The 72,089-nt window shown below is 44.6% G+C and overlaps 1 protein-coding gene across 1 annotated transcript; it reads left to right on the forward strand.

Moving 5' to 3' along the window:
• The first annotated feature begins 9,622 nt into the window (after positions 1-9,622).
• Positions 9,623-41,748, forward strand: saraf (store-operated calcium entry-associated regulatory factor). Its single transcript, XM_068030409.1, has 6 exons — positions 9,623-9,827; positions 12,646-12,824; positions 18,949-19,348; positions 21,631-21,751; positions 37,711-37,826; positions 40,072-41,748. The coding sequence occupies exons 1-6, from the start codon at positions 9,638-9,640 to the stop codon at positions 40,095-40,097; spliced, it is 1,032 nt and encodes a 343-aa protein (XP_067886510.1). The 5' UTR covers positions 9,623-9,637; the 3' UTR covers positions 40,098-41,748.
• Positions 41,749-72,089: the final 30,341 nt, after the last annotated feature.

Raw genomic sequence — 72,089 nt, forward strand, 5'->3', positions numbered from 1 at the left:
TCAAGCTTCCTCAGAATCTTGTACGTTTCAACAAGATCGCCCCTCATTCTTCTAAATTCTAATGAATAAAGGCCTAACCTGTTTAGCCATTCTTGATAAGAAAACCCCTTCATCCCAGGAATCTCTTTTGAACTGCCTCCAATGCCAGTATATCCCTTCTTAAATATGGAGACCAAAACTGTACACAGGACTCCAAGTGCAGCCTCACCAACACCCTGTACATTTGTAACAAGACTTGCCTATTTTTAAACTCCAACCCCCTAGCAATAAAGGCCAAAATTCCATTTGCCTTCTTAATTATTTGCTAAACCTGCAGGCTAACTTTTTGTGTTTCATGCACAAGAACACCCAGATCCCTCTGTGTTGCACTTTTCTTTTGGAGTCGCTCTCCATTTAAATAGTCTGACTTTTGATTCTTCCTACCAAAGTGCATGACTTCACACTTTCCTACATTAAGCTCCATCTGCCAAGTTTTTGCACGCTCACTCAACCTATCTATATCCCCTTGCAGATTCCTTATGCCCTCTTCACAACATGCCCTCCCACCTATTTTTGTATCGTCAGCAAATTTGAATAGATTACACTCTGCCCCCTCCTCCAAGTCATTAATATAGATAGTAAATAATTGAGGCCCCAAGACTGATCCTTGTGACACTCCACTAGTCACGTCTTTCCAACCTGAAAAGACCAATTGATCCCGACTCTTTCTTCTGTGTGTTAACCAATCCTCAATCCATGCTAATACATTACCCCCAATACCGTGAGCTCCCATCTTGTGCAATAATCTTTTATCGAATGCCTTCTGGAAATCCAAATGCACTACATCTAGCAGTTCCCCTTTATCGACTCTGCTTGTCATATCCTCAAAGAATGGGTGGCACAGTGGTTAGCACCGCAGCTCACAGTTCCAGGGACCCGGGTTCAATTCTGGGTACTGCCTGTGCGGAGTTTGCAAATTCTCCCTGTGATCGTGTGGGTTTTCGCCGGGTGCTCCGGTTTCCTCCCACAGCCAAAGACTTGCAGGTGATGGGTAAATTGGCCATTGTAAATTGCCCCTAGTGTAGGTAGGTGGTAGGGAATATGGGATTACTATAGGGTTAGTATAAATGGGTGGTTGTTGGTCGGCACAGACTCGGTGGGCCGAAGGGCCTGTTTCAGTGCCGTATCTCTAAAATAAAATTTTAAAAAAACTCTAGCAAATTTATCAAACATGATTTCCCTTTCACAATGCAATCAAACAGAGTCAATATGGTTTTAAGCTTTTCTAAATGGCCTGCTATTTCTTCCTTAATAATGGACTCTAGCATTTTCCCAACGACCGATGTTAGGCTGACTGGCCTCTAGATGCCTGCTTTTTGTCTCCCTCCCTTCTTGAACAGGGGCCTCGCATTCGCAGTTTCCTCCCGGAATCCAGTGAGTTCTGGAATATTTCGACCAATGCCTCCACTATCTCTGCAGCCACTTCCTTTAAAACCCTTGGATGCAGGCCATCAGGTCCTGGGTGACTTGTCTGCCTTTAGTCCCATTATTTTGTCAAATACTTTGTCCCTCGTGATAGAGACTGTTCGAAGATATTTCCTCTCATTAGTTCCTTGCTTATCTGATATCTGTGGGATGTTTAGTGTCCTCCACCGTGAAGACCGATGCAAAATACTGGTTTAAATTATCTGCCATTTCCCTGTTCCCCGTTATCAATTCTCCAGTCGCATCCTCCAAGAGTTTCACGCTTACTTTAGCTACTCTCTTTTTGCATACCAGTAGAAGCTCTTGCTGTTTGTTTTTATTTCATGCCAATTTACTTTCATAATCAATTTTCTCCCTCTTTATTAGCTTTTTAGTCATCCACTGCTGGTTCCTAAAAAATTCCCAATCCTCTGGTTTACTACTAGTTTTCACCGCTTTGTATGCCCTAGTTTGTGAATGGATACTCTCCTTGACCGCCTTTGTTAACCATCGGTAGTTCATCCTTCTCATCGAATCCTTCTTTTTGAAGGGGATAAATTTTTGCTGAGCGTTATGAAATATCTGCTTAAATTTCTGCCACTGCTCATCCACTGACCTTCCCCTTAGTCTATTTTCCCAGCCCGCTTTAGACAACTCTTCCTTCTTGTTTAAGTTGAAGACACTGGTTTGAGACCAGAGTTGCTCGCCCTCAAACTAAATTTGAAATTCTACCATTTTGTGATCGCTATCCCCTAGAGGATCCTTAACTACGATATCTCACTAATCCTACCTCATTACACATTACTAGATCTAAAATAGCCTGTTCCCTGGTAGGTTCTGCAACGTATCGCTCTAAGTAACAATCCCTGATGAACTCTACAAATTTGTTTTCCATGTTACCTCTGCCAATCTGATTTGTCCAGTCAATATGCAGATTAAAATCATCCATGACAATTGTAGCACCCTTCTTACACGCCTCTGTTATTTCCCGATTTATACTTTGTCCTAGTGAGGCAACTCTTCGGGGGCCTATAGACTACTCCCACGCGTAACTTCTTTCCCTTGCTATTCCTCATCACGATCAATTGCACCTGTTTCACTTGATTAACAAAGCTTCCCCAACTCCTTTTCCTTTTTGCCTCTTTTTCCAGAACGTCGAATACCCTCGAATATTGAGTTCCCAGTCTTGGTCACCCTGCAAACACGTCTCTGTAATAGCTATTAAGTCATATTCATTTATTTCTATCTGTGCCGTCAACTCATCTATCGTGTTACAAATGCTGCGTGCATTCAGATAAAGAGCCTTAAGCTTTGACTTTTTACCATTATTACTCATTCTGGTTCTAATTTCTGCTGCACTCTTCTGTCCCTTCCTGTCACACTTTGATTACCGTTCGCCTCGTCACAACCCTGCACCTCTGCTCTCTCGTTTCTTTGATTTTTTAAACTTCAATTGAACCCTCCCCACCAGTAATTAGTTTAAAGTCCTATCTACAACCCTAGTTATAAGATTCACCATGACACTGGCCCCAGCATGGTTCAAATGAAGCTCGTTCCAACGGAACAGTTCCCTCTTTCCCCAGTACTGATGCCAGTGCTCCATGAATTGGAACCTATTTCTCCCACACCAATCTTTGAGCCACGCTTTTACCCCTCTTGTCTTATTTACCCTATGCCACTTCCCGTGGCTCAGGTAGCAATCTGGAGGTTATTACCTTTGTGGTTCTGCTTTATAATTTAGCCCCGAGCTGCTCATAGTCCCTCAGCAGAACCTCATGCCCAGTCCTACCTATGTAATTGGTACCTATGTGGACCACGATAACTGGACCCTTCCCCTCCCACTCCAAGTTCCTCTCCAGCCCAGAAGTGATGTCCTTAACCTTGGCACCTGGTAGGCAATACAACCTTTGGGATTCCCTGTCTTTCCTGCAGAGAACTGTATCTATTCACCTAACTATGCTATCCCCTATTACTACTACATTTCTCTTTCCTCCCCCCACTTGAATGGCACTCTGAACCACATCCTCCCTGCAGTCTGTGTCCTCATCCGCACCGGGAGCAAGAACCTCGTACCTATTTGATGAGGGCACTGGCTGAGGCTCCTCCAAAGCTAAATTCTGGATCCCCATACCTGCCTCACTCGCAGTCACACCCTTCTGTCCCTGACCACGGTCCAAATTTAATGTAATTAATCTAAGGGGTGTGATTGTCTCCTGAAACAGTCTCCAGGTAACTCTCCCAGTCCCTGATGTGTTGCAGGGCTCACAGCTCAGATTCCAGCTCATCAGCTCTGAGCAGAAGGCCCTCGAGCAGCCAACACTTGCTGCAGATGTGGCCACTGTGGATCGGTGCACCAGCGTCCACCAGCTCCCACATATTACAGCTGCAACACATCGTCTGCCCAGCCATCTCTATTCTATTTAATTAATTTGGATGTTAAATATTTTAAGAGTGAATTTCTTAACTGTATTCTTCAGCTGCAATAACGTCTCTTGATTTAAACCACTTGGCCAAACAAAAATGTGGGGCGACACAGTGGTTAGCACCGCAGCTTCACAGTTCCAGCGACCCGGGTTCGGTTCTGGGTACTGCCTGTGCGGAGTTTGCAAGTTCTCCCTGTGACCGCGTGGGTTTCCGCCGGGTGCTCCGGTTTCCTCCCACAGCCAAAGACTTGCAGGTTGATAGGTACATTGGCCATGGTAAATTGCCCCTAGTGTAGGTAGATGGTAGGAGAATTGAGGGAAGGTGGGGATGTGGTAGGGAATATGGGATTAATGTAGGATTAGTATAAATGGGTGGTTGTTGGTCAGACTCAGTGGGCTGAAGGGCCTGTTTCAGTGCTGTATGACTCTGAAGGAAGAGATACCCACCAATCACCTACCTGTTTTCCTGTGATATCACACTTCGGCTCTGGCAGGTAGAAACAGGTCGAAGGGGCTCTCTGCCGGCAGTTTTTATCTCCCGCCGCCACTCTCCGTTTGCTGTAGGAGACAGTGGAGTAGTGGTAATGTCACTGGACTAGTAACCCAGAGGCCCAGGCTAATGCTCTGGGGACATGGGTTCATATCAGACCATGGCAGATGGTGAAATTTGAATCCAATTAATGAATACATTTGGAATTAAAATCTAATCTAATAGTGACTATGAAACCACTGTCAATTGTTGTAAAAATGCAACTGGTTCACTAATGGCCTTTAGGGAAAGAAATCTGTTACCTGGTCTGGCCTGCATGTGACTTCAGACCACAGCAATGTGGGTGACTCTTAAATGCCCTCTGAAATGGCCGAGCAAGCCACTCAGTTGCATCTAACCACTTCGCTTCCAAGAAAAAGAATGAAACCGGACAGATCACCCGGCATCGACCTAGGCACTGGAAACGACAATGGCAAACCCAGCTCTGTTGACCCTGCAAAGTCCTCCTTACCAATATCTGGGGACTTGTGCCAAAATTGGGAGAGCTGTCCCACAGACTAGTCAAGCAGCAGCCTGACATAGTCATAGTCACGGAATCATAACTGACAATGTCGCAGTCACCACCATCCCTGGGTATTTTCTATCCCACCGGCAGGACAGACCCACCAGAGATGGTGGCACAGTGGTATACAGTCAGGAGCGAGTTGCCCTGGGAATCTTCAATATTGACTCTGGACTCCATGAAGTCTCATGGCATCAGGTCAAACATGGGCAAGGAAACCTCCTGCCGATTACCACTTAAAGCCTCATCTCGGCTGATGAATCAGTGCTCCTCCATGTTGAACACCAATTGGATGAATCACTGAGGATAACAAGGGCACAGAATGGATGGGGGGACGTCAATGTCCATCACCAAGAGTGACTCGGTAGCACTACGACTGATCGAGCTGGCGGAGTCTCAGAGGACATAGTTGCTAGACTAGGTCAGCAGCAAATGGTGATGCAGCCAACAAGATGGTATAACCTCCTTGACCTTGCCCTCACCAATGTGCTTGTCGCAAGTGCATCTGTCCATTGGTAGTATTGGTAGATTGACCACCGCACAAGTCTTGTGGGGACAAAGTCCCGTTTTCACATTGAGGATACCCACTATCGTGTTGTGTGGCACTATTACCGTGCTAAATAGGATAGATTTTGAACAGATCTAGCAACTCAAACTGGGCATCCATGAGGCGCTGTGCACCATCAGCAGCAGCAGAATTGTACTCAACCATAATAATAACTTCATGCCCCAGCAAATCCCCCACTCTACCATTACCATCAAGCTGGGGGACCAACCCTGGTTCAATGAAGAGTTCAGGAGGGCATGTCAGCAGCAGCACCAGGCATACCTCAAAATGAGGCGTCAGCCTGGTGAAGCTACAATACAGGACTACTTCCATGCCAAACAGTGGCAGCATCATGCGACGGACAGGGCTAAGCGATGCCACAACCAACGGATCAGATCTAAGCTCTGCAGTCCTGCCACATCCAGTCGTGAATGGTGGTGGTCAAGTAAAACAACTAATGGGGAGGAAGCTCCACAAATATCCCCATCCTCAATGATTGGTTGGGAGGGTGGGGGGGGGGTGGGGAGGGAGTCCAGCACATTAGTGCGAAAGACAAGGTTGAAGCATTTGCATCCATCTTCAGCCACAAGTGCTGAGTGGATGATTCATCTCAGACCCCTCCTGAGGTCCCCAGTGTTGTGGAGAAAATCTAACCGCTTCAGTCCATGGGATTAAAGCAAATAAAGGCTTTATTTCAAGCATATGCAAGGGAGACGTTTCTGGTCCACCCAAAGAGTTTCTCGGTGTTACAGAATTCGCAGTACACATTTATAGGATACAATAGCCATTAATCATTTGATCACACTACCCTGATACATTCCAGGTCGACAACTTGATCAATGCACTGGATGGTATTGCCCCACAAACATCCTCCTTTCACCTCCTTGAAGCTGCTAGTTCCCATAGTTCATTGCATCTGGTCTTGTCTCCAGTCTCACCCTTATCTTTTAGATTCGTGAAGCAAGGACAGCATGTTTACACAGACTGTGGAGGGAATTAGGCAGAGTAGTACAAATCCCAGAATAATGGTCAAGTATCCTATCATCCCAGGAATCCCAACTACAGTGTTTCATGTTTGCCCCTAAGGATATTAATGCATTCTAATGCTAAATAATCTATGAATATTGCACCCCTTTGGTCCCACTTCACCAGCATCACAGAAGCCAGCCTTCAGCCAAAGCGATTCACTCTACATGACAGCAAGGAACAGGCTGAAGGCACTGGATACTGCCAAGGCTCTGGGCCCTGACAACACCCCGGCAATAGTACTGAAGACGTATGCTCCAGAGCTAGCCATGCCCCTAACCAAGCTGTTCCAGTACAGCTAAAACACTGGCATCTACCCAGCAATGTGGAAAATTACCCAGATATGTCCTGTGCACAAAAAGCAGGACAAATCCAACCCAGCCAATTACCGCCCTATCGGTCTACTCTTGATCATCAGCAAAGTGATGGAAGAGATTGTCGACAGTACTTTCAAGTGGTACTTGCTCAGCAGAAATCTGCTCATTGACGCTCAGTTTGGGTTCCGCCAGGTTTACTCAGCTCCTGACCTCATTACAGCCTTGGTCCAAACACAGACCAAACAGCTGAACTCAAGAGGTGAGGTGAGAGTGACTGCCCCTGACATCAAGGCAGCATTTGACTGAGTATGGCACCAAGGAGCCCTAGCAAAACTGGAGTCAATGGGAATCAGGGGGAAACCTCTCTGCTGGTTGGAGTCATACCAAGCACAAAGGAAGATGGATGTGGTTGTTGGAGGTCAATCATCTCAGTCCAGGACGTCACTGCAGGAGTTCCTCAGGGTAGTGTCATAGGCCCAACCATCTTTAGCTGCTTCATCAATGACCTTCCCTCCATCATACGGTCAGAAGTGGGGAAACATTCATTATGATCATGGCTGATCATCCAACTCAGTAACCAGTTCCCGTTTCCCCCCCCATATCCTTTGATCCCTTTCACCCCAAGAGCTATATCTAACTCCTTTTTTGGCCTCAACTGCTTTCTAGGTGAAGAAATTTCTCCTCATCTCAGTCCTGAAAGGTTTACTCCGTATCCTTAGACTATGACCCATGGTTCTGGACTCCTCCACCATCAGGAACATCCTTCCTGCATCTACCCTGTCAAGTCCTGTTAGAATTTTATAGGTTTCTATGAGATCCCCCCTCACTCTTCTGAACTCCAGCGAATATAACCCTAACCAACTCAATCTCTCCTCATGTGTCAGTCCCACCATCCCAGGAATCAGTCTGGTAAACCTTCGCTGCACTCCCTCTATAGCAAGAACATCCTTCCTCAGATAAAGAGACCAAAACTGCACACAATATTCCAGGTGTGGCCTCACCAAGGCCCTGTATAATTGCAGCAAGACATCCCTGCTCCTGTACTCGAATCCTCTCGCAATGAAGGCCAACATACCATTTGCCTTTTTTACCGCCTGTTGCACCTGCATGCTTACCTTCAGCGACTGGTGTACAGGAACACCCAGGTCTCGCTGCATATTCCCCTCTTTCAGTTTATAGCCGTTCAGATAATAATCTGCCTTCCTGTTTTTGCTGCCAAAGTAGATAACCTCACATTCATCCACATTATACTGCAGCTGCCATTCATTAGCCCACTCACTCAACTTGTCCAAATCGCCCTGAAGCCTCTCTGCATCCTCCTCACAACTCACCCACCCACCTTTGCGTCAAATGCAAATTTGGAGATACTCCATTTAGTTCCCATTTAAATCATGAATATATATTGTGAATAGCAGGCGTCCTAGCACCGATCTCTGCGGTACCCCACTCGTCACAGCCTGCCATTCAGAAAAAGACCCATTTATTCCTATGCTTCGTTTCCTGTCTGCCAACCAATTTTCTATCCATCGCAATACACTACCCCCAATCCCATGCACTTTAAGTTTACACGCTAATCTCTTATGTGGGACTTTGTTGAAAGCCTTTTGAAAGTCCAAATTAACCACATCCACTGGCTCCCCCTCATCAACTCTACTAGTTACACCCTCGAAGAATTCTAGTAGATTTGTCAAGCATGATTCCCCTTTTGTAAATCCATGCTGACTCTGTCTAATTCTACCACTGTTCTCCAAGTGCTCTGCTATAAAATCTTTGATAATGGACACTAGAAGTTTCCCCACTACCGACGTCAGGCTGACTGGGATGTTTGCTGATGATTGCACAATGTTCAGCACCATTCGTGACTCCTCAGATACAGCAAGACCACAATAACATCCAGGCTTTGGCTGTTAAGTAGCAAGTAACATTCGCATTGCACAAGTGTCAGGCAATGACCATCTCAAACAAGAGAGAATCTAACCATCTCCCCTTCATGTTCAATGACATTACCATTGCTGAAGCCCCCACCATCAACATCCTGGGGGTTACCATTGACCAGAAACTGAACTGGACCAGTCACATAAATGCTGTGGCCACAAGAGCAGGTCAGAGGCTGGGAATCCTGCGGCGAGTAACTCACCTTCTGTCTCTCAAAGCCTGTCCACCATCTACAAGGCACAAGTCAGGAGCGTGATTGAATACGCTCCACTTGCCTGGATGGGTACAGCCCCAACAACACTCAAGAAGCACGACACCATCCAGGACAAAGCAGCCCCCTTTGACTGGCACCCCGTGCACCGCCTCCACCACCGATGCACAGTGGCAGCAGTGTGTACCATCTACAAGATGCACTGCAGCAACGCACCAGGTCTCCTTCAATAGCACTGTCCAAACCCACAACCTCTACCACGTAGAAGGGCAAGGGCAGCAGATGCATGGGAACACCACCACATGCAGGTTCACCTCCAAGTCACACACCATCTTGACTTGGAACTATATCACTGTCCTTCACTATGGCTGGGTCAAAATCCTGGAACTCTCTAACAGCACTATGGGTGTACCTACCCCACATGGACTGCAGTGGTTCAAGAAGGCAATTCACTACCACCTCCTCAAGGGCAAATAGGAAGGACAGAGACAATTACAGAGCGGGAACGCAGACCGGAGGAGGGTCAAAGACAATTACAGAGCGGGAACGCAGACCGGAGGAGGGACAGAGACGATTACAGAGCGGGAACGCAGACCGGAGGAGGGACAGAGACGATTACAGAGCGGGAACACTTGAGCTCGCGGTGCGCCTCCTGGCAGCGAAATGGGCGGTGTCTGATCGCAATGACGTCAGCAAAGTCCCGCGCCCGTTCTGACGTCATTGCATTGTGCGCTTGGCCGGAAGCTGAGTGCGCATGCGTTCCTCTTTGCCCAGGGTGCTCGATGGCGGCGGGCAGGATGTTTTTGTTCGGCCTGTGTCACTGTCTGTGGCTGCTGCAGGTTTTCTCGCAGGCGGAGGGAGCGCACGATTCAGGTAGGCCAAGCCGGGGTCACAATCTGGCTTTGGGGCCTGCAGATAAGGAAACCCGGGCCGGTCAATTAAACGAACGTAGGACCAGGAAGAGGCCATGGCTGATGTGTAATCTAACTCCATTACCCACCATGGTTCTGGAACTCTTAATATCCTTGACAAACAGAAATCTTATCAATCTCAGTGTTGCAATTTTCAATTTGGCCTAGTGACACCAATTTTTTTTCTGGGGTAGAGTTCTGGATTTCTACTATTATTTGAAACGACCCTGTCTGGGGTCTGTTAATAAAGGTACAGTTGAAATTATCTGTTTTAGTGATGCTGATTAAGGGATAAGTATTGGCTCAGACCAGAATCACAGAATAATACAGTGCAGAAGAGGCCCTTCGGCCCATCGAGTCTGCACCGATGCATTAAAGACACCTGACCTGTCTACCTAATCCCATTTGCCAGCACTTGGCCCATAGCCTTGAATGTTATGACGTGCCAAGTGCTCATCCAGGACCGTCACCACCCTCTGGGTAAAAAAGTTGTTCCTCAAATCCCCCTTAAACCTCCTGCCCCTCACCTTAAACTTGTGTCTCCTCATAATTGACCCAACCAAAGGGAACAGCTGCTCCCTATCCACCCTGTCATTGCCCCTCATAATCTTGTACACCTCGATCAGGTCACCCCTCAGTCTTCTCTGCTCCAGCGAAAACAACCCAAGCCTATCCAATCTCTCTTCATAGCTTAAATGTTCCATCCCAGGCACCATCCTGGTGAATCGCCTCTGCACCCCCTCCAGTGCAATCACATCCTTCCTACAATGTGGCGACCAGAATTGCACACAGTACTCCAGCTGTGGCCTTACCAAAGTTCTATACAACTCCAACATGACCTCCCTGCTTTTGTAATCTATGCCTCGATTGATAAAGACAAGTGTCCCATGTGCCTTTTTCACCACCGTATTAACCTGCCCTTCTGCCTTCAGAGATCTATGGACAAACACGCCAAGGTCCCTTTGTTCCTCGGAACTTCCCAGTGTCAGGCCATTCATTGAATACTTCTGTGTCACATCACTCCTTCCAAAGTGTATCCCTCACACTTTTCAGGGTTAAATTCCATCTGCCACTTTTCTGCCCATTTGACTATCCCGTCTATATCTTCCTGTAATCCAAGACACTCAACCTCGCTGTTAACCACTCGGCTAATCTTTGTGTCATCCGCGAAGTTACTGATCCTACCCCTCACATAGTCATCTATGCCGTTTATATAAATGACAAACAATAGGGGACCCAGCACAGATCCCTGTTGTACACCACTGGACACTGGCTTCCAGTCACTAAAACAGCCGTCTGTAATCACTCCTACAGCGAAGACAATTTTGAATCCACCTTATCAAATTACCCTGTATGTCATGTGCATTTGCTTTCTTGATAAGTCTCCCATGTGGGACCTTGTCAAAGGCTTTGCTGAAATCCATGTAAACTACATCAACTGCACTACCCTCATCTACACACCTGCTCAAAAATTTAATTAAATTTGTTAGGCATGACCTCCCTCTGACAAAGCCATGCTGACTATTCCTAATTAAATTTTGCCTCTCCAAGTGGTGATAGATTCTCTCCTTCAGAATTTTGTTCAATAGTTTCCCTACCACTGACGTGAGACTCACTGGTCTGTAGTTCCCTGGCTTATCTCTACAACCTTTCTTAAATAGTGGGACCACATTAGCTGTTCTCCAGTCCTCTGGCACCTCCCCTGTGGCCAGAGAGGAATTAAAAATTAGGGTCAGAGCCCCTGCAATCTCCACCCTCGCCTCCCACAGCATCCTGGGACACAAATCATCCAGACCTGGAGATTTGTCCACTTTTAAGCCTTCCAAAACCTCCAATACCTTGCCATTCCCTATGACAATTTGCTCAAGAACCTCACAGTCTCCCTCTCTGACAGTGAACTTCCCTGATTATTCTTAATTGGTTCTGTGGGATCTTTCGTGTCCACCTGAGAGAGCAGACAGGATCTCCTTTTAATGCCTCATCCAACAGTGCAGTACTCCCTTGGGACTGCACTGAAGCGTCAGCCTAGATTTTTGTGCTCAATTCTGTGGAGTGGCACTTGAACCCACAACCTCTGACTCAGAGGCAAGAGTGCTACCAACTGAGCCACAGCCAACACCATTAGTTGTGCAGTGGTCAGCCAGTCAGGTGATAATTGCCCAACACGCACGCTGAACGGCACCGATTGTCCAACGCATATGCTGAGTCGCACCGACTGCCCAGTGCTCACACTGACTGCCCAGTGCTCACGCTGAGTGGAGCCGACTGCCAGTGTTCAGGCTGAGCGGCGCCAACTGCCCAGGGCTGAGGCTGAGCGGCAACGATTGCCCAGGGCTCAGGCTGAACGGCGACGATTGCCAAGTGCTCACGCTGATCTTCGCCGACTGCCCAGCGTGAGCGCTGAATGGAGCCGACTGTCCAGCGTGAGCGCTGAGCCCCGCCGACTGTCCAGCGCTTAGGCTGAGCAGTGCTAATTATTTTTCATCAGTTGTCTTATGTTTATGCTAAGCTATATTCATCACTCTGCATTCACAATGAATGCAATAATCCACCTGATCTGCAGTAACTGTCCTATATTCATAGTGCATTAATCCCCAGCATTTTTGTCGATTTGCCTTAATTTCTCTTATTCATACACTATTTCTCTTTTCCACCTAAATGCAGCCCACCCACCCTTCTCAAGTCTGAAGTTAAATAGAGAAGGTCCAATAATATGAGTCAGTAACTCTTAAGTGAAAATAGCTGTTAAGAATTTGTGTAATGTCTCTTTTCTTCTCCAGAAAGAGTTCTTCTCCGAGAAGTCCAAACTTTGACACTGTATAGTGGACAGTATACCACTGGTCGCAGAACAAGTCCTGTGCCCCAGCTGCAGTGTGTTGGTGGTACAGCTGGTTGCAGTGCCTTCTTTCCACATGTGGTGCAGTGTTATAACAAAGGCTGGGATGGTTATGACGTACAGGTATGCAGCTCAATGCTAAAGTCCAAATTTGACCAGATGACATTGGCTCAGGTTACAGTGAGAGATGCACTCTGGAAATAGTAACCAAATTAAGGTGGAGATTAATGTCAGGCTCATATTGGAGAAGGAGGGAATGACTACACAAATTATCAATGTTGCCAACTGAGGAATGAGGTGTGAGTTGAAGGGTGGAGACTGGGAAGCCTTTTAATAGGGAGGAGTACAGAGGCAAAATGGAACCTGTTCAGGAGTACGCTATGGTGAGCACATCTGGTAAGAAATGCAGCCAAGAGACAAATGTGTAGGAGAAAATAAAGGACTTTGCTGAAGTACAAAGCTTCTGTGAATTGTGTGCGTCACAGGCAATGGAGTGTGGTGATAAATGCCTATAGTAATAATGATGAACTGGGATTTGCAGTAGAAACAATGGTGATGCTAACAGCGCTCACCATTTATTTATGTGGAAATCGAATAGAGAGTCCCGCTGACTGCAAATGCACAGTTAAGCTCTAAGATCAAAAAGTTACTGTTCAAGATACACTGTTCCTCCAAAGGCATCCAGAAAATGGCATCTTGCCATCTGACTCACGATTCACACATTGAATGGTGTGAAAGTGCTGTACTTGCCTCATAGCTATGGATTAAACTCACTAGAAAAAGTTGGGAATGCCCAATCCAAAGTAAGTACCCGGTTAACAGTGTGATAAATCTTAATTACTGCCAAACAACCTCTCTGGCATTGAAAATTAACTTTTACAAGTGTGGAATCTTTCAGCTTTTAATTATTGCTGGAGGTTTTAAAAATATTTTGAAACTTTCTTTCTGTCCTTTATCCCTCTCTCTCTCAATTCCATCTTTCTGTTCCTTTATTTTGATTTCTGTACTTGATTTGACATGATTTCAATGGCCTGGATGTTATGGTCAGTAGTGAAACAATGTGCTAACTGCTGACCTCAAAGAAAGCTGCTCACAAAGATCTAGCAGTCTCTAGCTTACATTTCTACTTTCCTGATGTCAGTTTGAATTTGGCACTAAATGAAAGGGATCTCTAGGTGTCCAGCAACAGTGATGTCTTCAAGCACAGTAAGCAGAAAATCACTATTCTCAGACAGCAACCCAGGAAATTAAATGCACTGAATTTTTTACTTTTAATTTAAATTTTACAGAGATCGAAATAAACTTTTGGAACGTACACATGAGATTGAGACAGAAGCTGAAATATCATAAACTTTAAAAAAAAGTAAAAAAAGTGAATTTATTTATAACGGAGAAATATAAAATTAGTTTTTCAGGGGCAGGGCAGCTGTTCAGTAATTATGAACTTAGTATACCTTAAAAACCCAGTTACATCTCATTCAACAAGATGTAACTTTTTAAAGGGTTTTTACAGCAAGATGAATAACATAAAGGGCAGGTTTTTATCAGTTAAGTGATTTCTACTTGATTGCAGCCTGGGGTGATTTCAACAGTGCACCCAATGGGGAAGCGCAGAATCACTTGACAACAATTTCTGGATTTCTGTGTTTCGTTGCACGTAAGTGGACTCCAGAAGTTGCTGTCAGTTTCAAAGGAGTAATGATGGCGACGCTGGCAGTTTCGGCATCATTCTTGACTCTGTGCTGCCCGTAAATGATTATTCAGTTTGATTGATTAAGGAGATGCACAGTTGTTTGTCCTTATCGTATGCAGGTCCCCAGGTGCTCTGTAGAGGATGCGTTTGGATAGGAACCTCCAGTACAAAAACCAACAGAAAGTATGGGCAAGTGCATGTTCACCACTGACCCCAAAATCCATATCCTGTTATCCTTTATTTTCCTTAATTTCCCTTTTGTTCAAGTTAGACTTTATATTTGAATTATTGTACTAGTCGTGTTTCCTCACGAGGGGACTGTTGTACATTTGTTTCTTTGTTTTCCTTATTGATCAACTAAAAATGCCATGTAGACCGGAGGGCAGGAATCTGGTTAAGGAGGATAAGGAACTGGTCAAGAGAGTCAAAACAGGCAGTAAGGACAGGAACACTGAGAATAGAAAATATATTTGTAGTGATCAGTTAGAAAATTACTGGGACCTTGAAGGACTCTATTGGAGCCATTATATCAAGTGATCAAGGAATGGCAAATTTACTAAATGAATATTTTGCCTCTGTATTCACATGGGAAACGCTAGACAGCCTTCTTACTGTTGAGATAGGATTTCTAGATCAAGATGATGAGATTGTGAGGAAAAACAGCTGTAACTGTTGGACAGGGTGAAGGCAATGAAGGACAACAAACCCCTGTGTCCAAACAGATTGCTTCCTAAGGTGTTAAGTGAAGTAGCTCATGAAATTAGACATGTATGAGGGCAGTCTGCATTCTGTATGCTGAGGAAAGGAGACAAAAGGAACATGCTGCCAATATTCAGAAAGGGGCAAAGAGATAAGGATAACTACTGACTAGTCAGCCTGACATCTACTGCAGAGAATGTATTAGAGGGCATCCTGAAGGAATGAATAATGAAGCACCTCGAGCTGTTGAAAAGAGTCAGCATAGCTTTATGGGAAGAAGATTCTGCCTGATGAATCTCTTGGGAGTTTTCTTTTTGAGGAGATAACCAAATCTTGTCAACAAGTGGATCTCTGAAAGTTGTTTATTTAAAATCCAGAAAATCTTCTGTTAAAGTGCCTCATAGAAATTTGGTCATAGGTGCTGGTTAATTGGATCAAAAATTGTCTATAACATTGTTGTTCAAAGACCTTGTTTGGATGAAAGATGATAACTAATTGAGTGCTTTGGTAATTACTACTGGGACCATTGCTGCTTAGCATATATGTAATGGACTTTGAAATGGGCACAAAAACAAACTCTGCAGATAATACCAAACTGAGAGGAATTGCAACTAACAGGGAGCAAGCTGATCAAATAACGGACCTAGAAAGATTGAGGAGCTGAGTGGCAAATATCATTTAATGTGGCTGTGGATTGGGAAAGGATAATAAACAGTGGCAATACAAGCTACATGTATTATTCTACAGGTGATAACACAGTAGATGGATTTGGGGGCCACTGGAAGATAGGTCACTGTGACAGCGATGAAGAGAGCAGATAGGATCAGGTCTTGTACAGTGAGAGGAAAAGCGTACAAATCTGAGTAATTGGTTCTGAGTTTGTGCAGAACACTGGTCCACCCTCACCTGGAGTACTGTGAACAGCTTTGGTCACCATGTTGCGAAAGAGATCCAGGATCCAAGCATATATTAATGACCTAGACCTTGGTGTACAGGGCACAATTTCAAAGTTTGCAGATGATACAAAGCTTGGAAGCATTATGAACTGTGAAGAGGATAGTGTAGAACTTCAAAAGGACATAGACAAGTTGGTGGAATGGGGCAGACAGGTGGCAGATGAAGTTCAATACAGAGAAATGTGAAGTGATTCATCTTGGTGGGAAGAACATGGATAGACAATATAGAATAAAGGTTACAATTCTAAAAGGGGTGCAAGAGCAGAGGGACCTGGGTGTGTATGTGCATAAGTCAGTGAAGGTGGCAGGACAGGTTGAAAGAGCGGTCAATAAATCATACAGTATCCTGGGCTTTATTAATAGGGGCATAGAGTACAAGAGCAAGGAAGTTATGTTGAACTTGTGTTAGACACTAGTTCGGCCTCAGCTGGAGTATTGTGTCTAATTCTGGGCGCCACAGTTGAGGGAAGACGTGAGGGCATTGGAGAGTACAGAAAAGATTCACGAGAATGGTTCCAGGGATGAGGAATTTCAGTTATGAAGATAGATTGGAGAAGTTAGGACTGTTTCCCTTGGAGAAAAGAAGGCTGAGAGGTGATTTGATAGAGGTGTTCAAAATCATGAGGGGTCATGATAGAGAGAAATTGTTCCCACTTGTGAAAGGATCGAGAACGAGAGGGCACAGATTTAAAGTATTTGGTAAGCGAAACAAAAGTGACATGAGGAAAAGCTTTTTCATGCAGCGAGTGGTTAAGGTCTGGAATGCGCTACCTGAGAACATGGTGGAGGCAAATTCAATTGAAGCATTCAAAAGGGAACTAGACAGTTATATGAAAAGGAAGAATGTGCAGGGTTATGGGGAGAAGGCAGGGGAATGGAACTGAGGGAGTTGCTCTTTCAGAGAGCCGGTGCGGATACGATGGGCCGAATGGCCTCATTCTGCGCTGTAATGATTCTGTGATTGGATATGGTGCAGTGAAGGGCAACTGATTTCTGAGATTAGGGGCCTGCGTTATGAGGAGAGGCTACAGAAGCTGGGAATGTTTACACTGGAGAAGAGAAGGCTCAGTGGTGAAGTATTAAGGATCTGAGAGGGTACAAGACAAGCTCCTGACCTCATTACAGCCTTGGTCCAAACATGGTCTAAAGAGCTGAACTCAAGAGGTGAGGTGAGAGTAACTGCCCTTGACATCAAGGCAGCATTTGACTGAATATGGCATCAAGAGTCCCTAGCAAAACTGGAGTCAATGGGAATCGGGGAAACTCTCTGCCAGTTCGTGTCATACCTAGCGCAAAGGAAGATGGTTGTGGTTGTTGGAGGTCAGTCATCACAGTCCAGGACATCACTGCAGGAGTTCCTCAGGGTAGTGTCCTAGGCCCAACCATCTTCAGCTGCTTCATCAATGATCTTCCTTCAATCATAATGTCAGAAGTGGGGATGTTCACTGATGATTGCACCATGTTCAGCACCATTCACAACTCTTCAGATATTGAAGCAATCCATGTAGAAACGCAGCAAGACCTGGACAATATCCAGGCTTGGGCTGATAAGTGGCACATAACATTCACGCCACACGTGCCAGGCAATGACCACCTCCAACAAGAGAGAATCAAACCATATCCTCTTGACATTCAATGACATTATGATCGCTGAATCCCCTACTATCAACATCCTGGGGGTTACCATTGACCAGAAGCTGAACTGGAGTTTCCATATAAATACTGTGTCTACATGAGCAGGTCAGAGGCTCGGAATCCTGCGGCGAGTAACTCACCTCCTGACTCCTCAAAGTTTGTCCACCATCTACAAGGCACAAGTCAGGAGTGTGATGGGATACTCTCCATTTGCCTGGATGGGTGCAGCTCCAACAACACTCAAGAAGCTCAACACCATCCGGGTCAAAGCAGCCTGCTTGATTGGCACACCATCCACAAACATCACTCCCTCCACCACCGACGCATAGTGGCCACAGGTTGCACCATCTACAAGATGCACTGCAGCAACGCACCAAGGCTCCTTTGACTTTCAAACTCCACTTTCCAAACCCGCGACCTCTACCACCTAGAAGGACAAGAGCAGCAGATGCATGGGAACACCGCCATCTGCAAGTTCCCCTCCAAGCCACACACAATCCTGACTTGGAACTGTATCGCTGTTCCTTCACTGTCGCTGGGTCAAAATCCTGGAACTCATTTCCTAACAGCACTGTGGGTGTACCTACCCCACTTGGACTGCAGCGGTTCAAGAAGGCAGCTCACCACCACCTTCTCTAGGGCAATTGGGGATGGGCAATAAATGCTGGCTTAACCAGTGACGTCCACATCCCATGAATGAATGAGAAAAAGGCAATATGTTAAACACAGAGATTCTGCAACATGAGGATACAGCCTCAAACTTAGAGGTCGGGTTTTAATGTCATTCCTTTATGCAGAGGGTGGTGAATGTTTGGTATGGACTGTTAAATGGAGGCAGTGGTGGTTTATTTAGTATTTAATATAGAAAATTTGAAGGAGTTGAATAAATACCTGGACAACAGTTTGATAGAGGGGAAAAAAGAACCTCGGGGGAGATGAGAATGTTTTTTATCCACTGAGTTGTAATGATCTGGAATGCAGTGCCTGAAAGGATGGTGGAACCAGATTCAATAGTAACTTTCAAAAAGAATTTGGACATATACTTGAAAATGGAAAATAATTGCAAGGTTATGGGGAAAGAGCACAGGAGTGGGACTAATTAGATGCCTCTATCAAAAAGCCGACACAGGCACATTGAGCTGAATGTGCTGCGATTTCCCTTTTATACTGAGCAATAAAAATAATAATTGATGCAAGCAACTTTCTAACCACCTTATTTTATGTTTTGTAAAAATTGAATTCTATTCCCCCATCCCCCACACAGTGGGAATGCAAGACGGACATGGACAGCGCGTATCGATTTGGACCAATCACAGTCAGTTGTGAAGGCTATAACTATCCAGAAGATCCTTATATTTTGAAGGGATCTTGTGGACTGGAATATGTCATCGAGCTTACTGAGGAAGGCCTTCGGAGAAAGAAAGGTAGCTCTGGATTCGTTCAACAATCGACTGGCTATGAATATCCCGTGGTTTCCAGTGATTCGTCCAGTGTTTTGGTGGTACTGGTACTGTTTGCTCTCGCCTATCTGGTGTATATGGTGTGTTTGAGAAACCAACAGAACAGTAACGGGTTTGCCCGAGAAAATGATCCAGACCAAAATTTCAACAGTGCAGGTCCTTCTGCACATCCACCGCCTCCTGGCTTTAAACCAGAGTACAGAGGTAATTTCACTAGTATTTCTCTGAATAAGTTATCCATTTAGTTCGATTCTCTGTCCCTTTCCCTACATCCATTTATTATTTTCTTTTAAAGTATTTTTCTTTTTAAAAGCTTCTGCTTCCATCCCTCTTTTTGATAGGGCATTATGTATTTGACAAACATTCCTGTGTAAAAACATTTCCCCTAATCTGTCCCTTCTTTGGTGATTATCTTACCTGCACATCCTCGAATTGCTGACTTACCATCAATAATAATAGTGTTTCTTTATTTCATTAAAACCCCTCAATTTTGAACAACATTTTAGTGTATCCAGCCATTCCCAGTATCTGGGAAATTAAAATCTCTCTACCTCAAATGCCCCTTTACAAAACAGTTATTTATCCAACTCTCTTGAATTTGCTGATAACACTTGCAGTCCAGTTCATCCATATGTTGAGTTAAAATAGGATGAAAATACAGTTTAGATTTAGGTTTAAGGTTATGCCTTTTTGTTGTATAATCTATGACTGTGTTACATATGTTGACACTTATCTAGTCTATACCCTCTCGGATCTTGAATACTTCTATAATATCACCACTGAGCCTTCTCTTCTCTGGTTTAAATATTGACAGCTACTCCTTATAACCTGGTGCTTAATCTCAGCTATCTGGTTACCTTTCACTGCCCCCTCTCCAATATCTGAATGTCTTTTTCATGACACAGTGACCAGAATTGTACACAGTATTCCAGATAAGGCTGGATTAGCACAACACACAAATGCAGCATCACTTCCGAAGATTTGTGCTCTCTTCCTCTGACTACAAATCATTGTCCTATCTTTACTTCTTCTGCATATTCAGCTGGTGGCTTCAGTGACCCAAAAAATACCAGTGTCCCCGTTTCTCTCACCTGTATCATGTCTTACCTACCCTCAAAAAAGGAGAGTAAATATGGCACACCCTTCTGAGTCTTTGCTGGCTCTGTCTGATCAGATATTGTCCTTCTAGATGATCTCTTATGCAATTTTCAATGTCTTGCACATGTAATTCACAATTGTGGTAAGGCTTACAGGTCTATCATTCCAGTGTTCATGTGGATGCCACATTTGCTACCTTGCAGTTCTTTGAGACATTAGCTGATTTCAATGGAATTTGAAAGATATCAGTGGATATAAACTATCCAAGTCTGGAGCTTTATTTCCCATCAGCTATTGTGTTTTTAGTCTCCTTTCTCTACCTTGTTTAATTTGGGCACCTTGTCCTCCCCTGCCTCCTTAATGATTTAATAATCTCACCACTTTGCAGTCCTCTGATGTCCCCTCCCTACACATGTCACCGAGTAAATGACTCGGTTTGTTTATACCCTTGTAAAGGATGATCTATTATTGTCCTTTATATTTGCTATATTACTCATTGTATTAAATCAGCTTCTTGGACTTGATTCTATAGCGCTTATCCTGTCTGTTCCCAGTACATTTTATGATTTTGTTTAATGTCCTTTCCTTTCCCCAAATGTTCTTATTGATTTTACTCTGCTGTTTGACCCTTCATTTCTTTTCAGTATGATCTGTTTGTGCAATGTAAAAATGAAAAAAGCCTTCTATCTGTGTCCAACCAACCACCCCCCGCCTCCATTTATCACTTGAAATAGTCCTTCCATTTTAATTCTTTAATGCAGCAGAAGGAAGCCATTTGGCCGTCGAGCCCATGTCGGCTTTCCATGGAGCTATTCAGTCAGTCCCGCTTCTCTGCTCGATTGCTCTAGCCCTGCAAGTTTATCTCCTTCAAGTGGACATCATGTTTCCTTTTGAAGTCATTGATTGTCTCCATTCCACTGCCCTTGTGGGCATTACCGCCCTCTGTGTAAAAAAAAGTTCTTCCTCTCATATTACTGCATCTCTTGCCCAAATCCTTCAATCTGTGTCCCCTAGTCCTTGTACCATTAGTTAATGGGAACAGTTTTTCCTTGCCTAACTTGTCTAAGCCTGTGATAAACCTGAACATTTGTATTAAATCTCCTTTGTTCCATTGAAAACAACCACAGTTTTCCAACTTAACCTTGCAACTAAAATTCCCCATCCTTGGAATCTCCTTTAAACTCTGATTTCCTGGGATCTGATTTATTTTTATCATCTGTCCTGTCCTTATTTGAATTTAAAGTGAAGACCTTTATGATCACTAGATGCCAAATGTTTTATTTCAACCAGCCAATTACTACCTCGCATTCACAGGGGCCAGATCCAATATTGCTTTATCGTTATGGGTTCTCTCACATTGTATATTCTGTAAATATTTTTGTTTCCAGGTTGCAGAGAAGATGCAACATTTTGTGGTGAGGCCCACCCTCAGAGTACTAGATCAGGACCTGGATTTTGGACTGGAGTGGGAGCAGGTGGTTTGCTTGGATACTTGTTTGGCAACAGAAGGTATTTAATTCACAGCCTTAAAGATTTAATAAATGTGAACACATTTCTTAGGATTCTTGTCTTTAATGTGATCTTTTGGGCCTCCTTATCTCGAGAGACAATGGATACGCGCCAGGAGGTGGTCAGTGGTTTGTGAAGCAGCGCCTGGAGTGGCTATAAAGGCCAATTCTGGAGTGACAGGCTCTTCCACAGGTGCTGCAGAGAAATTTGTTTGTTGGGGCTGTTGCACAGTTGGCTCTCCCCTTGCGCCTCTGTCTTTTTTCCTGCCAACTACTAAGTCTCTTCGACTCGCCACAATTTAGCCCTGTCTTTATGGCTGCCCGCCAGCTCTGGCGAATGCTGGCAACTGACTCCCACGACTTGTGATCAATGTCACACGATTTCATGTCGCGTTTGCAGACGTCTTTATAACGGAGACATGGACGGCCGGTGGGTCTGATACCAGTGGCGAGCTCGCTGTACAATGTGTCTTTGGGGATCCTGCCATCTTCCATGCGGCTCACATGGCCAAGCCATCTCAATCGCCGCTGACTCAGTAGTGTGTATAAGCTGGGGGTGTTGGCCGCTTCAAGGACTTCTGTGTTGGAGATATAGTCCTGCCACCTGATGCCAAGTATTCTCCGAAGGCAGCGAAGATGGAATGAATTGAGACGTCGCTCTTGGCTGGCATACGTTGTCCAGGCCTCGCTGCCGTAGAGCAAGGTACTGAGGACACAGGCCTGATAATGTGATAACCCTTAGTAAAGTCATAGGCCCAGAATTTGCAGGGTTTTTGACACCGAACTGTTAGCATTTGCTGCCATTACCCCTTTTTGCCTCTGATCGTATTTTCAGAAGTTGGCACAAGTGCAGATGAACACGGAAATCAAGAAGTTGTGGTCTGTCATTCTCTGGTCATCCGCAGGCTGCACTGTGGACTCTTGAGTCAACAATCTGCGAAATTAATTGATCTACCAAAAACTTTTTCTCCTCTCATGTCGCTGTTGGAAACTCCAGAAAAAGTGAACCCTTGTTCAATAAGGTGTAAATGGGTTTTTAACGAGGATCTGAGTTAGAAATACTGATGAAAAATTGACCTATCCCTGAAAGAATATATGGAATGTTGTTAAATGATTAATTACTAGATTTTTTAAACAAAGTTTTTAAATAACTAAGTTTTTCCAAGCTTTTCAAGACGTTTTTCAACTTCTATCTTCACCCCATGTATATATCCCAATCTTTATTGCTTTTCATTTTGTGGTTGGTTGCCTGTAAAAATTCTTCAATATGATTAGCTGCTTGGACGGCTTGATGACATCGCTGTAGCTTGACACCGCGAATCCCCATTAAACTAGGCTACAATCAATTGCACATTGCAAGAGGTAAAGTTCTTGGCATGGAGATCGCTAGATCTCTCAGAAAGGCATTCTTCAAGGTCAACAGAGAGTGCTCTTGCTTCCGAGCTATAATTGTTCAGCATTTATAGTACAAATAATTGTCTCTAATCTGACAGTCCTCAGTAAAGATATGGGGGCAGTGGGGTGTAGCTAAATTGGGGTCTGATGGCGCCATTTTTTGGGCGCTACAAGGCCTCTTAAACAACAAAGGTGGTGGCCGCGATGTGCACGCACACGTCCAATGGGAAGCATGCAGGACATCTACCGAGAGCCGGCAACATGCAGAGCAGACAGATCATCAAGTCATTCGGTGTGTAATGCTGGTTTGACGCCATTGCTACCATTTTGGAGCTCCAGTCTCTAGCCTGCATCCTCTCTTAACTTCGCACAGCTGAACACAATGTTAAACAGTCTGAAGGACCCCCAGCAGTTCTATTCAAAGGGATCTTCGGCTACTTGCAGATTAATTACTAGTTTATTTCTTTTGGCTGTAACTGCAATTTTGTATGTGTTGGTTGTTTTTCCATACTACTTTGAAGTTTCAGTAGTCTACAGTAGTCTGGATGATGCCGAAGTACCTTTTTGGTGACTTCAGGACTTATACACAATAAAAATAAGAATAAAATCGGATGAACTACCCAGCATTGATCTAGGCATCAGAAATGACAAAATTATGAGGGCCCTAGATAGAGTAGACAGGAAAGGACCCGTTTCCCCTAGTGGAGAGGTCAATTACCAGGGGGCACAAATTTAAGGTGATTAGTAGAAGGATTAGAAGGGACATTACGAAAAACATTTTCATCCAGAGGGTGGTGGGTGTCTGGAATTCACTACCTGGATTGATGGTGGAGGCAGAAACCCTCAACTCTTTTAAAAGGTTCCTGGACATGCAGGTTACAGCACTTTAGGTGCAAGGCTATGGACCAGGTGCTGGAAGGTGTGATTAGATTGGGTGGCTACTTTTTTCAGCCGCGCAGACATGATGGGCTGAGTGGCCTCCTTCTGTGCCGTAATTTTTCTATGGCATGCCCTACCCAGTCAACCCAGAAAAGTCTTTCTCACTAATATCTGGGGATGCAAAAATTGGGAGAGCTGTTCCACAGACTTGTCAAACAATAGCTTGACATAGTCATACTCACTGAATCATACCTTACAGCCAATGTTCCAAACTCCTTCACTACCCCTGGGTATGTCCTATCTCATCGGCAGGACAGACCCACCAGAGTTGGCGGCACAGTATTATACAGTCAAGAGAGAGTGGCCCAGGGAGTCCTCAATATTGACTCCAGACCCCGTGAAGTTTCATGGCATCGGGTTCAAACATGGATGAGGAAAACTGCTAATTACCACTTACTGCCCTCCCTCAGCTGATGAATCAGTGCCCCTCCATATTGAACACCACTTGGAAGAAGCCTTGAGGTTAGCAAGGGCACATAATGCACTTTGGTAGGGCATTTCAGTATCCATCACCAAGAGTGGCATCATTCTTGATTGAGCTGGCCGAGTCCTGAAGGACATGGCTGCCAGACTGGGCCTGCACAGATGGTGAGAGACCATCAAGAGGGAAAAACATACTTGACCCTGTCCTTACCAATCTACCTGTCACAGATGCATCTGTTAATGACAGTTTTGGTAGGAGTGACCGCTGCATAGTCCTTGTAGAGACAAAGTCCTGTCTTCACGCTGAGGATATCCTCCATTGTGTTGTGTGGCACTACTACTGTGCTAAATGGGATAAACTCATAACAGATCTAGCAGCTCAAAACTGGGCATTCATGAGGCACTGGGCCATCAGCAGCAGCAGAATTGTATTCAACAACAATCTGTAACCTCATGGCCAGCATATCCCTCACTCTACCATTACCATCAAGCCAAGGAATTAACTCTTGTTCGATGAGGAGTACAGGAGAGCATGCTGGGAGCAGCATCAGGCATACCTAAAAATGAGGCACCAACCTGGTGAAGCTACAACATAGGACTACATGCATGCTAAACAGGGGAAGCAGCATGTGGTAGACAGAGCAAGGCGAATGGATCAGATCATAGTTCTGCAGTCCTGCCACACCCAGTCATGAATGGTGGTGGACAATAAAACAACTAACCGGAGGAGCAGACTTCACAAACATCCTCATCCTCAATGATGGGGGAGCCCAGCACATCAGTGCAAAAGACAAGGCTGAAACATTTGCAGCCATCTTCAGCCAGCGGTACTGAGTGGATGAACTATCTTGGCCTCCTCCTGAGGCCCCCACGTTAGAGATTTCAGTCTTCAGTCAATTCAATTCACTCCACCTGATATCAAAAAAAAAGCTAAAAGCACTAGATACAGCAAAGGTTATGATCGCTGACAACATCCCAGCTGTAGTGCTAGCTCCAGAACTCGTTGCATCCCTACCCAAGCTGTTCCAGTACAGCTTAAACACTGGCATCTACCTGACAATGTGGAAAATTGCCCAGGTATCTGTGGTCCACAAAAAGGAGAACAAATCCAATCTGGCCAATTACTGCCCCATCAGTCTACTCTCAATCATCAACAGAGTGATGGAAGGTGTCATTGAGAGTGCTATCAAGCAGTACTTACTCAACTATAACCTGCTCACCGATGCTCAGTTTGTGATCTGCTAGGGGCACTCGGCTCCAGACCTTATTGCAGCCTTGATCTAAACATGGACAAAAGAGATGAATTCCAGAGGTGAGGCGAGAGTGACTGTCTTTGACTTGAAGGCAGCATTTGACTGAGTGTGGGAGCAAGGATCCCTAGCAAAATTGAAAACGATGGGAATCGGGTAAAACTCTCAACTGGTTGGATTCATAACTAGCACAAAGGAAGATAGTTGTGGTTTTTGGAGGTCAATCATCTCAGCCCAAGGACATCACTGCAGGAGTCCCTCAGGGTAGTGTCCTAGGCCCAACCGTCTTCAGCTGCTTCATCAATGACCTTCTCGCCATCATAAGGTCAGAAGTGGGGATGTTCACTGCAGAGTGTTCAGTACCATTCGAGACTTCTCATACTGAAGCAGTTTGTGCCTGCATGCAGCAAGACCTGGACAATATACAGGCTGGTGCTGATAAGGCGCAAGTAACATTTCTGCCACACAAGTGCCAGCAATGACCATCCCCAACAAGAGAGAATCAAGTCATCTCCCTTTGATGTCCAATGGCATTACCATCTCTGAATCCCCTACCATCAACAGCCTAGGGTTACCACTGACCAGAAACTGGACAGCCATATAAATACTGGGGTTACAGAACAGCTCAGAGGCTGGTAACTTAACTTCTAACTCCCCAAAGCTTATCGATCATCTACAAGGTACAAGTCAGGAGTGTGATGGAATACTCTCCACTTGCCTGGATGAGTGCAGCTCCAACAACACTCAAAACTTTGACACCATGCAGGACAAAACAACCTGCTTGATTGGCACCCCATCCACCACCTTAAACATTCATTCCCTCCACCAGCATAGCGCCGGCCGTGTGTACCATTTACAAGATGCACTGCAGCAACTCATCAAGCCTCCTTCAACAGCACCTTCTAAACCAGTGACCTCTACTACTTAGAAGAACAAGGGCAGTATACGTGTGGGAACACCACCACCTGCAAGTTCTCCTCCAAACCACACATCATGCTGACTTGGAACTATATTGTCGTTACTTAACTGTCGCTGGGTCAAAAACCTGGAACTCCCTCCCTAACAGCACTGTTGGGCATACATGGACTGCAGCAGTTCATGAAGACTGGATGGGAATAGAGGGATACGGTCCCCGGAAGTGCAGAAGGTTTTAGTTTAGGCAGGCATCAAGATCAGCGCAGGCTTGGAGGGCCGAATGGCCTGTTCCTGCGCTGTACTGTTCTTTGTTCTTTGACAGCTCACCACCACCTTCTCTAGGGCAATTAGGAATGGGCAACAAATGTTGGCCTTGCCAGCAATGCTCACATCCCAGGAACAAATTAAAAAAAAAGCTTCTTCCACACATCGGTAGCCTAGGAAGCCTTGCTCTTGGCATTGATCATGACTGGAAGAATAAGCAGAGACCATGCAGAGCAGGACAAACTGCTTGAGGGAGGAGTAAATTCTGTGTGCTCTCTGGCTGGCTGACATCTGTGCTATCCTTTCCCCCAGCACTGGCTCCAGCACACTTGTGCCTGGTGTCTCACCACATGCAGATCCTGCCCCTATCCTATCTAAATTACATGCAATGTTAGTATCTGAGCTGATAGCTGTGACCGTGAAGTCAAGTGACTATGTCCCTTCGTCTTCACTTTCTCCTTGCTCTTCCTCCACTGCCTGAGCAGGTTCCAGTTCTTGAGGATCTGAAATGAAAAAGGGACAAGGGTTGGGTTGTGGTGAGGGGTGAGTAAAAAGTAAGAAGTGCGTACTTACACCAGCTGCAGCTTGTAAATCAGAACCAATTGAGGGATGAGAGAAGGGGGATTTGGTATGTAGATACCCTTATCTTCAATCGCTTCAGCCCTTGCTGGCCTTGGCCTCAGCAGTGGACCTTTCCATAATGGCCAGCACTGTTTTTTCCACTGGGGTTAAGACATGCAGACAAGTCTCTCTCCCTCCCGTTAATTCTTGCTGTCTCGTATTGTGTATCTTATGCAAGAAATAGGGAAATGTGTGAGTGAGTGTCGTGCAATATGTTTGTGATGTAGCTGTCAGGTTGAAAAAAAGAAAAATTTGCATTTATATAGCGCTTTTCATGATCACTGGACATCTCAAAGTGCTTTACAGCCACTGAAGTACTTTTGAAGTGTTGTCACTGAAATGAATGCTTTGTACATTCAGAAAAGAAGCCTTTAATTTTTTTTTGCTATTGTTCTTTGCATGGACCTTATTTACTGGTTACCTGTTAAACATTCTGTCCCTTCCTGTCCTACTCTGCTTGTCTTTACCCAAATTGCTACACTGCTCTTGTTGCCTCGATTTTTCTCTTTTAGATTTCTAAATCTCCCTTCACCTGACCACACCCCTTCTCCTTTTAGTTTAAAGCACTATCCACAGCCCTAGTTATAATATTTGCCAGCATGCTGATGCTAGCCCATTTTAAGTGGAGCCCATCCCAACAGAACAGCTCCCTCTTTCCTCAATACTGGTACATGTCCATGAATCGAAATCCCTTCTTCCCACACCACTCTTTGAGCCACGTGTTTAAGTTTGTAATCTGCTTGATCCTTTGCCAGTTGGCATGTGGCTCTGGTAACAATCCAAAGATTATTACCTTTAACGTTCTGCTTTTTAACTTGGACCCTAATTCCTCAAACTCTCACAGCACAACATCATTCCTAGTTCTGCCTATGTTGTTCATTCTTACATGGACCACAACAACTAGATCTTTCCTCTCCCACTCCAAGTTCATCTCCAGCCACGAAGAGTTGTCTTTAACCCTGGCACCAGACAGGCAACACAATTTTCGCAACTCCCAGATGCAGCTGCAGAGAACAGTATCTATCCCCCTGACTATACTGTCTGCTATCACTACCATATTCCTTTTCACTCTCCCCCCCCACTTGAATGGCTTCCTGCACCATGGTCACTTTGCCCATCTGCCCTGCAGTCCTTGTTCTCATTCACACAGGTCGCAAGTACCTTGTTCCTGTTGTTCAAAGTGAAGAGCAGAGGCTCCTTCATCACTGCACCCTGGATCCCCATACCTGCCTGACTTGCAATCACACCCTCCTGTCCTTGAGCATTGACCAACTCTAAAGTTCTACGTAATCTAAGGGGTATGACTACCTCCACACACCACTGACCACCTCCAGGCGCTTACCCATTGTCTCTCGAGATAAGGAGGCCAAAGAAGAAGAAAAAAAGAAGAATGACTACCTCCTGGAACAAAGTGCCCAGGTAACAACTCCTTCCTGATACCCTACTCTGACCTTATTCATCTAATTTGTCATATTACTTCTTATCTATCCAATTACTTTCTAAATTACTTTATAGTCTGTACCTCAATCATCACTGATGGTAAAGCATTCAATATGCCCATGGCCCTGTGTGAAAATATTCTTCTAACTTTTTCCTTTTTCTTCTCATGGTAATCCTGTCTGTTAATGATTCTTTATCTAGTAGAAACAATGTCACCGTTTACTCTTGTTGATCATATAAGTTATTGCTTGTGTAATCACTGACTTTGGACACTGGAAATAAATAGGCATTAATCCAGCAGAACCTATTTACGTATCAAAAAGCATTCACCATTACCTGACCTAGAGAACAGATGTGTTGTGGTGGAGCTCCTTTTCCCTAGTCCTGTTTTAAAATACAGCGGATAGCGCATCAATTTTATACTTGACTCTTGCCAGTTACTTAATAATTATCTCTACTCAGGTGTACCCAAGAACTATTCCTTTGCTATCTGAATACATACCATTTTGCTACTGTTTCCTCCAACAAAGAACATCTGTTGATATACATTTCCTTATAGCTATAATTTTCCCTCAAATTAGTTCACGTAGGCACAGCCCAGTAAAGAACTAGCATTGACACAGTTAAAGCATATCATCAATTTGGTGATCAATTGACCTAATTAAAGGTGCAGATATCTGCAATAGAGCAGTCACTTTTAGTTCAAAGTTCAGTGGTTTCCATCTTGGGCAGGCATGTACTGAAATCTCACCCGCTAATACCCTCTTGAACCTTGTCACAATTTTGACAAACCTCCATTAGATTTACCTTAACCTATCATCTCTGTACCCTGAAACTTAAAATAAAAGGGAGAAGCTGCGATTGCAAATCCATGTGAAATCCTGTTTTACAACTATAACTTCTTCCTTGTCACCATTCCAAAATCTCTAAACGTCCTCTAGTGCTCAGAACTGCACATGGTATTTAAACTGTAGCCTAATGAATATATTTTACAGCTCCATTATCACTTATAACACATATATAACACATCTCCTGTGTGGCACCTTATCAGACAGTTTCTGAAAATCCAAATCAACATCCATTGCATACCCCTTAGCTAAACACTTCTGTGTCCTAAAATAAAATTAGTTGAGCACCCTGCAAGTCACATGCCTCTAATGTTCACTAATTTAATTCTGTATTATGGACTCTGAAGCTCTCATATTTTAAGCCCAGCTTTCCTATGGGAGCCCCTCCTGATAATTTGAATAGGCTACAGGTACAGGAAAAGCTTGTATTAGAAAATTTTGCCAACCAGCAACTCTTTTCTGCAGGTTGCAGCTAGCCTGTAAAAAGGAAGTTGTGATCAAAACAGTCAAGCGCAGGGCTTAACTATTATAACCTCACTGCAGAAAATGGACCAAAGACAGATGACTCTATTTGGGGCTGAGGACTAGTTTCCAGTGAAAGCTCAGCTTCTGAAGTCCATATGTCACCCAGGTCCCTGCACCTGGCTGCAAATAGAGGCTTGCTAGTATCAGAACAAAGATCATGGCCGGAATTTTACTGGTAGGAATCGGGTCCCGTCGGGGTCATGCGGAGGGAAAAATGGCGCGCGATGACGTCGGGCCGGGTCCCCGGCATCATTACGTGCTGACGCAATTTAACCAGTGTGGGAAGTCGGGCGCGATCGAGTTTGCGCTCGCCGTCCGACTAACATCAACTGAGAAATACTTAAGGTACCTCAGAATCCAATTGACAGAGATTTTACGCTACATATCTGATTTTACAGCCGTTAATCGGGTCTTGGGGCGTGTCGGGAACCCGGCAAGTTCAAAAGGGCAGCAGGCATTGAATCATGAGGGAGTTGGAGGTAAAAATGTATTTATTGAACTTTATTAATGCTGATGTTATTTGTGTGTCCTAACAAGCGGTGTAACTTGCAGATTGTGCAGAAGGTTTAATCTGAATGTTATGCACTGCTGATCGGGACCCATCTAATATTAGTTATTGCCTGAAAGGAAGTAGCTGAAGTGAGCCGGTCACAAAAGCTGGAAGCTATTACCTGTGGTCAAAGCATTTATTCTGCTGTTCAACAATGGGAATTATTCACTCTGAAGGTGGATGATCAGATGAGGAGGACAGTGATTCAATGAGTGATAGAAGTACAAATGATCAGGGGAACGTACAGCAAGCTGCACCGGTGCATCCTCGTGCTGCTGGAGGGAGAGTAGTTCACAGAGTCACCCTTGAGCGACCAAATGTCAGGAGACGTGCCTACCCAGTAGTGAGGGCATACCGAACGCGTCTGAGCTACCTGCAGCTGTCAGAATGCCATTTAAAAAAAAAAATTCATTCATGGGATGTGAGCGATGCTGGACAGGCCAGCATTTATTACCCATCCCTAATTGCCCTTGAGAAGGTGGTGGTGAGCTGCCTTCTTGAACCGCTGCAGTCCACTTGGGGTAGGTATACCCACAGTGCTGTTAGAAAGGGAGTTCCAGGATTTTGACCCAGCGGCAGTGAAGGAACGGTGACAAAGTTCCAAGTCAGGATGTTGTGTGACTTGGAGGGGAACTTGCAGGTGGTGGTGTTTCCATGTATTTGCTGCCCTTGTCCTTCTAGTTGGTAGAGGTCACGGGTTTGGAAGGTGCTGTCTAAGGATCCTTGGTACCTCTTGTAGATGGTGCACACTGCTGCCACTGTGTGTCGGTGGTGAAGGGAGTGAATGTTTGTAGATGGGGTGCCAATCAAGCGGGCTGCTTTGTCCCGGATTGGTGTCGAGCTTCTTGAGTGTTGTTGGAGCTGCACCCATCCAGGCAAGTAGAGAGTATTCCATGACACTCCTGACTTGTGCCTTGTAGAAGGTGGACAGGCTTTGGGGAGTCGGGAGGTGAGTTAGTCGCCTCAGGATTCCTAGCCTCTGACCTGCTCTTGTAGCCACGGTATTTATATGGCTACTCCAGTTCAGTTTCTGGTCAATAGTAGCCCCGAGGATGTTGATAGTGGGGGATTCAGCGATGGTAATGCTGTTGAATGTCAAGGGGAGATGGTTAGATTCTCTCTTGTTGGAGATGGTCATTGCCTGGCGCATGTTGTGTGGCGCAAATGTTACTGGCCACTTATCAGACTAAGCCTGGTTATTGTCCAGGTCTTGCTGCATTTCTACACGGACTGCTTCAGTATCTGAGGAGTCACGAATGGTGCTGAACATTGTGCAATCATCTGCGAACATCCCCACTTCTGACCTTATGATTGAAGGAAGGTCATTGATGAAGCAGCTGAAGATGGTTGGGCCTTGGACACTACCCTGAGGACCTCCTGCAGTGATGTCCTGGAGCTCAGATGATTGACCTCCAACAACCACAGCCATCTTCCTTTGTGCTAGGTATGACTCCAGCCAGCGGAAGGTTTTCCCCCTGATTCCCATTGACCTCAGTTTTGCTAGAGCTCCTTGATGCCATACTCGGTCAAATGCTCTCAAGGGCAGTCACTCTCACCTCACCTCTGGAGTTCAGCTCTTTTGTCCATGTTTGAACCAAGGCTGTAATGAGGTCAGGAGCTGAGTGGCCCTGGCGGAACCCAAACTGAGCGTCACTGAGCAGCTTATTGCTAAGCAAGCGCCGCTTTATGGCACTGTTGATGATACCTTCCATCACTTTACTGATGATTCAGAGTAGGCTGATGGAGCGGTAATTGGCCGGGTTGGACTTGTCCTGCTTTTTGTGTACAGGACATACCTGGGCAATTTTCCACATTGCAGGATAGATGCCAGTGTTGTAGCTGTACTGGAACAGCTTGGCTAGGGGCGCGGCAGGATCTGGAGCACAGGTCTTCAGTCCTATTGCCGGAATATTGTCAGGGTCCATAGCTTTTGCAGTATCCAGTGCCTTCAGTCGTTTCTTGATATCACGCGGAGTGAATCGAATTGGCTGAAGTCTGGCATCTGTGATGCTGGGGACTTCAGGAGGAGGCCGAGATGGATCATCAACTCGGCACTTCTGGCTGAAGATTGTTGCAAATGCTTCAGCCTTATCTTTCGCACTAATGTGCTGGGCTCCCCCATCATTGAGGGTGGAGATATTTATGGAGCCACTTCCTCCAGTTAGTTGTTTAATTATCCACCACCATTCACGGCTGGATGTGGCAGGACTACAGAGCTTAGATCTGATCCGTTGGTTATGGGATCGCTTAGCTCTGTCTATCGCATGCTGCTTATGCAGTTTGGCATGCAGATAGTCCTGGGTTGTAGCTTCACCAGGTTGACACCTCATTTTGAGGTATGCCTGTTGCTGCTCCTGGCATGCCCTCCTGCACTCTTCATTGAACCATCGTTGGTCTCCTGGCTTGATGGTAATGGTAGAGTGGGGGATATGCCAGGCCATGAGGCTACAGATTGTGGTTGAGTACAATTCTGCTGCTGCTGATGGCCCTCAGCGCTTCATGGATGCCCAGTTTTGCATTGCTAGATCTGTTGGAAATCGATCCCATTTAGCACGGTGGTAGTGCCACACAACACGATGGACGATATCCTCAATGTGAAGGCGGGACTTTGTCTCCACAAGGACTGTGCGGTGGTCACTCCTACCAATACAGTCATGGACAGAAGCATCTGCGGCAGGCAGATTGGTGAGGACGAGGTCAAGTATGTTTTTCCCTCGTGTTGGTTCCCTCACCACCTGCCGCAGATCCAGTCTAGCAGCTATGCCCTTTAGGACTCGGCCAGCTCGATCAGTGGTGGTGCTACCGAGCCACTCTTGTTGATGGACATTGAAGTCCCCCACCCAGAGTACATTTTGTGCCCTTGCCACCCTCAGTGCTTCCTCCAAGTGGTGTTCAACATGAAGGAGTACTGAGTCATCAGCTGAGGGAGGGGCGGTAGGTGGTAATCAGTACGAGGTTATCTTGCACATGTTTGACCTGATGCCATGAGACTTGATGGGGTCCAGAGTCGATGTTGAGGACTCCCAGGGCAACTCCCTCCCTGCTGTATACCACTGTGCCACCACCTCTGCTGGGTCTGTCCTGCCGGTGGGACAGGACATACCCGGGGATGGTGATGGCAATGTCTGGGACATTTTCTGTAAGGTATGATTCCGTGAGTATGACTATGTCAGGCTGTTGCTTGACTAGTCTGTGGGACAGCTCTCCCAACTTTGGTTCAAGCCCCCAGATGTTAGTAAGGAGGACTTTGCAGGGTCGACAGAGCTGGGTTTGCCGTTGTCGCTTCCAGTGTCTCGGTCGATGCCGGGTGGTCCGTCCGGTTTCATTCCTTTTTATTGACTTCGTAGCGGTTAGGTACAACTGAGTGGCTTGCTAGGCCATTTCAGAGGGCATGTAAGAGTTAACTACATTGCTGTGGGTCTGGAGTCACATGTCGGCCAGACCAGGTAAGGACAGCAGATTTCCTTCCCTAAAGGACATTAGTGAACCAGATGGGTTTTTACAACAATCGACAATGGTTTCATGGCCATCATTAGACTAGCTTTTTAAATTCCAGATTTATTAATTAAATTCAAATTCCACCTTCTGCTGTGGTGGGATTCGATCCCATGTCCCCAGAGAAATACCCTGGGTCTCTGAGTTACTCGTCCAGTGATAATACCACCACGCCACCGCCTACCCCTAGTGCAGAAGAAGACTGCGGCTGTCACGGGGGACTGTCACATCTCTTTGTGAGATGCTGGCATTGGATGTTGCATCAATCTGTCTCAGTGGCCATCCAATGCCAGTTGCTCTAAAGCTTACAATAGCTCTTACCTTCGATGCGTCCGGCTCCTTCCAAGCCTCAGCTGCAGACTTGTGCAGTGTCTCACAATCAGCAGCACCCCATTGCATAAAGATTGTGACTGATGCATTGTTTCAACGTGCTAACCATTTCATCATGTTCAAGATGGACAACACCTGTCAAGCTGAGAGAGCCAGAGGCTTCAGCACTATATCTGGCTTCCCATTGGTACAATGTACTCTTGTGGCCCTTAGAGCACCAGCTGGACAGTTGGGGGCATTCATGAACCGCAAGGGATTCCATTCAATGAACATTCAGCTTGTCTGTGATCATCGGAAGCGAATCATGCAGGTGTGTGGACGTTACCCTGGTAGTTGTCATGATTCTTTCATTCTCCACAACTCACAGGTGCCTGCAATTTTCAGTCCTCCACACAGAATGGAGGGATGGATACTTGGCGACAGGGGTTATCCTCTGAAGACATGGCTCATGACACCAGTGAGGAACCCAAGGGATGAGGCGGAGGAACGATACAACGGGAGCCATGCGGCCACCAGAGTGACAATCGAGCAAACTATAGGCCTCCTAAAGATGAGATTTAGGTGTCTTGACCGCTCTGGTGGATCACTGCAGTACGCACCATCGAGGGTTTCAAGAATCATTGTCGTCTGCTGTGCCTTGCATAACCTGGCGATTGAACATGGAGATGCCCTATAGGATGATCAATGTCAATGTGATATGTCATCAGATGATGACCACGTTTCTGATGAGGAAGATGGGCATCAGTCTAATGATGATCATGGAGAGGAAGCTGAATGTAACTGGGCTCTAATTGCTGGAGAAGTTTTTTAGAGATACAGCACTGAAACAGGCCCTTCGGCCCACTGAGTCTGTGCCCACCATCAACCACCCATTTATACTAATCCTACACTAATTCCATATTCCTACCACATCCCCACCTGTCCCTATATTTCCTTACCACCTACCTATACTAGGGGCAATTTATAATGGCCAATTTACCTATCAACCTGCAAGTCTTTTGGCATGTGGGAGGAAACCGGAGCACCCGGAGGAAACCCACGCAGACACAGGGAGAACTTGCAAACTCCACACAGGCAGTACCCAGAATTGAACCCAGGTCGCTGGAGCTGTGAGGCTGCGGTGCTAGCCACTGTGCCGCCTCAAACAAGGGATTCTCTAATAGGAACGCGTTTCAGTTGAAATGATATAAATCTTCACAACTTTCAAACTGCTTTATGACATTAATCATTGTGAGGATCTGACAGTGCAAAATCTCTAACCTTTAGTGGGTGAGACAATGTGACGAACCAATCCATCACATCATGAGGGACACGACCCAAGTGTGTGGCCTCACATTTGAGACAACTTGAGTTGACTAACTATGTAGTATCTGACTTCAGGAATGACATGTTCAATATCAAAATGTCCAATCAAACACTATTATTTAACAAATCAAATAAATGTATTTCAAGTCACCCAGTGCACCAGTAGTGCTGGCTGTACTTGGGAGAAACCAACCTGCAGATCGCCTGTAGAGAAATAGTAAGTAACTTACCTGTAAACCATTCTCCTCCCAATCGGGAGCCCACCCCAGCCCCATGATGCCTAATATTTTGGCCCTGGCTCTAATCTTCCTCCCCCCCCCGCCCCAAACTTCAGCCTCTACGACCCCCGATTTCCCTCCATCCTAAAGCCCACACTCGTCTGACCAATCACTTGGCTTTGGGCTGCTGTGTGCTACCAGCTGATCGAATTTCATCACTTACCTGCGTGGCCTCCTGTGGCAGCCTCATTGATATGAGAATAGGATCCAAGGCTCAAAATCTGGGCTTCTCAGACCCTACCATTCCTGTGCAGGGTATGTACCCTTCTTGTGAGGAGTGGCTCCCAAATTTCTAGACTTAGGTGTTTTATTATCCCTCCTTTTAGAATGCTTTCTGAAATTTTATCAACAGTAGCCTCGCTGGCCTGTAGTTGCTGCAATTATCCATGTGCCCCTTTTATTACACGTTGATTCCATCCAGGAATGCCCGTTTATAAAGTTTGATGTTATGTTAGTTCCTTCGTAAAACTTGGGGACTGTACCCTTTACTAATGATTCCCTAAAGATAGTAGTAAGAATGTAACCAGGTTCACTAAGTTGCCTAGCACGTGGCATCAGGAGGAATCCTGAGATAAATACTGTGAACTCTTGCAATTTAATCTAAAACTTAATCCCTCAAATCCTCTAAGACTGCATACTTGGCATTGTGTGACCATTGCACATCTCAACTTGGTCTTCAGGCCTCATCAGCTTATTTCATAGCTCGCCTGAGCAAAGCTATCGATGCCGACGCATCTGCCTCGCCGTCAGCAGCCCTCAGAAAAATCCCAGGAGGGTAGTTGGAGCAGGCTACGGGTTGTGATGGATGTGTGAGGGAATGGCCTATGTTGATGCCTGTGGAGTCTGAGGAGGACTCCTGATCCTCCTGGCTCCACAGGATAATTTTGTTAATAAAAATTCATTTTTGGAGTTGGCTGCTGAAGAATCCTGGGTGAAGCTTACCCACTCATTGCTGGCAAATTCTTTATAGGATTCTTTAATAGTCATTAGGCCCCTCATTTACATATTTAAGGAGCCTAATGCCAGTTTTAGAGCATCTGCCCTGGAGCCTAAAATAAATGGCCCCACAATTTTAGCAGTCGGACCAGCACCTGCACAGAATGAGTGCTGACAGTGTCACTGCTGAATTGTTCAATGCTACGCCCAGTTTATTCTTGAAAAATGGGTGCAACCAGTTTTTACCCCTAGAGATTTTATGCAGTAGGAAGGAAAGCTCATGACTTTAATGGATCTATGATGAGTGAAAGGGAATGTGACATCCCTGCTTTTCATAGACTCCAGTGCAAAAATTTCCAATGTTTGTGGCAGGTAAACTGCATTTTACTCAAAAAAAAATTGTTTTAAAGGATAAATAATAACGTTCTTGAATCTTCTCACTTCAGATCACAGCCGAGCACTTCATCCTATCCATACTACCCGAGTTTTTCTGCGTATCACCCACAGCAAAGACAGGAGACAAATTGGAAACCTGAAAGCACAGGAACCAGAACAGTTTCAGGTAACAGTGGTTTCCTCTCACATGCAATGTAGACAAGGCTGCAGTGTTTCTCACCATGGTTTTGCTGCATTTCATTTTCTCCAGTTGTGCCCAAAATGTCCTTTTATGTGCATTTCAGTATTTGGGTGTCCATTTGTAATATTGTAACCCCCTGGATAGAATAACTTGCAAAGTGGTATGCTGAGTCAGAGTAATAACCAAGTCTTAGATGGGGTTCCTTTACCTCTGCAATAATAAACTGCTTCTTATGTGAATGCATCATACAAAAAAATGTGAAATTTTCATTCAACATCTTTCTGAGGGAGCACTGGGTCTGCTGCTGGAGAAATAGCAGGAAGGTGAGTCTTGTGGGAATTTGAGAGTTTCCTTGTTTTTTCCCCAAACTTCGTAATTTAATAGTCCTTTTATGACATTAATGAAACCCAGAGTTAATGCCTAATGTGCAATGGTAATGTCTGCTTCTATTAATAGATAAATTCCTAATGGGAGTTTAATCCTCCCATTACATGGTACAAGTTGCCAAGGTCCACCTGTCCTCATGGACCAGCTAGAGTATGTGGGGTCAAGGGATGTCCGCTTATTTAAATATTGCCATTGGGTCTTACGCCTCAATGGGTGTATCTTGACCACTTGCCAGACAGGGAAGCCACAAAATGCAACAGAAGCTGTCCATTATGGGGGAAGGGGAAAGGAGAAATGCCGCAATATGACCCAACAGCCAGTGTTCCTTTTAATTTTTTTTGTTGTGTGTGCCTGTTTGTTTGTTTGTCAAATGGGACATTTGTAAGCGGCCTGCGTGGTACCTTTTGGGTTGCTGACCATTCGTGCATGCGTGCATTTTAGAGAGACCCATCAGCCCCTTTATAAACAGGGATGAGAGAGTCTTCCAAAGCATCAAATCTTGGGGAGTCCAGGACAAGTCTGTGATGTAACTGACATGCCTCTTATTATGAGGCATACCAGTCACTGCTGTTTCACTAGCTAATGAAACCCCCAGCTTGGAAGTCCCCTTCTTCTTGGGCTACAAACCCTCTGATGCAGGTGATCTTAGTTGGGGTGGAAGGACCCCCAGGGATTCAGAGAAATATATGGGAAAAGAAAATGTAATTTTGGTTGTTCTGGCCAGCCACACACTATGCAGTTGACTCCACAGAAAGAGTATTTATAGAATGCCTTTTATGACCTCAGGCTGTCCCAAGGCACTTTACAGCCAATGAAGTGCTCTTGAAGTACAGTCACAGTTGTGATGTAGGGAAACATGATAGCCAATTTGTGCACACCAAAGTTGCACAAAGAGTAATCAGATAATGACCAGATATTCAGTTTTTTAGTGATGTTGGTTAAGGGATAAATATTAGTTAGGTCAGCAGGAAGAATTCCCCTGTTTTTCTTCAAATCGTACCACGATAAACGTGGCCTCAGTTTAATGTTTCATCCAAATGATGGTACCCCCAACATTGCAGCATTCCCTCAGTGCCCTGATGTGTCTGCCTAGATTAAGTGGTCATGTTTCTGGAGTGGGACTGGAAGCCACATCTTCTGACTCAGAAGTGAGAGTGCTACCACTGAGTCATAGCTGATACCAGCTGCAGGACATGTACCCAGATTCATACACAGTATTGGGCAATGTTTCTGAAATCTTGGTGATAACTGACTCCTGTAAAGTTAAATATCATACATCCATACAAAGGACTGAAATTTGAAATACCAAAGGAAGTAATGAATGGGAACTTCCTGGATACAGTTGGGAAGCGACACCAATTACCCAGCCTAGTCTGCAGTACCAGTTTGGGATATTGCATTTAACACAGGTTATTTTACTCAGCAGGATGAATTCAAAATGATAAATGGGGCTTGTAATTTTTCTGTAGTAATGAACAGGTTGTTTGTTGTGCTTTAACTTATCCTATTGTCCAAGTGGCAAAAACAATAGCAGATATAGCATGTAATTGCAAAAAAAAAGGCTATGTTTAATCATAATAAAAACAAAGTGCTGTAAATACTCAGCAGGTCAGGCAGCATCTGTGGAGAGAGAAGCAGATCAGAACTCATGATGAAAGGTCACAGACCTGAAACGTTAACTCTGTTTCTCTCTCTACCGATGCTGCTTGACCTGCTGAGTATTTACAGCACTTTCTGTTTTTATTTTGGATTTCCAGCATCTGCAGTATTTTGCTTTTATTTCTGTGTTTAATAATACTCTGCAGTTAAAGAGATCAAATTCTTTTCTTTCTCGCTTTAACAGGCTTTGGTGGGACAAAAAGAAGATGAGGAAATGAGAAGTACAAGAACTTTGTGAAGATTTGGTTGTACAATTGTTCAAACGCTGCTTCAGTCTGACTGTATAACCTAAGGTTGTGGCATTGTATGTAAGCAAGAGAGGTTCTTGCATAGTTGAATAGTTTTAGTACTTTCATTCTTTTGATTTTTTATGTAAACTTACTACTGTATTGTGAACCTTTAATAACAATGAGGGTGTACTACAGAATATGAGAAATATTCATGTATGTATGAGCATTTGAGCCAAGCAGTGGAGTTCTGCTATTTAATTGTCGTTACTTTGCAATAATTTATTATAACTTTAAAGGAAGAAAATATGCGGTAAGCTAAGGTATACTGTCCATACATTCACTACCCTAGATACACATTTAAGTCTCTGGGAGGTTTTGTGGGGGGTGGAACTGAACAAAAAGCATATTTGTTGAAACTCATTGTGCTTTTGGTTAATTTTCAATTTGCCATCTTTGCTAGCACTCCCACGAGCAGATGTTGCACTAGGAGAACTCTGTCCCTCTGCAGCTTTTTAGAAAATCCTGTGTATGGCAAATTCAAAAACTATGAATATTATTCTGGGAGAATAAGGCAGCTGGTAATTAAAAATAGAATTTTGGCTTGGTATTTAGAGCAAGACATGCTCAATATTTAATTTTGCTTCTCAGTGCTCACTCATGGAATTTCCTATGGATTCACCCACTGATTTAATCCAGTCACTGCCCTCTGCATCCTGCCCCGATTTCTGTCTCTGTTGGCCTGCCTTTGTTTCAAGTATAACAAGTTTCCCTCTGCTCTGCACAAGAGCATAAAGTTTAGTTACATGAGTTCTTCAAAGACGTGGGAAGCTAAATGTTCCAAAACACAGGGAGAATCATTGGTTTCATAGTTCTCAAACCTTATTATGTAAATGAAGTGACTGAATAATTAAATACTTGTCCTCATATCCTCCACCTAAAGCTAGAGTAAGCCTGCATGCTGGATGGGATACAAGGGAAGAATCATGGAACATAGGAATTGCTAACTTGAAAGTCGCCTGATGCAACAATAATAGTTGCTAATTAATCAATCATAGTAATCAATCTCTATCAATTATTGCATACCCAGAAATGACCTGAGAAAAAAGCCCAGTGGCAGAAAGGTTTGGGAACCATAGATCCAAAGTTGCCCCTTTCGTTGCCTTTGACATGTTGACATTGAATTCTCCTGTGACCAGTGTTTTCTCTAGATTGCACACAGACATGCAACAACCCAGAAGACATTGTGCAGGTCGCTCACAAGTTGTCCTTTTTAAGGTACTGTACGTGCACGTGCAAAATAATTTAAAAGTACCGCACATTGAAATGAATTGGCCGCCCCAACACAAAAATTCAATGGGACATTTCCTGTGCCCAATTTTCATCCTCCCAGATAAAAGTTCTAAACAGTAGGCAATCTTTCTTTTGCTGTCATGAGCACTGCACAGAAGCATACAATTAATGGCACAAGAATCAGCAGTACTAACTCAGTTTTTTAACTAAAATATTCAGGCATTTCCTCAGAATAAAATTCTGCCTTTATTCCTCTATGAAGACACAGCTTGCAATCACTTTGTGCTTTTCTTTTCTTGTGGTGTCTTGTGTATGTTTTAAAAGACGTTGAAAAGTTACAATAGTTGGTAGTGCATTATTGCTTGCTCATTACGTGCCAACAAGGAATAAATGACGAACGCAGCCCACCATGTGTTGTAGGCCACAAATTTTCACCGAGAACCTGCGCAGAAATTTCCTGCACTTATTTGCCCACACTGGAATATAAAAACTGATGTAAAATAAGCACAAATGCAGTGTAACCAAAAGGGTTAATAGTGAGTGGGCTGCTGCTGCTCTCTTTTGTCATGGCACCTCACTGTCAGAGCCTCTAGCCTCTGTTGCTCCTTTTCCTCTTCTCTCATTATCTAGACCATCGATATGTCCATTGGGAAGGACTTTCCAGCAGCTTAGTCCTTGTAAATGTGCGGAGGGACGGTGAGCTTTGTAAAATTTCAGCTGCACTATGACTGACAGTACTTTCAGTACAGTAAAGTGCAGGTCTCAAGAATTAAAAACAAAACAAAGAAAATTGTTATTAAACTCCTGAAATCTGAGTTAGACTATTAGATAACTTTGGGCTGCAATACACCTAAATTTTTGAGTGTTGTTTGTGTAAATCCAGGAAGCTCCCGAAGCTGGCCTTTTGCATGGGGGCAAAGCTATATAGATGTGCAGCAGAGGATTTCGGTGACAAACGAAGTGGTGGAAATGATCGAGGATCAAGCGAGGGGAGGCAGTTGAACTGGAGCAGTGGGACATACCCGTTTCTTTCCCACCTGGATTTGACTGATGGCAATTTTAGGTTGTAGGCTGGCCAGCGTGACCCTTTTTAGATATGCAGATTGGCTCCGATGGCATCACGGGCTCGATCTGCAATTTTTCTTCTCTCTCTAGAGGCCTGAGCTGGGAACATTGCAGGTCTCCTCACCAGGGAGCCTACTGAGAGCTGAGTCAAGGACCACTAAGGTAAGCTTAGAAAATGTTTTGTTTCTTTGTGGGCCAGGAGGAACAGGAGTGCATACATACTTGAAAATTAAACATTAAGGTATCAAGCAGAGAGCAGGAGAAACCTGTTTACACAGAGTTGTGAAGCTGTGGAATTCATTTCCTGAGTTTGTGGTTAAAGCAGAAACCATCAACATTCAGGATTAGATTGGCTAGGTGGATAAAGGGAATGAAATTGAATGGAAATGGGAACAAGGTAGAGAAATATGATTGGAACTATTTGATCACATGAAGGGCAAATACCAACACAGACTGCTACCTTATCTAATTTCTGTATGAATAAGTTATGTTTGCAATTTTTTTTAAAATTTAGATCAGCACTAAGAAAAAAAACTTGTATTTAGCTAACCTCATATTGCATTTCTTAGAAACATTTTAAAACGCTTCACAAACAATTGTCATGGATTTATGGAAGGATGGTTGTGGAGATTTGGTAGTTTATTTGTTCTCAGGATGTGACTGATGCTGTGTTTTTCGACCATCCCATATTTTCCAGAAAATGAGACTTCTTGCACTGAAGTTCTCCCAGTAGTGTTATGTATGGAATTCTAGGATATTGATCTAACCAGTGAAGGAACGGTGATATATCTTCAAGTCAGGATGGTATATAACTTGGAAATGATGGCATTCGTATGACATCACTGATTTTAGTCCTTGGTTGGTAAAGGTTTATGTGGGAGGGAGATGCTGCCAAAATAACCTTGGTATTTTGCTGCAGTGCATCCTGTAGATTCTACATACCACAGACACAGTTTGCCAGTGATGGAAAGGAGCCTGATGACGCATGCCAGTCAAGCAAACTTGTGTCCTGGATAGCTTCTTGAGTTTTTTTTTACTGGATCCCCCTCTAGGCAAATAATGATCACTCCATTACACTTATGGCTTGAGTCATATAAGTGGTGGAGAGGCATTGAGGTGTCAAAAACTGAGCTACTTGTTACAGAGCACCCAGTCAATGCCTTGCTCTTGTAGCCATGGTGTTGATGTGGTTGATCTTATTAGGCTTTTGGTGACCTCCAATATGTTGATGGAGGACTTGGTTATGGTGGTGCTATTGAAGGTCCGGGGGGAGAGCTGGGTTTATTCTTGTCCTAGAAGGTCATTACCTGTCAACTATATGGTGTATATGTTACCTGCTAGTTACCGGCCCAAGCATGGACGTTATTGTCCTGACATAGGCTCGTGTGGGTTATCTCATTATTTGAAGACTTGTGAATGGAGTGCAGTATTGACATTTTTAGCGAGCAGCCCAATCCTGACCTTATGACAAGGAAAGGTCATTGTTGAAGCTATGGAAGATGATTGGGCCAAAAACACATCCCTGAGGAACTCCTACAGTCATGCCACAGGTCTGCAATGAATTGCCACTAGCAATCAGCCATCTTCCCTTGTGTTAGATGTCATTGCAGCAATGGCAGGGCTTTCCCTTTGATCCTAGTGGTTTCTAAAAGGATGGTAGTTTGTAGATAGAAAACATTTTGAAGAAAGCTTTTTTGCTTGTCATAGGATTGTTGCTTGTAGAACAATTGTATTAGAATGGTTCTTTGTAGTAAGATGGTTGCTGAACATGGTATTTTTCGAAGGATGGTAGTTTGTCAGAGAGAGTGATACTGGGAAAAAGATGGCAATTTGTAAAATGGTATGCTTACAAACGATTACTAATTTGTGCTACATAGAATTACATACACATGATAGCGCATAAACAGGCTGTTCAGTCCAACTAGTCTGTGTTGTTTATTCTCCACACGAGCAGTGATTCTTACTCCATATACCCACCCAGTTCCTCTTTCCTTCAACTACCTATCTAAACTATTCTTAAATGTTTACTTGGTGACTACTTAAAATCACTAACTCCAGTGGTTCATTTCACAGCCTTTGTGTATGTACTCTTGCATCTATGTTCCCTTGTTTTAGACCCCTCAATTACTGGACTCCTACTGTTTCCAGCTACCCTGTCCCATTCTTTCATAATTTTAAACATCTCAGTCAAATCACCTCTTAATCGCCTGTTAAAACAAGACCCCTAATATTCCAAATCTTTCTTTATATTTGGATTTCCTCATATCAGGCAGCTTCATAGTGAATCTGCACTGTACTCTCCTTGTTGCTTCAACATTGCTCTACAGAGAGCTGGCATGAGCTAAATGGGCCGAATGGCTTCCTTCTGTGCTGCAATGATGCAATGACATCATTCTTATCGTCTAAGACTGCACACAGTGGTGTTATATAGTTCCATCACTGTACCCTTATAATCTGTACCTCTTACCATAAAAGGCACTGTTCCATGTGTTTTTGTTTTGATGGCCTCATCTACTTGGGTGCTTTTTAAAGCATTGTGCCCCTTAAAATTTCTCTGCTGTTCCACATCAACCAGATTTCTTTATTCAGTATAAAAGCAATCATATTCTTCCCAAAATCAGGGGTATCTTAAAGTGCAGCGTCTACTAGATCATCATTATCTGTTGCATGCTGCACAAATCTACTTAAGTCAGTTAGTCGCCCTCAGCCAAGGCACAGTAGGACCCTGGAAATGCTGATTTTTATGCAACAGAGTTCCAGTGCTGCCTCCACCATTAACATTGCTTCACCCCCCATGCAAAAAATTAGCTGTTCCAAATTTCCTGGATTTACATTGACTTTCCAGTGGCTGTAGATTTAGACTGAGATATCCAGGGTCCCGTGGTCACCTGACACCAGTGTAATTTATAACTAAGGCTACAGCGAAGTTCCCAAAGTTCTTAGTTGTTTGTTTCTTTCTGGCATCTACAGTTTTCCTGACCAGGTCCCTGTGAGGCTCTGAATCTGTGATGTTTTAGACAAAGAAGTAATGGCCTGCCCAATGGATATTCCCACATTCAGATTTTTACTGAATGTGAAGAGTAAGAGTAGAGGCCCAGCAAGTGACACATCAGTCCGGGAGAATACAATATACTTGGCATTTGTCCCTGCCCCTGAGAGTTTACAATGCAAAGGGTGTGCCAGGACGTATTGAAGGAACAGTACATGTGAAGACTGCATTTCACAAGATAAACATTTGGCCACCTGTGTGAAATTATACAGAAAAATCTGAAGCTGCAGTCTATTTCCTGCCACCTGTTATCTGTGAGGATGAAGATCACTGTGCCCCTCAATTTTCATGGCTCAAGGTCATTTCAGTCATCCACCAGATATCTTTGCAATCTCAGCCAGGGAACTGTATTCACCTGCATTTGACAGGTGACAGATGCCCTCTTCTGAATGGCATCTGATCTCATCCAATATGGCATGTACCCTGTGTTATATATTGTTATATTATCTGTAAAGTGTTAGGAACTAATTTGCTAGGATCTAGTTGTTATGTGTAAGTATTCCAGTGGGGGGCCACATTCACAGCTGCACTGGGGAGTCATGTTATATGTTACACAAAAAACAGTTGAATCAGGTTCTACAGCAGGCAGCATAGCGCTGTAATAATAAACAGATTGACTCCAGCCTTTTCCAACTTTAAAGTGTGATTCTTTCCAACATCTGGGAATCAGCAAACCAACATAACGATGAAACATGGTGGCAGCAAGTGTCCGTGAGTAAACCTAGAACATTTTTAAAAGTATCAGATTGAGAAAATTGACCCAACTTAGTGCCAGAGAGAGAAAAAGAAAAAATGAGTAACTTGTACAAAAACAAAATGTCAGCCAGGACAGGAATGAATGCACAGCTACAGCCCATAATGAAATGGAAAGCTGATGATGTTGTAGAGGCATTTGAGAAGTTTAAACAAAAGTGCAATTTGGCATTCAGTAGCTTCCTAAAAGGCACTAGTGAAGTGGAGAGGCCTTCTGTGGGCTGGAGATAAAGGATTAAATTTATTTAGCAGCTGGGACCTAAGCAAAGAGGACAGCAGAAACCCAAACAAGACTAGGTGAGCCTATTGACAATTTTGTAGCAAGATTGAAAAATGCAACCAGAAAATGTAAATTTAAGGACACAGATGAATGGCTGATAGATCAGCTCATTTGGGGTTCTGCACATCCTGAAGTACAGAAAGCTCTAATTGGACAGGACAAGCTCACAATATCACAGGTTATAGATACTGCCAGAGCACACGAAGCCACAAAGAGACAGATGAAGACTCTGACTACCCAAATGGCTAGCCTTCAGTTAAGCCAAGAGACAGGCAGCAGGGTTGATGCAGTGAAACAACAACTAAAGAATGTACACCAGACAGAGAGAAAGACGTGCAGGAGCTGTGGACAACCAAATGGATTGACAGACAGAAGGAAATGTCCCGCATATGGATCAATCTGCAGAGCTTGTGGAAAGACCAATCACTGGGAAAAGATGTGCAGAACAAGGTGAGAAGATGGTAGATGAGTCACCAGAGCCAGAGTAACAGGGCGAAAGAATAGTGAAAGAAAGCAAAACATCCATAACATGGAAGATGGCGACGGGCTTGAGAACATGATAGACATTGGAACCATAGAACTGCATGAAATGTCTGGATGTAACAGTTCCCAGAGAAAAGAAATTCACACAACCATTCAGATCAGGAAGAGGCTGAGAAATAAGCCCACAATAAATCTGAAGGTGAAAATTGATACTGGAGTGCAGAGTAACATCATCCCGCTCAGACTATACTGGAAGATCTTTCCTGAAAATTTGGAGAAAAATGGTTATCCAAGGAAAGATGCTCTGAAACCAAACAGCATCATGCTAACAGCATACGGGGGAACTGAGATTCGACAGCTAAGAACAACCCAAATCAGAGGGACACACAAAGGGAAAGAGGTTAACTGTATGTTCTATGTCACAGAAACAGATGGTCCTGCTATCCTGGGGTTGAGCAGTTGTGAAGAGCTGCAGATTATCTCAGTAAACCATGAGGTGAAGGAGGCGACACTGAGGGTTGAAGACAGTACACCCATTGAAAAGCGCCCTCCGATCAGAAGCAAAGAAGATCTGATACAAATGTAACCAGAGTGTTTTGATAAGACGGTTGGATGCTTCGAAGATTTTGAGTATCACATCACTATTGACCCAGTGATGAAACCAGTGATTCATCCCCCATGTAAAGTAACAGTAAAACTAAAAGGAAAGCTTGAAAGAGAGCTCCAAGAAATGGAAAAAAAGATGATCGCCAGAGCCTACAGATTGGGTAAATTCCATCGTGGTGAGAGAGAAGCCAAATGGAGGGCTAAGAATTTGCCTATATCCCAAAAATCTTAATGAAGCAATAAAGAGGGATCACTATCCTATTCCAACATTGGAAGAAATCACACCAGCACTGGCAGGGGCAAAAGTTTTCTGCAAGCTTGTTGCCAGAAATGGCTACTGGAATGTGAAGCTAGATGCAGAATCTTCACTGTTGACAACATTCAACATACCTTTTGGACGGTACAAATCCCTGCGTCTCCCTTTGGCCTCAAAATGAGCCAGGATGTGTTCCAACAGAAAGTAGACAAGACATACAAGGGATGCAAAGGAGCAGTTGGCATAGCTGATGATATCCAGATATATGGTGTAGATGGAAAAGATCATGACAACAATATCCATGAAGCCATGGAGAGAACCAGGAAAGCTGGGATTAAGCTAAATGCAGGCATTGTGAAAGTGACAGGAAGCCAGTTGTTCGGAATGGCGTACACACCTGACGGAGTCAAGCCGAGGCCTGAAAGAATCTCAGGCATCTCTGGGATGGAAGCCCCAAGAGATGAGAGTTGAGACGTTTCCTTGGTTTGATACAATACATGAGCTCCTTTATTCCGCACATGTCGGAACACATGAAAGAAGATGTAGAGTACCAGTGGTCAGAGTCACATGACAGGAGTTTCAACAAACTCAAAAAGGTAGTATGCAAGGAGACCAGTCTTGTCATACTATGACAGAAAGAAACTTGTCACTCTGCAAGTATATGCTTCCACAAAAGGACTGGGAGCAGCCCTGGTACAAGAGGGAAAGCCAATAGCATTTGTGTCCAAAGCTATAACATCAACTAAGACAAGATATGCCAACATAGAGAGAGAGCTTTTGGCAGTCATGTATGGATGTGAGAAGTTCCACACATATCTCTATGGGAGAAAGTTCACAGTGGAGAGTGATCATCATCGACTGGAGCAGATCTACAAGAAAAATCTATGTAAAGCACCAGCAAGACTGTAGAGGTTACTCTTGAGGCTTCAGAGTTATGATTTCACTCTGAAATATAAGCCAGGAAGAGAAATGGTGCCGGCAGCCACCCTATCTCGGTTGTCACCACAGAAGACACATGAGATAGAAGATCTAGGCATAAAGATTCATCACCTGGTGAACGTAACACCACCGAAACTGAGTCAAATTAGAAATGAGACCAGCAAAGATGAAGAGTTACAGATGCATCTCAGCAAGTGATCCAGGGATGGCCTGATAGGAAACAGCACGCACAGCCAGCAATACAGCAGTATTGGTCTATCAGAGGTGACATCTCATCTGAAGAGGGTGTTCTATTGGCCAGATCCTGAATAAGCATAATCAAAACAATGCAAGAAGAAGATAAATAAAGACCATATGGGAATGGAGAAGTGTAAACTCAGAGACAAATCAGCTGTGTACTGGATAGGCATATCAAAGATATCACAAATATGGTGTCTACATGCAATGTATGCCAGAAGTACAGAAACTCACAACAGAAAGAGGAGATGATAGCTACTGAAGTACCATGGCATACTGTAAGAGTCAATTTATTCACACATAATCAAGAATGGTATCTCGTAGTCACAGACTACTACTCAAAATTCCTTTTATCCAGAAAATGAAAGACTTGACAGCCACAACAGTCATCTCAGCAGTATGAGTTCTGTTCGCTGAGCAAGGGATTCCTGAAAGATTAATATGTGACAATGGCACCCAATTTACATCCAGAGAATTTAAGGAATTCGCTGACCAGTATGGGTTCAACACCATCACCTCATCACCACACTACCCATGGGCACACAGATTTATAGAAAGACATGTCCAGACGGTCAAAAGAACACTTACGAAATGCCAAGAGACAAAAGAAGACCCAAACCTGGCCTTATTGTCACTCTGATCCACACCTCTCAAGGCTGACATGAAATCACCTGCAGAGCTGTTGAATGGAAAGACAACTTTGCCAAGCAGAATACATCCTGGAAGTGAGACATCAACTCACTGAAGCACAGGTAAGAGGAGAGCAACACAAGTATGCTACCCGAGCTGTTGAAAGGACAAACTTTTTTTTTATTTCCAAAATATACTTTATTCATAAAAATCTGTAAAAATTACATTGCCAAACAGTTTCCAAATAGCACCAAAAAATACAAACATTGCAAGGGAGATCAGTTTCCTTCAATACTGTCATGAGTTTCTTCCCAACCTTTCCGTTTCACAATTGTCATGTCAATTACAGTTTTACATTTACAGCAATTGAGAATATTAACGATACAGTTCGAGGGGTTTCCCATGGATCCAGCCCCTCAGTCCAGCTTGGTGGGGGAACCTTACACTGTGGTCTTTCCCCATTGAGCCTTTGCTGCGGCTGCCCCAAGCTTTAGTGCGTCCCTCAGCACGTAGTCCTGGACCTTGGAATGTGCCAGTCTGCAACATTCGGTGGTGGACAACTCTTTGCGCTGGAAGACCAGCAAGTTTCGGGCAGACCAAAGGGCGTCTTTCACCGAATTGATAGTCCTCCAGCAGCAGTTGATGTTTGTCTTGGTGTGCGTCCCTGGGAACAGCCCGTAGAGCACAGACTCCTGTGTTACAGAGCTGCTTGGGATGAACCTTGACAAAAACCACTGCATCTCTTTCCACACCTGCTTTGCAAAGGCACATTCCAGGAGGAGGTGGGCGACCGTCTCTTCCCCACCACAGCCAACGCGGGGGCACTGTGCGGAGGGGGCGAGACTTCGGGTGTGCATGAAGGATCTGACGGGGAGGGCCCTTCTCACCACCAGCCAAGCGACGTCTTGGTGCTTGTTTGAAAGTTCTGGTGATGAGGCATTCCGCCAAATGACTGACGGTCTGCTCGGGGAACCATCCGACATGATCCACCGTTTCCTTTTCCCGTAGGGCCTTGAGGACATTCCGTGCAGACCACTGCCTGATGGACCGGTGGTCAAAGGTGTTTTCCCGCAGAAACTGCTCCACGAAGGATAGGTGGTACGGCACCGCCCAACTGCATGGAGCGTTCCGCGGCAATGTGACCAGGCCCACCCTTCGCAACACCGGGGACAGATAGAACCTCAGCACGTAGTGACACTTGGAGTTTGCGTACTGGGGATCTACACACAGCTTGATGCAGCCGCACACGAAGGTGGTCATCAGGATGAGGGCCACGTTGGGTACATTTTTCCCGCCCTTGTCCAGAGATTTGAACATCGTGTGCCTCCGGACCCGGTCCATTTTAGATCCCCAGACGAAGCGGAAAATGGCTCGGGTGACTGCCACGGCGCAGGAGTGGGGTATGGGCCAGACCTGCGCCACGTAGAGCAACAACGTGAGCGCCTCGCACCCGATGACCAGGTTCTTACCCACAATGGAGAGAGATCGCTGCCCCCACATGCCCAACTTTTGTCGTACCTTGGCTACTCGCTCCTCCCATGTTTTGGTGCACGCCCCGGCCCTTCCGAACCATATCCCCAGCACCTTCAGGTAGTCTGACCTGACGGTGAAGGGGACAAAGGATCGGTCAGCCCAGTTGCCAAAGAACATGGCCTCGCTCTTGCCGTGGTTAACTTTGGCTCCCGAGACCAGTTCGAACTGGTCGCAGATGCTCATCAGTCTGCGCACGGACAGCGGATCCGAGCAGAAGACGGCGACGTCATCCATGTACAGGGAGGTTTTGACCTGAGTACCTCCGGTGCCTGGGATTGTCACCCCTCTTATGCTCGCATCCTTCCTAATAGACTCAGCAAAGGGTTCAATACAGCAAACAAACAAGACCGGGGACAGAGGACAGCCCTGTCTGACTCCAGATTTGATCGGGAAACTTTCAGATTCCCACCCGTTGATTGACACTGCGCTACTGATGTTTGTGTAGAGCAGTTGGATCCAATTGCAGATTCCCTCCCCAAACCCCATTTTGGAAAGCACGTCCATCATGTAGGTGTGCGATATCCTGTCAAAAGCCTTCTCCTGGTCCAGGCTGATGAGGCAGGTGTCCACCCTCCTGTCCCGTACGTAGGCGATCGTATCCCTGAGTAGCGCGAGACTATCAGAGATCTTCCTGCCGGGTACAGTACAGGTCTGATCGGGGTGAATCACCAACTCCAGAGCAGACTTGACTCGACTGGCTATGACTTTGGACAGAATCTTGTAATCAACATTAAGCAGTGAGATGGGCCGCCAATTTCTGATTTCTGCCCTCTCCCCCTTCTGCTTGTAAATGAGGGTGATGATGCCTTTTCTCATGGTCTCTGACATGCTGCCGGCCAGGAGCATACTCTCGTATACTTCCAGCAGGTCCGGGCCGACCCAGTCCCACAGGGCCGAGTACAACTCGACCGGTAAGCCGTCGCTCCCGGGGGTTTTACTCGTCTCGAAAGACTCGACGGCCTTTGTCAGCTCGTCCAGAGTTAGCGGCTTGTCCAGTCTCTCCCTCCTGCTGTCATCTAGGACCTCTGTGATAGATGACAGGAAGGACTGGGAGGCTCTGCTGTCTGTGGGCTTCGCGTCATACAGCCCAGCATAAAAGGATTTGCTGATCCTTAGTATGTCGGACTGCGAAGACGTTACCGAGCCATCTTCTTCCTTCAGGCTGCTGATAACAGAGCTCTCTCTGTGTACCTTTTGGAAGAAGTAACGCGAGCACGTCTCATCCTGCTCGATGGAGCGGACTCTGGACCGGAAGATGATCTTGGAGGCCTCCTTGGCAAAGAGCGAGGCCTGCTGGCTCTTCACCTCTTGGAGGTCCTCCTTGACCTCGACCCCCATTGACTGCAACCGGAGTAGATTTTGCATAATTTTCTGGAGTCGGGACAGTTCTCTCTGTCTCTCTCTCGCCTTCTGAACACCTTTGTGGATGAAAAACCTCTTGATGTTCTCCTTAATCGCTTCCCACCAGTGAACTGGAGACTCAAAGAGGGGTTTCACGGTCCTCCAACCATTGTAATCCCTTTTGAGTTCCTCAACGTTCTCTGGGGTCAGCAGTGTCGCATTGAGCTTCCACGTCCCTCTGCCAACCCGCTGGTCGTCCTGTAAGTGACAGTCGGCCAGTAAGAGGCAGTGGTCGGAGAAGAACACCGGCTTGACGTCGGTGGATCCGACCGTGACAGCACGGGACACAAACAGGAAGTCAATCCTGGAACGGGCAGACCCGTCCGATCTTGACCATGTGTATCTGCGCTGCGCTCCGTCTGCAGGTTTGCTGAAGACGTCGTGCAGTTTGGCATCCTTAACTGTTTCTATTAGGAATCTGGACGTAGCGTCCAGTTTGCTGTCGTCACTGCCGGATCGTCCAGCCGCATCGATGATGCAGTTGAAGTCACCGCCCAGGATGACCGGCCTGGACGTCGCCAGCAGCAGTGGGAGCTGCTGGAAGAAGGTCAGCCGCTCGCTGCGTTGTACCGGGGCGTACACGTTGATCAACCGGAGCGGAGCGTTGTTGTACATCACGTCTGCTACGAGGAGGCGGCCGCCCACCACCTCCTTAACTTCGGAGATGGTGAAGTTACCTCCCCGCAGCAGAATACCCAGGCCGGAGGAGCGGCAGTCATTACCCCCCGACCAGATCGATGGCCCGTGGGACCACCATCGCGACCACTGCCTGTAGGTGCTGAGGTGTGGTATTCCACACTCCAGCTTTGACCTTGGCAAGGTAATCCAAGGTTGAAACACATCGCGTAGTAGATTTAATGCTACGCACATTAATGGAAGCAATTCTTACACCCATTTTTTACTAAAAATTAATTGTTGCTTCCCATACCATTTGTCCTCGCTAGTCCCAACTGTACATGTACAGGATCCAATCATGAAAACCTGGAGCCCAGCAAAAGTTGTTAGTGAAGCTGAGTCTCCAAGGTCATACATCATTAGACTGAAACCGGTAACCAAATGAGAAGGAACAGAATCCATATTCGACCTACACCTGAGCTGGAACAACAGAAAAGACCATCAACAACACTGGAAACATCACTATCCAGTGAGACGTAACAACATCACCAGCAAGTGACACAACATCGCCTGTACAGTGTGCCAACTCACCACTGAGAGCAACAAATGCTAAATCTACAAGATAGAGGTACAACATCTTACCACCCAAGCGATACTGTGAATAGTGTTTTTTTTTAAATGCACGCTATAAAAGACTCTAAAAAAGGTTTCAGATTATTTCCACAAGTCGGATGATAATCTTTATTTATATTGACAGTTATCAGGTGGCAGGACTATATCTCCAACACAGAAGTCCTTGAAGCGGCCAACACCCCCAGCTTATACACACTACTGAGTCAGCGGCGCTTGAGATGGCTTGGCCATGTGAGCCGCATGGAAGATGGCAGGATCCCCAAAGACACATTGTACAGCGAGCTCGCCACTGGTATCAGACCCACCGGCCGTCCATGTCTCCGCTATAAAGACGTCTGCAAACGCGACATGAAATCGTGTGACATTGATCACAAGTCGTGGGAGTCAGTTGCCAGCATTCGCCAGAGCTGGCGGGCAGCCATAAAGACAGGGCTAAATTGTGGCGAGTCGAAGAGACTTAGTAGTTGGCAGGAAAAAAGACAGAGGCGCAAGGGGAGAGCCAACTGTGCAACAGCCCCGATAAACAAATTTCTCTGCAGCACCTGTGGAAGAGCCTGTCACTCCAGAATTGGCCTTTATAGCCACTCCAGGCGCTGCTTCACAAACCACTGACCACCTCCAGGCGCGTATCCATTGTCTCTCGAGATAAGGAGGCCCAAAAGAAAAAAGAAAGAACTTTGATATAGGAGCATTATGTTTTAAAGAAAGAGGGATGTTACATATGTTATATATTGTTATACTATCTGTAAAGTGTTAGGAACTAATTTGCTTGAAACTAGTTGTTATGTGTAAGTGTTCCAGTGGGGGGCCACATTCACAGCTGCACTGGGAGTCATGTTATATGTTACACAAAAAACAGTTGAATCAGTTTCTACAGCAGACAGCATGGTGCTGTAATAAACAGACTGACTCCAGCCTTTTCCAAGTTTAAAATGTGATTCTTTCCAACATCTGGGAACCAGCACACCAACATAAAGATGAAACACCCTGAGAGCAAAGAAACAGCGCCATTAATTTCTACAGGCTTGGTGGCTCCCCAGCATGCAGAGGACAATCAATGGAACCAATGCAGCACTTGGTGGTCCAATTGTATTCATTAAAAGGAAGCAGTTCCACACATTAAACTTAGATTGTTGCATCTTGTGAAAGATTCTGCATGCCAAGCAGAGCATTCTTTTGAGTCACTTCCTATGAGATTATGATAGCTGAGGCTGACAGACCTGACAACACAAGAAACAATTCAACAAGCAATGGTGTACCAACAGGCTTAAGCGAACAACAAACCTCAAAAAAAGTTGAACTCTTGAACTGAAAACACAGCGGGCGAGGTCTAAACCCTTTCACATCGCTGAGCAGTAACAGACCAAGGGAACTGTCATAGTTCTGACATTCAGTGCAGTATATAAACATTCTTTGTGTGTAGAATGTAAGTTCGAATAGACAGAAAGCCGTTGACAAAAGTCCAGCATCAGTGACAGTACAGAGTTCAAGTATTGAACTAGTGCAACTTTACTCATGAACATTGTTTAAATGAAAAACAGAAAATGCTGGTAATACTGAGCAGGTCAGGCAGCATTTGTGGAGAGAAAAACAGTTAACGTTTCACATTGGTGACCTTTCATCATGAACTGACCAACTATTAGAGTAAAGGGTAAGTAAAGGGGAGGAATTTCTGAAATGCGCTCAGGAGAACTTCCTTGGCCAGTATGTTTCGGTCCAACAATGCAGGAGGATTTGCTGTATCTGGTGCTGGGCATTGATGTGGGCCAAGTGGACCAAGTGTCTGTGGGAGAACATTTGGGTAAGAGGGATCATTGTATTATAAGGTTTAGATTAGTAATGGAGAAGAGCAAGGAACAACCTAAAGTAGAACTTCTAAATTGGAAGAGGGCTAACTTGAATGGGATGAGAGCGGATCTAACCAGGGTAAAATGGAACCAAAGATTAACAGGAAAAATGGTAACAGAACAATGGGTGATCTTTAAGGAGGAGATGTTTCAGGTACAGGCTAGATGCATTCCAAAAAGGGCAAAAGATAAGGGAACCAAAGGTAAGGCTCCTTGGATGATTTGGGAGATAGACAATATGATGAAACAAGAAAAGAGGGTGTATGATGCATGTCAGGTGAATTCTTTAAGTGAGAGCCAGGCCACATGCAGTAAGTTGAGAGGGGAAATGAAAAGGAAAATACAACTGACAAAGAGAGAATATGAGAATAGAATGGCATTTAACATAAAAGGAACCCAAAGATCTTCGATGCAAATAGTAAGTGGGTTATAAGAGGTGGGTTAGGGCCTATTAGGGTCAAAGAGGGTGATATATGCTTAGAGGCACAGGCCAAGGCTAGGGAAGTTATGCCCAACCTTTAGAAAGTTGTGGTTAGGCCACAACTCAAGTATTGCATCCAGTTCTGGGATCAAAAGATCATAAGAAATAGGAACAAAAGTCTGCCATTTGACCCCTCGAGCCTGCTCCACTATTCAATAAGAGTATGGCAGATTTGATTGCGGCCTTAACTCTACTTTCCTGCCCCTCCACAACCCTTGACTCCCTTGTAGATCAAAATTCTGTCTAACTCAGCCTTGAATATATTCAATGAACACAGCCCCCACTACTCTCTACACAAGATAATTACAAAGATTAACAATGCTCTGAGAGAAGAAATTCCTCCTTATCTCCGTCTTTAATAGGAGACCCCTTATTTTGAAACTCTGCCCCCTACTTCTAGATTCCCCCATGAGGGGACACATTCTCTCAGCATCTACCCTGTCAAGCCTCCTCAGAACCTTATATGTTTCAATAAGATCAGCTCTCATTCTTCTAAACGCCAATGAGTATAGGCCCAACCTGCTTAGTCTTTCTTTATAAGACGACACCTTCATCCCAGGAATCAGCTTAGTGAACCTTCTCTAAACTGCTTCCAATGCAAGTATATCCCTCCTTAAATAAGGAGACTAAAACTGTACACAGTATTCTAGGTATGGTCTCACTAATACCCTGCACCATTGTAGCAAGACTTCCCTACATTCATACTCCTTCCTGCTTGCAGTAAAGGCCAACATTCCATTTGCCTTCCTAATTACTTGCTGTATCTGCATGCTAGGTTTTTGTGATTCATGTACCAGGAAACCCAGATCCCTCTGTACTGCAGCATTCCGCAGTCTCTGTCCATTTAAATATTCTGCTTTTCTAATCTTCCCGCCAAGGTGGGTGGACAACCTCACATTTTCCCAAATTATATTCCAGCAGCCAAATTTTTTGCCACTCACTTAACCTATCTATATCCTGTTGCAGATTCTTTGCGTCCTCACAACTTGCTTGCCTACCTATCTTTGTATTGTCAGTAAATTTGGCTACAATACACTCGGTCCCTTCATCTAAGTCATTAATATAGATCGTAAATAGTTGGGGCCCCAGCTCTGATCCATCTGACTCTCCATTAGTTACAGTTTGCCAACCTGAAAATGCCCCATTTATACTGACTCCCTGTTTCCTGTTAGTTAGCCAATCATTTATCCATGCTACCATGAGCTCTTGTGTCGTGGCACCTATTTGAATGCCTTTTTGGAAACCAAATGCATTACATCTAGTGGTTCCCCTTTATCCATACTGCTTGTAACATCTTCAAAGAACTCTAATAAATTTGTCAAACAAGATTTTCCTTTCATAAAACCATATTGACTCTGCTTGATTGCATTATGATGCTTTAAATGTCCTGCTACTACTTAATGATGGATTCCAGCATTCTCCCAATGACAGATGTTAGGCTAACTGGCCGATAGTTTCTTGCTTTCTGTCTCTCTCCTTATTTGAATAGAGGTGCTACATTTGCAGTTTTCCAATCCGCTGGGACCTTTCCAGAATCTAGGGAATTTTGAAAGATTACAACCAATACATCCACTATCTCTGCAGCCACTTCTTTTAAGACCCTAGGATGCAGGCCATTAGGTCCAGGAGACTTGTCAGCCTTCAGTCCTATTTCTCTAGTGACAGTGATTGTTGTAAATTCCTCCCTTCCATTTGCCCCATGACTTTTTACTATTAGAGATGCTTTATGTATCTTCTATCATGAAAACAGATACAAAATACTTGTTCAAAATTTCTACCTTTCCTTGTTTTACATTATTAATTCTCCAGTCTCATCCTCTACACTTACTTTAGCTACTCTTTCTTTTTATGTACTTGTAGATGCTTTTACTGTCTGTTTTTATATTTCTTGCTAATTTATTCTCGTTCTCTAAGTTTTCCCTTCTGTTACGACCAGGTGAGAAAGGGGTCTAGGGGTTCTCTCTCAGCCTTTTTCTAATTTGACCGTAACAGGGTTTAATTTTCAAAACACTGTGTTTTTAGCTTCCCCTCAATAAATCCTCATTCACTGCTCTCTAATTGTAATGGCAAAGAAATCAACCAGACAGGTTTTCTTAGATTTAAACAAGAAAGGTGTAAGTTTATTAACCTTAAAAGTCTAATTCGGTGAAAAGTCGTACACATTCTATATTAGCAATCTCTAAATCAGGCATGCATACTTTATTGCTTAATCAAAGCCTGTGTTGTATGATGTCTGTTATCAGTTCACCAATGGAATAGTGGTATTTTTTGCGTTGTCGACGTTATTGGACTGGTAAGCTGCCAGCAGGTGAACCTTTGCTTGAGTAAGTTTCACTAGGCATCAGAAACCCCTTGAACATAAGTTGACAGTGGCAATATCTGCAGAAGAGGCATGTAGTTGTTATACAATCAGCTTGAAAGGTAGGTGCTTTACAGCATGCATTCTGCATTTAGCACATCCAGTTGCAAGAGAGTGCAGTTCTGTGTTACATTGCCTAAAGCATTCTCTAAATGACTTCTACCTCTCACCTTTCGCCTTGTTAGAGGACAATTATATGAATGTCTTGTTTTCAATAATGTGACATTCGATAGCTTAGCCTGATGGGCAGAGGTAAAGTTTGACCAGGAGATGGAATGCACTTAGACCCTCTAGCATGTTAACTTCATGGTGGGATATCTGGGTTTTAGATACTGCTTACAATATGTGCATTAATGAAGGGGCCCTCATCTCACTGGGGTAAATCTCGGTTCTCTGTGTTGGTCTTAACGTATGGCTCAGACTTGGGAATGCAGATAGTACAACATAAGTAACATCAACTGAATTTAATCTTCCTGGGGCTGTGAGAATGTCTCATGTTAGATAGGGTCTTGTTTTGGAAGGCCATACTATAAGACAAGGTCTTGTCAGAATCCTATCAGATTGCTATCAGGGTGCACGTGGAGGTTCCACACATTTTGCATTTAAGCTTTTGGATGGATTTGCAAGCCTTGCCAGGCTCTGGTGTTAGCAGGGTATCTAGCAACATTATTTTTCACATGGGGTAAATTTTTCACACAAAGAATAGTGGGTATCTGGAATGAGCTGCCTGAGGAGGTGGTGGAGGCAGGAACAGTAGCAACATTTAAGAGGCATCTGGACAGGTACTTGAATGAGCAAGGCATAGAGGAAAGTGGAATTCATGCAGGCAGGTGGGATTAATATAGATAGGCATTATGGTCGGCATAGACGCGGTGGGCTGAAGGGCCTGTTTCTATGCTGTACGACTCTATGACTCTAAAACTATTAAAAATACATAATGCGACCACACTAGCATGCATATGTGATGAACACACACGCAGTTAGGGACAGAAAAGGAGAAAGAATCAAGGGGAAATGTTTGAAGCAATAGCTGGAGTTCATTTACTGTCTTTTGAGTTCGTTGTGAAGTCTTTTGGTGCAGTTAAATCTTGCCATCTCGTTGGGGCCCAGTACACACTTTCAAATTTGCTTCGATGGTTTTCTGTCTTCTTGAAATCCAGTTGCAGTTATCTCTTTTTGTGAGAGAGGGAGAGACAGGCAGAGATATTCTCCTTTTCAAGCTCAGTTGCAGTCTCTGCTTTTTGTGAGGGAGAGTGAGAGCCAGGGAGAGACCTTCCTTCTCTTTTGTCTTCAAATTGCAGTCTGACCAAACTTTCTGTGAATACAATTCGAACCAAACCTGAGCCAACAGGCCAGTCATGTGACTAACTTTTTTTTTGGGACAACCTGTCCGGCGAGTTTTATGGATTCTTTCAATCTTAGTAGACATACTCAGTAGGGGGCTGGAATGCTGACCTTCACACCCTCAATGTCTTTTGATCAAAATCCATTTGGGCTAATTGAATCAGGGAGCAGTTCCATTGACTTCTCCAGGCAACTGTCTCTTAAAATGCAAATGTTTCCAGCCACTGTCCTTTTAAAATGCAGGTGCATCCATGTTTTTAGTCCAGTAAGAGTTTAAAATTTTGTTCCAAATGACAAAATTAATATGCCTCATTCTTGGCAGATGGGATTTCCATCACATTTTATTTAGCCATCCTTTGCTGATTTCTAAAATTTTCCCAATCTTCTTGTCTACCACTAATCGTCACAGCATTGTATGCCTTTTCTTTCAATTTGATACCATTCTTAACTTCCTTAGTGAGCCACGGATGGTGCATCCTTGTCATAGAACTGTGTTGTCCAACATACGGCCCATGGGCCAGGATCTGGCCCTCCAAACGTTTCCATCCGGCCCATGAATATAAATTGTACCTGGGGCCATTCCTCATCCTCACCGTGACTGGAGATGGAGAAATTTCTGGCTTTTAAAACATTTGTCTCATTGAGTCTTTCTCAATGGAATATATCTTTGTTGAGAGTTGTGAAATATCTCCTTAAATGTCTGCCACTGTTTCTCGACTGTCTCACCTTTTAACCTATTTTCCCTTTCCACCTCAGCCAACTCTGTATTCATATCCTTGTAATTGCTTTTATTTAAGTTAAAACACATTAGTTTCAGACCCAAATTTCTCACTTTCAAACTGAATGTGAAATTTTATCATGTTCTGATCACTCTTGGCCTAGAGGATCCTTTACAATGAGGTCATTAATTCATTCATTACACATTACCAGGGCTAAAATCGCATGCTTCCTGGTTAGTTCCACAATGTATTGTTCAAGAAACTGTCCTGAGTACACTCTGTGAACCCCTCCTTCAGGCTACCTTTGCCAATTTGATTTGTCCAATCATTATGAAGATTAAAATTGCCCATAATTATTGCAGTACCTTTCTTACAAGCCCCCATTATTTCCTGATTTATATTCTGTCCTGCAGTGTAGCTACTTTTAGTGGGCCTATAAACTACTCCCACCAGTGACTTCTTTCCTTTGCTATTTCTTATTTTCACCCAAACTGATTCTACATCTTTATCATAAGAGCCAAGATCATTTCTCACTACTGTACTGATCTCATCCTTTATTAACAGAGCTACCCCACCTCCTTTTCCTTTCTTCCTATCTTTTAGAAATGTCAAATACCCTTGGATGTTCAGTTCACAGCCATGTTGACCTTGCAGCCACATCTCTGTAATGGCTAACATATACTCCTTTATTTCTATTTGTGCCATCAATTCATTCATCTTGTTACGAATGCTGCATGCAGTCAGATGAAGAGCCTTTAATTCTGTCTTTTTACCATTTTTCCCTACTCTGATCTTTTTTGCTAGTGCATTCTTGTGTTTGTACACTCTGTCCCTTCCTGTCCCACTCTGGTGGAGTTAACCGTATTGCTAATCTACACTATTGCTTTGTCCTTTCTCTTTAACTTTCCAAATCTCCCCTCACATGAACCTTCCCCTCACTATTTTGTTTAAAGTCCTCTCTTCAGCCTTACTTATATGATTCGCCAGGACATCAGTCCCAGTGTGGTTCAGGTGAAGACCGTCCCAATGGTACAGCTCCCTCTTTCCCCAGTACTGGTGCCAATGCCCCATGAATTGAAACCCATTTCTCCCACACCAATCTTTGAGCCACGCATTAAACTCTCTGATCTTATTTACCCAATGTCAGTTTGCTCACGGCTCAGGTAGTAATCCAAAGATTATTACCTTTGTGGTTCTGCTATTTAATTTCACCCTTAACTGCTCATATACCCTCAGCAGAACCTCTTTTATTCCTACCTATGTCGTAGATACCCACTTGGATCACACCAACTGGATCCTTCTCCTCCCAGTCAAAGTTCCTCTCCAGCCTTTAACCCAGGCACCGAGCAGGCAATACAGCTTTCGGGACTCAGCTCTTGGCTGCAGAGAATAATATCGATCCCCCTAACTATACTGTGCCCGACTACAACTACATTCCTTTTTACTCCTCCCACTTGAATGGCCCCCTGTACCATGGTGCTGTGGTCAATTTGCTCATCCTCTCTGCAGTCCCTGCTCTCGCCAACACAAGCTGCAAGAACATAGAATCTGTTGGACAAATGCATGGGCTGAGGTTCCTCCAGTGCTACCTTCTGGATCCTCATACCTGCCTCACTCGTGGCCACACCCTCTTGTCCCTGACCACGTTCCTAGCCTAAGCGGTGTGACTGCCGCCTGGAACTAAGTGTCCAAGTAACTTTTTCCCTCCCTGATGTAAGGGTCTTTGAGAGGGTGTGGAGGAGAGCTACCAGAATGGTTCCAGAGATGAGGGATTTTAGCTACAAGGTTAGGTTGAAGAAGCTGGGGTTAAACTCCTTGGAGCAGAGGAGATTGAGGGGAGATTTTATAGAGTTGTATAAGATTATGATGGGTTTACATATGGTAGCCAAAAAAAAAGCTGTTCCAATTAAATGATGGTACAAGGACTAGGGGACACAGATTTAAGACGTTTGGCAAAAGATGCAAGGGTCATGTGAGGAATGACCTGGAACCTGCTGCCTACAAGGGTGGTGGAAGCAGAGACGATGAATGTTTATAAATAAAATTGGATGGACACTTGAGGGAAATTTACCTGCAGGGCTACAGGGATGAAGGGGGGAAATGGGACTGACTGGATTGATCTTCAGAGAGCTGGCATGGATCAGTGTACCGAATGACCTCCTTCTGTGCTATAATGACTCTAAGAAAGCAAATCAAAGAGTACTAACCAGAACACTGAAACGTAGAGCGATCCCTCTTTACTCTGGTGCCCAAGGCATCAATGGTAGAAGTCACAGCTGCCATCTCTGAAGCTCCAACAGTCCTGACTCCCTTTGTTGGGTGCAGATCATTTTAGAGTTGTCATGTGCTCCAGGGTTGACCATGTGGCTATATACAAGTGTATGATGGGATATCCCGATAGATACGTGAGGCTGCCTTACAAAATTGTGAATTTTCTTGGAGCTGCTTCCCCTTCTCTACCATAAATTCAGTGGAAACAGGGTTTCCGATATGCTTCCTGTGAAGTTATGACAACTGGGCAGGGAGCAACTTCAAGGAAATTCCCGGCCACTGATGCCTAAAGACTTTATTGGCACATACAATTTGAATGCTACATATAGATTATGAAGAGGCTCATTTGTTCCATTTAGCTCTGACTATATGTGTAAAGTTATGCTAGACAAGCGTATGAGGGAGAAGGGAATAGAGGGTTACAATGATAGATTTCGATGAGGTAAAATGAGAGAAGGCTTCAGCGCAGCATAAACACATGGGCTGAATGGCCTCTTTCTGTGCCATCTATCCTATGTAATTCAAAGCTGCTTTACTATTCAATCAAATTCATAATTTTGTGTGTTAGATGGTGGCATAACTATGCACATCATAAACAATTTGTCAGATTACTAAATGTCTCATTAACCACTGTCATGTTCCCTAATGTTCAGGGTTATTATCCATCAGTTTTTAAAATACTCTCCATGTACGGGTGCAGATCTGAAGATCCCAATTCCTGCGCAGTTGCAGTTAAGAATTAGGGTGCTGGCGGGGGTGGGGTGGGGGGAGCGATCGGGAGGGAAATGTTCAGGAGGGAGGGATGATTGAAGGGTGAGGTGATCAGGAGAGAGTTGTGTGGCAGCCGGCACCTTGTCACTGTCGTGGAGTTGGGAGACGCACTGGGGAGGTCATTTAAAGGACCGCTGGTTAGGCTACATGTAGACTATGTGTTCCTGAATGCAGCTGGCGTAACAAACCAATTTTGCAAAGAGGACCTTGAACAGGTGTTATGAATTGTACACTCATAACAGGTTTCTTATTTACTGCTGCTCTATCCAAAGCATTCATAAAACCTTATCCAAGCAGATAAATGGAATGCTTCACGAATACTACAGGAAAACACAGAAATAAGCTGGAATTTACAACTGAAATTGTCACACTGAAAAGCCAAAGGGAAGCAACCTTGACCTTTGAACAAAACTATAATTTCTAGAATTACTGAGGACTGACCCCCTAGTTCAAGCAACGGACCGCCCTCCCTGCAAGAGCAGATGACTGCCAGAGTTTCCAACAGCCATGAGCTGATGCAACTAAACTTGAGGTTAAGAACATAATTTATAAGAGCAGGAGTAGACCATATGGCCCCTTGATCCTGCTCCGCCATTCAGTAGGATCATGGTTGATCTTATCAACTCCACCTTCCTGCCCACTCCCCATATCCCATGATTCTCTGAGAGACCAAAAATCTGTCTATCTCAGCCTTAAATATACTCAACTGAGCATCCGTAATCCTCTGGAACAGAAAATTCCAAAGATTCACAACCTTTTGAGTGTAGAAATTTCTCCTCATCTCAGTCCTAAATGATGGACCCCTTACCCTGAGACTGCTCCCATGTTCTAGATTTCCCAGTCAATTGAAACAACCTTGCTGTGTTTACCCTGTGAAACCCCTTCAGAATCTAGTATGTTTCAATGATACTAGCTCTCATTCTTCTAAACTCCAGAGAATATAGAGCCAATTTACTCAGCCTCTTACTGTAGATCAACCCTCTCATCCCAGGAACCAATCTAGTGAACCTTTGCTGTACCGTCTCCAAGGCAAGTATATCCTTCCTTAAATATGGAGACCAAAATTGCACGCAGTACTCCAGGTGTGGTCTCCCACTAATCTTCTGCTGTTTTACCCATTAACAACTTACCCAGTTTACTGTGGACAGCCTCTATTTCATCCCATTGAAGTCAGACATATTTAAATCTTGAATCTTAGTAACTGTGTCACATTCCTCTGTTTCAAACATGATATTGAATTTGATCATATTATGAACATTATTAGATAAATGTTCATACTCCGTTTGGCTGTTAACTAAATGTGGCTCATTATTCATTACTAAGTCTAATATGGCCACCCCCCTTAAGGTTTTAGCACATATTGTTGCAGTAACCTATCCTGAGGATGCTCAAGAAATTCAGTACCTTTCTGACAGGCCATTCAAACAGCTGCCTCTGCCATGTCCCTCCCTTCCACTAGCCCACCGGACCAAACTTCCTCTAAAGTTCCTCCCTGCCCTAGCCCTGAGCTCACATCCTTTTCTAGTTTCGCTCTGAGCTCGTCTCATCCATGAGACCCACCTCTAACTTCCTCGACCCTATTCCCACTAAATTGCTGATCATTGAACTTCCCCTCCTGGTCCCCATGTCAGCTGATGTTCTTAATGGTTCTCTCTCTTCTAGGTGTTGGCCCTCTCTCTTTTAAATCTGCCATCATCACCCACCACCTCAAAAAACCTACCCTTCAACTCACCGTCCTTGCAAACTGCTCCCTCTTCTTCAACCTCCCTTTCCTCTCCAAAGTCCTTGAATGTGATGTCTACTCCCAAATCTGTATCCATCTTTCCCGAAACTCCATGTTTGATTCCCTGCAATCCGGTTTCTGCCCCTGCCACAGTACTGAAACAGCTATTATTAAAGTCACAAATAACATCCTATGTGACTGTGACAAAGGTAAACTTTCCCCCCTGGTTCATTTTTTATGGTTCATGGGATGAGGGCATCACTGGCTAGGCCAGCATTCATTGCCCATCCCTAATTGCCCTTGAAGAGGTGGTGGTGAGCTGCCTTCTTGAACCGCTGTAGTCCATTTGGGGTAGGTGCACCCACAGTGCTGTTGGGAAGGGAGTTCCAGGATTTTGACCCAATGACAGTGAAGGAACGGCGATATAGTTCCAAGTCAGGATGGTGTGTGGCTTGAAGGGGAATTTGCACCATGGTGTTCCCATGCATTTGCTGCCCTTGCAGTTCAAGGTGGTAGAGGTCATGGGTTTGGAAAGTGCTGTCTAAGGAGCCTTGGTGTGTAGCTGCTGTGCATCTTGTAGATGGTACACACTGCTGCCACTGTGCGTCGGTGGTGGAGGGAGTGAATGTTTGTGGATATGGTGCCAATCAAGCAGGCTGCTTTGTCCTGGATGGTGTCGAGCTGTTTGAGTGTTGTTGGAGCTGCACCCGTCTAGGCAAGTGGAGAGTATTACATCACACTACTGATGTGTCTTGTAGATGGTGGACAGGCTTTGGGGAGTCAGGAGATGAGTTACTCGCTGTAGGATTCCTAGCCTCTGACCTGCTCTTGCAGCCACGATATTTATATGGCTACTCCAGTTTAGTTTCTGGTCAATGGTAACTCCCAGGATGCTGATAGTGGGGGATTCAGCGATCCTAATGCCATTGAATGTCAAGGGGAGATAATTAGATTCTCTCTTGTTGGAGATGGTTATTGCCTGGCACTTGTGTGGCACGAATGTGACTTACCACTTATCAGCCCAAGCCTGGATATTGTCCAGGTCTTGCTGCATTTCTACACGGACTTCTTCAGTATCTGAGGAGTCATGAATGGTGCTGAACATTGTGCAATCATCAGCGAACATCCCCACTTCTGACCTTATGATTGAAGGAAGGTCATTGATGAAGCAGCTGATGGGCCTAGGACACTACTCTGAGGAACTCTTGCAGTGATGTCCTGGAGCTGAGATGACTGACCTCCAACAACCACAACCATCTTCCTTTGCACTCGGTACGACTCCAAACAGCGGAGGGTTTTCCCCATTTCCCATTGACTCCAGTTTTGCTCGGGCTCCTTGATGCCATACTCGGTCAAATGTTGCCTTGATGTCAAGGGCAGTCACTCTCACCTCACCCCTTGAGTTCAGCTCTTTTGTCCATGTTTGAAACAAGGCTGTAATGAGGTCAGGAGCTGAGTGGCCCTGGTGGAACCCAAACTGTGCGTCAGTGAGCAGGTTATTGCTAAGCAAGTGTCGCTTGATAGCACCATCAACGACACCTTCCATCACTTTACTGATGATTCAGAGTAGACTGATGAGGCGGTAATTGGTCGGGTTGGAGTTGTCCTGCTTTTTGTGTACAGGACATACCTGGGCAATTTTCCACATTGCCGGGTAGATGCCAGTGTTGTAGCTGTACTGGAACAGCTTGGTTATTGGTGCGGCAAATTCTGGAACACAGGTCTTCAGTACTATTGCCGGAATATTGTCAGGACCCATAGCCTTTGCAGTATCCAGTGCCTTCAGTCATTTCTTGATATCACGCAGAGTGAATTGAATTGGCTGAAGACTGGCATCTGTGATGCTGGGGACTTCAGGAGGAGGCTGAGATGGATCATCCACTTGGCACTTCTGCTGAAGATTGTTACAAATGTTTCAGCCTTATCTTTTTCACTGATGTGCTGGGCTCCCCCATCATTGAGAATGGGGATATTTGTGGATTAACCTCTTCCTGTTAGTGGTTTAATTGTCCACCACCATTCACGACTGGATGTGGCAGGACTGTAGAGCTTAGATCTGATCCGTTTGTTATGGGATCGCTTAGCTCTGTCTGTCGCATGCTGCTTGCACTGTTTGGCATGCAAGTAGTCCTGGTTTGTAACTTCACCAGGTTGACACCTCATTTTGAGGTATTGCTGGTGCTGTTCCTGGCATGCCCTACTGCACTCTTCATTGAGCCAGGGTTAGTCCCCCGGTTTGATGGTAATGGTAGAGTGGGGAGTATGCCGGTCCATGAGGTTACAGATAGTGGGTTGAGTACAATTTTGCTGCTGCTGATGGCCCACAGCACATTATGGATGCCCAATTTTGCATTGCTAGATTTGTTCGAAATCTGTCCTATTTAGCATGGTGGTAGTGCCATGATGGTGGGTATCCTCAATGTGAAGACGGGACTTTGTCTCCACAAGGTCTATGCAGTGGTCCCTCCTCCCAATGCTATCATGAACAGATGTCTCTATGGCAGGTAGATTGGTGAGGACGAGGTCAAGTATATTTTTCCTTCTTGTTGGTTTGCTCACCACCTGCTGCAGTCCCAGTCTAGCAGCTGTGTCCTACAGGACTCGGCCAGCTCAGTCAGTAGTGGTGCTACCGAACCACTCTTGGTAATGGACATTGAAGTCCCCCACTCAGAGTACATTCTTGCCCTTGCTGCCGTCAGTGCTTTCTCCAACTGGTGTTCAACATGTAGGAGTACTGATTCATCAGCTGAGAGGAGGCATTAGGTGGTAATCAGCAGGTTTCCTTGCCCATGTTTGACCTGATGCCATGAGGCTTCATGGGGTCTGGAATTGATGTTGAGGACTCCCACGGCAATTCCCTCCCGACTGTGCTGCCACCTCTGGTGGGTCTGTCCTGCTGGTGAGACAGGACATACCCGGGGAGGTGACGTCTGGGACATTGTAAGGTATGATTCGATGAGTATGACTATGTCAGGCTGTTGCTTGACTAATCTGTGGGACAGCTCTCCCACCTTTGGCACAAGCCCCCAGATGTTAGTAAGGAGGACCTTGCAGGGTCAACAGGGCTAGGTTTGCCGTTGTCGTTTTTGGTGCCTAGGTCGATGCCGGGTGGTCCGTCCGGTTTCATTCCTTATTGACTTCATAGCAGTTAGATACAACTGAGTGGCTTGCGAGGCCATTTCGGAGAGTAGTTAAGAGTCAACCACATTGCTGTGGGTCTGGAGTCTCATGTAGGCCAGACAAGGTAAGGATGGCAGATTTCTTTCCCTAAAGGACTCTGGTGAACCAGATGGGTTTTTGCAACAATCAACAATGGTCATCATTAGACTAACTTTGTAATTCCAGGTTTATTAATTGAATTCAAATTCCACCTTCTGCCATGGTGAGATTCGAATCCATGTACCCAGAGCAATACTCAGCTCTCTGGATTACTAGTCCAATGACAATACCATTATGCCACCATCTTCCCCCTTCTCAATCTGTGTGCAGCCTTTGACACAGGTGACACTTCATCCTCCTCCAATGCCTCTCCACAGTCATCCAACTGGGTGGGACTGCTCTGGCCTGCATGCAATTTTATCTATCTAATCATACCCAGAGTATCTCTTGCAATGGCTTCTGTTCCTCCTCCTGGACCATTACCTCTTGTGATCCCCAAGGATCTATCCTTGGCCCCTCCTGTTTCTCATCTGCATGCTGCCCCTCAGCGATATCATCCAAAAACATGTTAATTTTACATTTATGCTGACGACACCCAGCTCTACCTCACCACCACTTCTCTTGACTCCTCCACTGCTGCTAAATTATCAGACTGCTTATCCGACATCCAGTACTAGATGCGCAGAAATTTTCTCCAATTAAATATTGGGAAGACTGATGCCATTGGTTTTGGCCCCTGCTCCAAACTCCATTCCCTAGCTACCGACTCCATCCCTCTCCTTGGCAACTGTTTGAGGCTGAACCAGACTGTTGGCAATCTTGGTGTCAAATTTGACCCTGAGGTCAGCTTCCAACCATTTATTGTGGCATCACTAAGACCACCATTTTCTATCTCTTTAACATCGCCCAACTCCACCCCTGCCTCAGCTCTTCTGCTGCTGAAACCCTCATTTATACCTTTGTTACCCCTAAATTTGACTATTCTAATGCACCCCTGGCTGGTCTCCCACATTCTACTCTTTATAAACTTGAGGTCACCCAGAACTCTGCTGCCCTTGTCCTAACTTGCACCAAGTTCAGTTCCCCTATCACCCCTGTGCTCGCTAACTTACATTAGCTCTTGGTCAGACAACATCTCAATTTTAAAATTCTCATCCTTGTTTTCAAGTCCCTCCATGGCCTCACCCCTCCCTATCCCTGTAATCTACCCCAGCCCCATAACCCTTTGAGATATCTGTGCTCATCTAATTCCAGCCTCTTGTGCATCCCTGATTTTAATCACTCCACGTTGGTGGCTGTGCCTTCAGTTGCCTAGGCCCCAAGCTCTGGAATTCTCTCCCTACAGATGTTATCTGTCTCCTTAATTATTGAATCCCCTGCAACCAACACATACGGTTCCCCTCCTCCTCACCTCTATGGACAGCCTCCTACTCCAAGGTGCCATGGTCAGTGATTTGACTGTCCTTCCAACAATCTTTATCCTTATCCTCACACCTAACAACCACATTGCACCAGTTGGATAGTATCAGTCTCTGCAAATCTTTGTTCTCTATCTTACCTGGGTTGCCCCTACTCTGTAAACTATCGTTCACACAAGCCCTGTTTTGAAGCATCTGTGGAGAGAGAAGCAAAGTTAACGTTTCAGGTCAGTGACCTTTCATCAGAACTGACCTGAAACGTTAACTTTGTTTCTCTCTCCACAGATGCTGCCAGACCTGCTGAGTATTTCCAGCACTTTTTTGGTTTTATTTCAGATTTCCAGCATCTGCAGTATTTTGCTTTTATTAACCCTGTTTTGAATCTGCACTTCTCTATGTGGTGTGACTTAGTCTGAAGCAAACTCTCCAGCTACTTTCTCTATTCCTTACGTGTCAGTGTGTCTCTAACTCACACTCCAGCTCAATGACTCTGAGCTGGAGAGATTCAAGACGGATATATCTGCAGATGTGTTCGCTTGGGACAATCTCGCTGTCCATAAACTCCCACATACTGCAGTGCAGACACACGAGCTGCTCTGGCATATATTAGTCTACGTTATTTATATTATTAATTTTTACTTTTTGGTTTGTTGTAAATGTTTTTTCTTTTTCTACACACTAACTTGCACTATGCCCTAAAACACTGGACAAAATTTTAAATACTTACTGCCTCAAGCTGTCACATGTCCTGTCCTTTTGTGTAAAGGTCTTGCAGGAGGCAGATTGATGCTGTGCACTCACAAAGGAACCCTAAAGCATCGGTGCAAAGTCCGGAGCCAGCCAAATTAGCAAGGTTTCCAATGGGTTCCTGTGAGGTTTACGCAGGGAGTTCAACAGAGTGGCTGCAGATTTTTGGGGCCATTGATTTTAAAATTGAAAACATCTGTTATTAAGTTTTTATGTAGAAAGTACACCTTCTCTCTTAAATCTTAACCAAAGAAAAGGCCCTATATCCACTTACACACTTAATTAGCCTAAATGTTGGTGTTGTAATATTTTCATAAAATCTTTGACAAATGTTTTTAAGAGCTGTATATTAACACATATTAAACTCCATAATACTGCTGGACACTGATTCCTTGTCTTCACTATTATGATCATTATCTTATTAATTACTTTTACTTGAAAAGATGTCATCAATCTTCTTGTAAGCCAGCAGCATCTGGAGCTGCAATCACTGCATTGTTGGGAACAGAATACATGATCACAAGATTGATGCATGAGGGTCCATCTTAGTTCATCCATCCAAGATTTTTTTTTAAAAATTACATTTTTCACAGCGTGTCTCTTGAATGAGTCCAAGGCCCTAGCCTTCACAAACCCAGCTGCAGATCATTCCAGGTATTGCTCACTTTTCTAGACATCTGCCTCAGTTTTGCCTTTCACTTGTTTTAATCCATCAAATTGTTCTGGTGCGGTGTTGTCCGAAACAATTGTCCAAAACTTGGGGCTAATTGGGAATCCAGATGTGACTAATTACATTGCCGATCAGTAAATAAAAAATGATTAATAGACATTGGACATGTGTTCTCAATACTTATATTTGCATGATGTATACATGTGAATTTTGACCTTTCTGTGCAGTTGTTGGTAAAATGGTAAGACAAAAACCAGAGTGTATGAGGCTTTTTTATTCATTGTGTTTGCTTCACTTCCTTGGTTACTGAATGGTGGTAGGTATTTATTCAGTAAATGTACACAGGTGAAGTATGTTTATTTGTATTGTGTAAGACGTTTTCCAATAAAATTAGTACAAGTAGCTTTAACAGTGTTACCATAGTCACACCTGTGGCTAGTAAGAAATTTGTGTTTGGTAACAACATTTGAGTATCTCAGTGTACCTTAAGACGAGTTAATTTAGCTGCCTCAGCACTGACCCTTGGGAACTCCACTCAGTGAATCCCCCTCCCTCACAACACCCTGATATCTCTACCCAGAACAACTACTGGCTGCTTCATTTTCTTCAGCCAATTCCAGTCACACCTGGGATTTACCTTGCAAGGAACTTCAATGAGGACCTTTTGGAAGTCTGATTTGTTCCAGGTCACAT

The sequence above is a fragment of the Heterodontus francisci genome, chromosome 4 (assembly GCF_036365525.1).
Source record: "Heterodontus francisci isolate sHetFra1 chromosome 4, sHetFra1.hap1, whole genome shotgun sequence".
Lineage (NCBI taxonomy): Eukaryota > Metazoa > Chordata > Chondrichthyes > Heterodontiformes > Heterodontidae > Heterodontus > Heterodontus francisci.

Coding starts and splice junctions, on each gene's coding strand:
- saraf (XM_068030409.1), top strand. CDS start 9,638: ATGACGTCAGCAAAGTCCCGCGCCCGTTCTGACGTCATTGCATTGTGC. Junction 12,825..18,948: donor GGGATGGTTATGACGTACAG/GTATGCAGCTCA, acceptor TCCCCCACACAG/TGGGAATGCAAGACGGACAT. Junction 21,752..37,710: donor TACTTGTTTGGCAACAGAAG/GTATTTAATTCA, acceptor TTCTCACTTCAG/ATCACAGCCGAGCACTTCAT.